Raw genomic sequence first — 72,089 nt, 5'->3', positions numbered from 1 at the left:
TCCTTCATGACCAGTTCAAACTTCCTTAAGCAGTATTCTAACCCAACTCCACCACCTACCCAGGTTAAGCAGCAAAATAAATGCTCCACTACGCAACCTAGGACTTAAACCTCAAACCTCACAGTTACTCAACACCACCTTGCCACTAGACCACAAGCTATTGCTATGTCATAAAACAAACACTATTATTTTTAAATCTTATATACTAACGTCCAAGTTCATTTAAGAGAAAAATTAAAAATTCTGCAAAAGCCAAGGCTTGAACCCAGGCTTCTCAAACACTCCCATACACACCCAAATCACTTAGCCATTAAAGCAAACAAACAATTTGTGTCATAACATGCAGAAATTAAAAACTTATATTTTGGGGAGTTACAATTATGCTATCTTATGTTTTCCTTTATGTTTATACTTACGAACCCATAGGTTTTTCAAAGAACATAATTTTTTTCAAGTACCTGAGTACAAGTTTGTTTTGATGTTATCTTAAATAACAAAGCTCATTAGTACTTGCTAAACATATGTTCACCTTAATCAATATCATGAATGGAACAAATTGACTAACTCATAAGGAGTTCAGCAAAGTTATTGTGAAGTGACAGGGTGCAAACCCTATCCATTGGCGAACGGCTTCCAGCAAACCCTTATTAATCTATGAATAGATAACATAAGAGAAACCCTGTGAATCATATCTAAACTTGTAGGAGTTGATCATGAACTTACCTTGCTCTAGGAAACTATTACGTATGTGACCTTACTTACATACATATATGTGAACCCTATAAGCATGAAAACCCTAATTGTATAGAAGTTAGTACTTATGTGATATTTCGTTGCACTTTAATAACTCAAGCATATTATTATGTTTTTACTTGTAGTGTTAAAATGGTTAGGTCTAGTGTTAATAGAGAGTCACTTAAGTGGCTAATGTAGTCTTCCATGGCTCGAGTTTGGTGACCAGACTGAGTATGGATTGTTACACCAGTGACATCATATGTTTATCTATGTTTGGTGGCTACGAGCTCCTACCATACAAGTTCGAATCATGGGCAACTTGATAGATAGCACATGGCATTGTCAGGCGAGTTGCTGATCAAACTTCATAAATCCAACTCCTATCTACATGGGAAATTTTATCTTCATGCAAAATGTAGCGACCATCATCTTGGCCATTCAAATGATGGGGCGACCAAAAATAGCATTGTAGGCCATGGGTTGATCAACCACAAAAAATAGACCAACTCCGAGGTGGTATGTTCTCCATCTCCCAAAGTTACTGTTAGAGTGGCACGATCTCTTAACTTTACTGACTAACATAGCGCTCTAGAAATAAGCCTTCCTTTTGAAATTGGAACCTCCCCAATCATCATCCGTGCCCACAATGACATGGATAGTACCTTTAACATGTTGTTTGCCCCAATCCACACTATGTGGTCCTAACCCCGATGCCAAAGCATCTTGTGCCACAAACTATTTTAATTCACCATTCATAACAACCTCTTCAATAGCGTCTTTTAAAGAGAAACAAGCTTTAGTCTTGTGACCCCTATCATTGTGGAAGTTACATCTATCTCTACAATTATATCTCATCTAGTTAGGCCTCATAGGGGTTGGTTCATTAATACCTATGTGTCTAACCTGACTAAGACTATAAGCACATGAAGCATTTAGCGAAGTATAAACTTTAAATTTATTATAAGGAACATACCTTCTCGTGGACTTGTGTTGGGGTATCTGAAAGCTTCACGGGGGACCACCATGCGAAAAAATTTTGTGTTATCTCCCACTTCGTACCTACAAACCTTGTGGGGCATACCCTGACTACTCATAAGCACTCGGTTGCCTACTAAGTTGCCTATTATCTCGGTGAAAGGAGCCACGAGCTAATCTATTTATTTATTCCACTTCTACGAACTTGTGAGCCCTTTCATAAAGGTCAGTGAGGTTTTGTGGCTTGTTATCCATGATTGAATATTGAACATGCGCATTCAACATTCCCATGATGAAAGCATCAATAGCCCACTGATCTTCCAGATTATTTGTATTCAAGATCGCTGCATGAAAACACTTTATGTACTCCTACAAAGACTTCCCTTCCTTCTCTTCATCGACATTAAGCCTATTGGTGTGATCATGATTATTCTGTGAGCATAGAATCTTCCTAGAAACATCTAGCCTAGCTACGTAAAGCTCCTAACAAAGCCCTATGGCAAAGACAGATACCAATCCTTAGCAGTTCCCCTCAAAGTCGTAGATAAAGGCTTGCACTTCGCAGCATCAGAAGCTCTCAAGACGTTCATATAGTCATTGTACTGCATTAAGTATGCTCGTGGGTCCTTTCTTCCCTCAAAAACTTCTTTTGGAATATTAAACTCTAGGGGTAAACCTACAGTCACAATTTTTAAAGCCAAAGGATTATTGGAACAAAAAACCTAATCCACCTCCTACTGTCATGGCCTTGCATGCGTTCCATAGCCCTTCTTCTACAGGGGCATAGTGTTATCATGATGGCCTGAATAATCTGATTACATCTTCCGCACTATCTCCTCATTCTGCCTAAGCTCTCTTAATGAAAAAGTTGTTTCTATTCATATCTAACATTTTGCTAGGACATTTTTTCCTTTAAAATATGTATCTGCTCTTGTAGGCTTACGAGCTATTGTTTGGGAGTCTCCTGATTAGAACGGTTAGAAATCAACAGATCTGACAGAAAATTAAGATTGAAAGCATGGTGGCTTTCCTGTTGGTCTGGATTACCCAGGTTTTCAGGCCAATTCACGAACCAATTCGCCAAAAGTTAGAGCTCGTTGGGATGATTACTAGTCCCTCCTCTCATATTCTAGTTTAAAAATGGTTCGTTCAGGAATCCTTCATTTGGGCGAGCCATATCGACTTTTCATTCACTTTGAAGATCTCAAGTGTTTCCACACTCACCTCACCAAATTGTTGAGGTCTCTTTTGGTCGCCCCTTCCTTGGGAGCAATTCTTCCATATTTATAAGGCATGGTTCCCTTACGTGACATGTTAGGGGTCAACTAGGTGCCATGCATACAATATGTTTTCCCAACTAGGTGTCATGCATATGACACATTCCCCCCTTTAGGCTCTACATGTACCCTTAGACTTATCCCTTTGGTAGAACGGTATTGTCGTGGTGAGCGAACAGCACCCGCACCCCCACCTAGCAAGGCGGTGAGCTCTGATAGGGTTAACTCGCATACGGACCACCTCGCGAGGTATCGGTGGTGCTCACACGTGATATCCCCCATTCTTATTTGTCAAGGCGATCTCGCAAAGCGGTGAGATGAAGTGTATTTCGCGAGGTCTCAGCGTGATATCGATCACCTCGCGAAGTAGTGAAGCGGGACATTGGTGGTGTGCAGATCTCGCGAAAGCATAAGTGTATTTCACGAGGCGCGCGAGGTTGTAGGGTGATATCAGTGAGCTCGCGAGATGGGTCGGGCTTCAAGAGTATTAGAACGGGCCGGAATTTGGATTATGAAACATTCTATAACAAAAGTTATCATAATATATTACAATTTACTCTAGTTTTTTTATGCTAATATCGTACATATCTCATATTGTTATTAATTAGTTTAAAATAAGATATTTCATTATTTATTGTATGCTATTTTTAAATACAAATATATGTTCTAAATACTAATTTCCATACACATAACATATATAGTAGAATTTCTAGTGTGTATATATATATTCAACCTACTATACTAATTATTAAACCGAAGAATTGGTATGGTAACTTGATGACATAATTCAATCCTAAACCTATTTCTTGTATAGTAGGAAAGCAATATAATTAAATAGATATCTTCTTCCTGATTTTATTTTAAACCGCTCATGGTCTGCTAAAATAAATTCATCTAATTTATGCATGATTAGAGCATTTCTTTGTTAAAATTTTGACTTTGGGTGAATATAATGTTTGAATAATAATATTTTTTTAAAAAAAGCATGTGTAGCAGATGAAGATCAAATAGGAGAAAATTCAATCTCTATGACAATGACTTTTTTTTTTCTTCCTATAGTAAATATTATGAATTTCTGCTATCTAATAATGGTATCAGACTAAGTTCAATTAATTTAAATAATTTATTCACCTCTAATAAAATAAGAATTCAGTGATGCTTGATTCAACATTTTTATTTTCCAACTTGTACCAATTCCATTCGGTGCTGTGGTGAACTAAAGTCCATGCATTGAAATGGCAGGCCCTGCAAATTTAAATTCCTTTCTTAATTCAGACCCACCCGCTGTTGGTGTCTATTTTGGACCAAACTCCAAATCATTTTTACATTACCAATAATCCTTTTACTGTAGCTGGGTTAATTTTTATTATTAATTTCTCTACTACTTATAAACTATAGATTTAGTCTTTATATTTTAATTTGGTCATTTTTGAATTAATTAATTATAGTCTTTGTATTTTTTTATTTTTTATTTTTAATTCTGGCCCGATGTTAGCAATTAAATCCATTTAGTTAAAATTTTCAATTAATCATTTACCATGCATAATATTATAAATTTAATCCATATTCTCTAATTTGATCATTTTTAGTTCTTATACTTCTAGAATTTTGAAATTTAGTCCTAATACAAAACAAGTACGGCTCAATCCATTAACTAGATTATTTTGTAAGTAATAGTACATGGGTGAAGGCAAAAAAATAATAATAATAAGGTACCAAAATTGAATTATAAATTCTTGAGGTCAAAAATCAATTTTATCATTATACTATTTTATAATTTTATAATTTTATAATTTTCCAATAAACTTAAAAGTAATTGCATCATTTTGGAGTTAGGCTTCACCCCTAAATATTTAGAAATAACAAGCTAAAATAAAATTACATGTATCATAATATGTTTATTGTAGCTTTTATTTAGAATAATTTAAATTAATTATTTATTTATAAAAATAACTCACTTTCAAAATCATGTACGAAAATTACTCGTTTTGAACAGTGAACCTCAATGCCGCCATTATCATTGACGGCACTACTCTTCATAATGGGCCAATCATTGGTTGGTTTTAAAAATAATAATAGCGTCGTCGTTGCCATTGACAATACTGGACTAAATTTTATTATATAAAACGTTTAGAGACATGCTGAAGAAATTACCCTTTTCAGATTGGATGAAAGTATGGCAACACCCAATTAAATGCTTTATAACATATTGGTCTATTTGAATGTTAGATCTGTCTAATTTTAAAATTAAATTTAAATAATCCTTAAAAAATATAAGAATAACAAAAATAAACCCTTTTTATTTTTTTTAAACAATAAAATTACAATACTATATAAAATTCTTATTTAAATTACCCAAATATATCCCTCAAGAAATTTCCTCAAGTTTTAAATAAGAATATTTTACTCAAGAAAAATTCTTTAGGGATATATTTGGGTAATTTAAATAAGAAATTTATATAGTTTTTTAAGTTTATTGTTTTTAAAAAAATAAAAAAATGAAAAGGGTTTATTTTTGCTATTCTTATATTTTTTAAGAGTTGTTTAAGTTTAATTTCAAAAGAGGACAGACCTAACATGCAAATAGACCAAAAGTTTAAAATTATTTAATTTGGTGTGGATGCCACGTTTTTTATCCAATCTAAAAAGGGTAATTGCTTCATCAAGTCTCTGAACATTTTATATAATCACACTTCAGTTTAATACTGTCAATAGCAATAACAACACTCAAAAAAATGCATTTTTTTAAATCAGCCAATGATTTGCCTATAATGAAGGGTGGTGCCGCCAATAGTAACAATGATACCAAGATTCGCTGTTCAAAATGAGTCATTTTCATACATAATTTACAAGTGAGTCATTTTCATAAATAATTTATTTATTTAAATTATTTCTAAAAATAACTCGTTTATTGCATGATATTTTGAAAATATCAAAACTTAATAATTTAATAATTAATATAAAATTAAAATTAAAATTTCAAATTTCAAATTTCAAATTTCAAATTTCAAATTTCAAAATTCAAAATTCAAAATATAAAACATAAAAATATAAAAATTAAAATAAACAAATTAAAATATAAAAATTAAATTCACAGCTTACCTATAATACCTCTTACTAAACAAAATTTAACCTATATAAAAATGTATGTAATATAAGTCCTTAACTCACATCATGAAAAGACTTTTGCAGCAGCCATATTAATTCAAGACTAAATTAAAATAATGAAGTCAATAGTCTTCAGATTTCTTAGATTTCAAACCCTTAGGAACTTTAATATATTAAGATATTGGTTAAAACAAGTGATAAGTTACTGTATTCTTTAAAAATTTAGAGTTTAGTCCCTTATATTTTTATTTTTAAAAATTTAATCTTTTATTTTTTATATTTCAAAATTTAAGTTAAATTATTAATATTTTTTTTTGTTAAATGCATGAAGAAAAAAATCTCTTTCCTAAAATATATAGAAACCAATATGGAATATTGCAAAGTAAATAGTAAATTTTCAATATTCAAAGATAAACCTTTTTTACCAACAAGTGATTGGATATGGCATTAATATACATTATATTCTTAAAGAGAAAATGCACTATCGAATTTTAAAAGAGATAATCACAAATTTTAAACATGAATTATAGAAGAGTGTTTGAAAGATATTTAGTGAAAAAGGCAAACCTTATTATAATGACTTTTCTTTTTCTTGTTAGATATTCCAGGGACAAATGCTGTCTTCTGTTTCTTGTTCTCAAATAAAGATTTTAATTGTCTTTTACTTTGGTGAAAATTCTACAAACCAACAAAATCTTTATCGGCTATGAAGTCTTCAAATATGAAGCAAGCAATCTCATATTTCCAGTCAAACAGGCTGACTTTGACTAGAAAACCATGGTCACACACATCTTAAACAATATAAGGCCTGTTACATTAATGTATATAAAAGTGGTAAAAGAAATAGTAAGGAGCATAGAAATGGAGGTGCTGGAGAAGATGATCTCTGAAGATGAAGATGTTTTGCTCCCTGGTTTTCGATTCCATCCTACTGACGAAGAACTTGTGGGGTTTTATCTTAGAAGGAAAGTGGAGAAGAAACTCTTTAGTATTGACATAATCAAACATGTTGATATCTACAAACATGATCCTTGGGATCTTCCAAGTATGATTCAATAATCTTCATTTTCTTTCTTGATAATTTCACAGTTTCCTTATGTAATATTTTTTTATTAATTGCTAACTAATTATGGTGCAGAAGTCAGCAAACTGAGCAGTGGTACAGAGAAGGAATGGTACTTCTTTTGTAGAAGGGGAAGAAAATACAGGAACAGCATAAGGCCAAACAGGGTAACAGGGTCGGGATTCTGGAAAGCTACTGGGATCGACAAGCCTATATATTCGGTAGGTGGATTTCACGATTGCATAGGTCTGAAGAAATCCTTGGTTTATTACAAGGGGAGTGCAGGGAAAGGCACAAAAACTGATTGGATGATGCATGAATTTCGCCTCCCACCACCCACCACAACTACTCTCTCAAGCACCAACAAGGACAACTTGCCAGAAGCTGTAAGATCCATTTCTACTTGTTAAAATTTCCTTATCTCTCTTGAAATCCCTTTTCTAATCTTGTATGAGGGGGTTGTTACAGGAAGTTTGGACACTTTGCAGAATCTTTAAACGGGATGTTTCAGGTAGAAAGTTTGCATCAGATTGGCAAAATAAGAAGAATAAACAAAATACTAATACTAGTGCCACCAGCTCTAGAGCATGCAGTGTAGAATCAGAAAATAGTTTGAAGGTAGAGAATTTTGGAGTTTTAGATGATAAGGGGATCGAAAGGAAGCTTCAGAATGATCATTTCCTTGGAGGGAACCAGTTGTTTGCAGCAACAACTCAAGTGCTTCCATCATATTTAAGCTTTTCTAACCCAAATGCAGCTGATGAATACTTCGGACAAGAACACTGGGATGAACTTAGGCCTGAAGTTGATTATACCATAGCTAAATCACTGCTATATAGTGATTGGTAGATGTTTAAGGGATATACATATATATACACAACTCGAAATAACCATGAATCTCTTTGAAGAATATATACCGATCCATTTTAAGTTGGATGCTCTTGTTTGATTTTTGGTGTAGTAAAACTAGATGAAGACTACAATCACAAAAAATAGAGAGATGTGGTTTTTTTCTTCTTTTTTTTTTTTTTACTTGTAGTTCATGGGAATCATAGCAGGTTAATGTGTTTAGGATGAAAAACATTTTAGAGAATACAAGCTAATTTATACTTGGTATAATAGTGAGTTAAAAAGAACATGGCCATGTCTGTTCTTGGTTTTAAATTGTAGCATGGTATAAGGCCAGAAATATACTATTCCAAGTTACTTTCCATGGCCGACCATCTAATATAGTAGCTCACGCTTTGATGTTCTTTTCCTTTTTCTTTTGTTGTAGTTTTTTGACAAACTTACCACTCACTTTCGATATGAAATTACTACTATTCTTCTTTGTTGAAATTTGTTGCTGAAAAAACACTGCGGTAATCAATTGTGTTTCTCTACGTTGGAACACTATTCAAAACATTGAAAGGCACTAATGTGCTCTTTTGTGTATTGACACACACTGTGCAACAAGTATACAAATAAAACAGTAAAGTACGCAACAAAATATATAAGGGATTATTTAGGTAGTATGATGTCCCACTTATGTTTGTTGGGCCGTCTCCAAAGAAAAACTCACTGCTAAACATACAACGCATGCAATGATTTAAGTCTAAATCTACTTGAACCTATCTCAACCGAACAACTTCTCCTCCATTCAACCTTTCCTCATAGTCATTTCATCACTCAACTAGAGTGAAATCATAAATGATAAAACCCGAAAACAATGTTTCCAATTGAATAAAATAAAGACACTCAACTTCGTATCATACAAAGACAAATAACAAATACACTCAATAATAGTTCTTTACTGACCATATGCTCTCACTAAAATTTGCATCTATTCTAACGAAATAAATCTTTCTTTTTCTAGATTTTAAAGTCAACCACAAGACTCAAGAATAAACTCCACGTAAAATGGGATAACAAGTTATCACTTCCCTTTTTCAAAAAACATTATCACTAATCCAATCTTCATCTTCAAAAGTCATACTTAAAATAAAACTCTATTTTATCTTCAAGTTTGATCTTTAAACTCTTCAAAAATGTGTTGCACATATTCTTAGTTGATCTAGGACTTCTCTTGAACTTATCTTTATCTTTGGATGATCATGCTTGAATAAAGATTCTTCCAAAGTTGTTGATTTCCTTTTTGTTATAGTAACAAATTTCTCTTAAATACAAATAAATATCTTAAATTTTTGTTGCCTATTGTGACAGCCCTAATGTGACCCTAGTCGGGAAGTGATTTCGGGACCACTAAACCGAGTCATAAAAATAATTAACCGTCATAATTGATGCTCATTATATGTACATGTGCATGTGTGAAAATTTCGTGTTTGAATTTTGTTTAATTGTAGGTGAATTTTAGTAAATAGGACTTATGTGAGAAATTTTTGAAATGTGATAGGTCAAAGCATAAGGATCTATTAGTGCATGAAATAAAAAGGGGGGACTTGCATGTCAATTTCCCCCCTAATTAGTAGTGGCCGGCCATGACAAGCATGGTAGACCAAGTGTGATGGGCAAGAACATGTCATAAACATGTTGAGTTAGTGTTTCATGGGAAGTATGATAAAATAAGGAGCATGGGCATAAAATAATGAAAGGGAATATGATGAAAACAAAAAAAAAGTGTGTGGTTGTCCCCCCCCCATTTTGCCGAAACTAGAAAGAAAAACAAAAAAAAAGTGTTCATCCTTTGGTTCATCCTTGGCCAAAAATTTTAAGGAGGAAGGAAGAAGAAAGGTTGAAGAGGTTCGGCCATGCATGTAACTAGGCTAAGGTATGTTTGATGATGTTCCATGAGATGCATGCATGTTTTAGTTGTTAGCTTGAGTTCTACCTAGCCCATGGTCTAAATCTTGCTATGTGATGGAAATGACACTCGGCCATGGATGCATCATTCTTGCTTGGTGTTGATGTTGTGTTGGTGAGATACCAAGTTATTTTTGTGACCAAGTTGAGATTTGAATTTTTGGAATGAGTAAGGTTTTCGGCTATGGTAAATATAAGGGTGATGGATGTTGTGTCATGCTAAATCTAGATGAACAATGTTAGTGCTTATATCTCGATATTCATGAGTTTCTTTCTTGGTTTTACCTCAAACCCATGAAGTATTTTAATTGGTGTTGTTAGAAGTTTCGGTCATGGGATTATAAGCTTGTTAGTTTTGATGATGAAATTTATGCCTTGCAAGGGTAAATGGTGTCTTGATGCATTCGGCCATGGTAGAAAGTAGAAGTGAAATGGTAGTAAGATAACATGCAAAATTGTTAGTATTTGATTTCTAGTGTATACATGCGTATTAGCCGAGTTTTGAATTTGAAACGAAACGGTATATAACCAATACAAGTAACCATACTTGTGGGAAGTCTTAAGCATATAATTGGCCTCAACATATACATGCATACTCGGCCAAATGAGAAGATTTGTGCTGCATGCATTCGGTTAGAGGCAAGCATATTGATGCCTATATCTTGGTTAGGACAATCGGCTAAAAGGGAGTGTGGGTTAATATGTTGAGTTGATGCATGATTTCACATGTATGTGACTTTAATGTCTAATGTATAAATATGGGCTAAGTGCCTCGTGTTCCTCTTTTCGATGCTCAAATGATTAAATCAATTTATTTGTTTAATTAAGCTCAAGAGCAAAGGGGAACTAAATCCGATAAAGGGAAGGAAAAAGTGGTCGAATAGCCATCGGAATCGTTCGACAACATCCGAGGTAAGTTCTTGAGTAATAGAGCTTAAATTATGATTTGATTAGATCATGTTTTAAGCAAATCAAAATCATGCTCTTTGTGTGTGGCTATTGAGCCGAAATTGCAAGAATGATAAGTGTCTTGTGTTTGAGTTTTGCTAACGAAAATGAAATACGAATGTGCCATGATTTATTGTTAAATGTGCATGGTTATTTGAATGATGTCCGGGCTAAGTCCCGAAGGCTTTATGCTAAGTGACCATATCCGGACTAAGATCCGAAGGCATTTGTGCGAGATACTAATTCCGGGCTAAGCCCGAAGGCATTGGTGCGAGTTACTAAATCCGGGTTAAGTCCCGAAGGCATTTGTGCGAGTTACTATAACCGGGCTAAGTCCCGAAGGCATTTGTGCGAGTTACTATAACCGGGCTATGTCCCGAAGGCATTTGAACGAGTAGCTATATCCGGTTAAATTCCGAAGGTATGTGATTTGGGAATGAATGATCTTGCTGTAAAAATTTCAGTTAATACGCTTGAACATCCCAACATTGAGGTATGTTTCGTATGTGCTTTGAATTAGTTGAGCCCTTACAAATAAGTATTCGCTCAGTTGATAAATGAGCTACCGGCCTTCGGCTAAGTTGATCTTTTGCGTATGAACATAAGGGTTGGTAATGTGAAGTAAGTATGAAATCGAAAATTTGTGCATATGAAATTATCCGTTTAGCTATATGAATGTTATACTTTTGTTGTGCTGGAATCCCTTGCTCAAAACTTACTAAGCATAAATTGCTTACTCCGTTTCTTTGATTCTCTGTTTTATAGATTTTGGCTCTTCAGCTATCGGACTCGGGATTTTGAAGTCGAAGTCGCCCACACTATCAAAGCCCCCTTTTGGTACAATTTTGGTTGAACTTCGAAATGGCATGTATAGGACTACCCTTTTTGTTGTGGGTCATGGACCCTTTGGACTTGTATAATTTTGGATAGCCATGCGAAAATGGCTTATATATGTTTGAGCATAATGTTATAATCATTTGGTATGGATATGGTTATTGAGAGGTGTGGATATGCTTAACAAGGATTGGCCATGGAATGGTTAATCACTATCATAATTTGTGCTATTTATGCTAAAAGGGCTAGTTGAATCATTGAAACTATGAAATAGGTAAAGTCTACCTTAAAGGCAGATGCTGACAGCAGCAGTGATGTAGATTTGGAAAATCACTAAAAATAGTAGGAATGGAATTAAATAGTGAATAAATTATTTAAACGAACCTTGATGAATCTATTTTCATAGTAAAGTAACGAAACAATCATATGAACAGTATGTTAAGAGATATTCAGGTTCTCGTGAGACAGGGCCAGAACGGTTTCTGGATTCCCTGTTCCGACTTTGGAAATTCATTATAAATTAACCAGAGATAATTAGGAGTCATGCCATATATTTATAGATTCCTCTCTGAGTCTAGTTTCTATAGAAACCAACGGCATCAGTATTGAAGCTCTGTGCAGGGAGATATCCAAGTCGTAATGCGCAAAGGTCAGTGTAGTCGATCCCTGTAACATGGGAGACTTTGACTAATAAACTGTACTAATTGGCCCGACCAAAAATTCTAGAAAAAAATATGTAGATGGGCATATGAGTCTAGTTTCAGGGAAAAATCATGAAACTGATTTTCAAGTTGTGAAACTCAAGATATGATTTTTAAGGTGACAGTGACACAGTTAGCCAGCTTGCCTGGAAAATTTTAAAATGGATTGTGCAAAGAAGTGATTTAAGTCTGCAAACCCCTCGTGTCCGACTCAGGCGACGGACTCGGGTACGGGGTGTTACACCTATAGAACATATCTAAAACAAAAGGATAACTATAAATTCAAAAAAATTCCAACCAATAATCTCAATACATATGATATAGCTTATTCCTCATGTTGAAACACTAAAAACCACAAGTCAAACAATACACTATTTGTATCAACAATCTCTCCCTTTGATTTTTTTTATAAAACCCCTATAACAAAAACAAATATTCCTTGTACAATAAAAACATTAAAATAAAAGGAAAATTAACTACATGTCAATTGAACTTCAAACTCTAAAAATGAAAAGAATTCAAACATAAGTTAGCAACATAAGATAACCTCCACCTAGAAATCTGAGTTCAGCCACATTAAAGCAAAATAACATGACCCCACTTAGTAGCTTGAGTTCAAAAGCAAATAAAATACTCCCTTTAGTATTAACTACTGTTGGTTTTTTGTTATAAGGAAGAAAGAAAACAGAGGAAATATTAGCAAACAAATGTGACTTGCTATTTTTCAATTTGATTACATCTTAAATTTTATACAATGTACAACTTTAAATAGAAAAACATCAACTGCAACTTGACAAGTTGGCTGGTCTAAATACATGGAATTTACTAATTGGATGATTTCTGTCTAATCAACACTACTTACATTAACCTATCAAATTAAAGATAAATAAAATAATTTAACAACTTTACAGAACAAGTTGACAATTTGTTAACTTGTAACAAAAGCCTTTGGGGCAATTGGTGGTTAGACTGATTGCCATTCTACCTTACATCCAGACTGTCCACCACATTGGTTTGTCCTCCACGTTTGGACTGTCCACCACTTTGTTCGCCAAAGTTTGTCTGCTTGATAGTCTGTCATGTGACAGTTCGCCATTCTCCTAGCGTTTAACCTGTTAGCTAGATGTGTGAGTTGTTGCATGAATGGCCATCTCACAACACCACTCCCCATTGGCCTTCATGCAGTGAACACCAATTTCATTTCTTAGTTTCTCAAACCTTGACTTCCAAGAGGCTTTGTTAGTATGTCCGCCAGTTGGCTTTCCGTGTTGCAATGAACTACAGTGACTTTTTCATTCTGTTCGACTTCCCTCACAAAATGGTACTTGATCTTTAAATGTTGTCTTCCCAGGGAAAACATGATTCTTTGCAATTGCAATGGCAAATTTTATTGCAGAAAATTTGTGTTGCTTCTATCTACACAATATTCAAGTCACTTAAAAGTTTTCTTAACCAAATTGCTTAGTTGATTGCTGCTGCTATATACTCTACCTCAGCTATGGATTGCGCAATAGTTGGTTGCTTCTTCAAACTCCAAAAGAGTATGTTAGATCCAAGTAAGAAAAAATATCCAGAAGTACTTTGCATATCATCAATTGACCCAGCCCAATCATTGTCAGTATATCTAATAAGCTTTAATGAGTTAGCCTTTGTGAACCAAACCCCAAAATTGGCGATTCCTTTGATATATCTCAGCACTCTCTTAGTAGCCTTCAAATGCGATATATTGCAGCAGTGCATGAACCTTGATAGCAAACCTACTACATATATAATATTAAGGCATATTGCTTCAAATAAAATAAGTAACCAATAAGACTTCTGTAATTCATCTCATCAACCTTCTCAAACTCTTTATTGTTGCTAAGCTTTTCACCAAGTGCTACAATCGTGCTTGTTGATTTGCATCTTTCCATGCAAAACCTTTCTAAGATCTTCGAGGTAAAGCTTTGCTGACTAATGAATATGCCTTCTTGAACTTGTTCCACTTCCATGCCTAGAAAGTATCTCATTTCTCCGAGGTCTGACATTTCGAACATTTTCTCCTCTCTAGCTTGAATCCTTTCACCAAATCATCACAGCTCCCAACTACTAGCAAATCATCAATATACAGATAAACTATTAATGTTGTGATTTTTCCAATCTTTCTTACATAGAGAATTGGCTCATTGATGCTTTTTTCAAACCCCATAATTTGCAAGTGATCATTAATTTTTGCATACCAAGCCCTTAGATCCTATTTTAACCCGTATAAGGCTTTCTTAAGCCTGTATACCTTATCTTCTTTTCCTTTAACGGCAAAGCCAAGAGGTTGTTCCACATAAATTTTTTCTTACAAGTAGCCATTCAAAAAGTTGACTTAACATCTAGCAGATGGATTTTCCATCCCATATGTGTCACTAAAGCTATCAGCAATCTGAATGTTTCCAACCTTGCCACCGGTGCAAATGTCTCCAAGTAATCAATCTCATATTTCTGACTAAAACCTTTCACAAGCACCCTTACTTTCAGTCTATTGAGGGATCCATCAGTATTGAGTTTGGTTCTGAACACCCACTTCACATCAATGACCCTTTTGTGTGATGGTCTATCAACAAGTTCCCAAGTCTGGTTCTTGCGAATCATGTTCAACTCAGCTTGCATAGCTTCTTTCCAAACTTTTTTGGTTTTAGCTTTCTCAAAGTTCGCAGGTTCAAGGACAGCTACCTCTTCTCTCTGATAAATTTTAGCAATTGGTCATGTACCACTAATGTTATGTCAGTGAAGTCTTGTTCTTCAACTTCATTATCCACAGGTTGCAACCCCAGCTTAAGCTCTCATTGCTCAAGCATTTTAGCTTCAGTATATCCCATTTTGAAGTTCTTTTTTAATCAAACATATCATCCCTGCTTACCGCTATCTTCTTAGAGAATGGATCATAAATTCTATATCTCTTCTTGCTGCAATTGTAGCCAAGGAAAATCCCAGGTTGTGATCTCCTCTCCAGTTTGCTTCTTTTCACCTAAGGGACATTAATAAAACAAATATAGCCAAATACTTTCAGGTGAGAAACAAAAGGTTTATACCTGTACCAAGCTTCAAATGGAGTTTTCTCCTTCACAACTTTGGTTGGTAGTCTGTTCAACAAATAGGCTAAAGTGTTTACTGACTCAACCCAAAATTTTTTTGGCAACTTGTTTTCAACAAACAGACACCTTGCCATGTCCATCACTATCTTGTTTTTTCCTCTCACACACTCTATTTTGCTACAGAGTGCAAACATTGGTGAGCTGATGATAAATCCTAGTATCTTTATAGTAGTTTTCAAACTTATTTGAAGTGTACTCAATTCCATTATCAGACCTGATCAACTTCAGCTTGCTATCACTCTAATTTTTAACCTTTACTTTAAACTTCAAAAAAAACTTCAGTTGCATTAGTTTTTTGTTTCAAAAAATAAATCCAGCACTATCATGTCAAATCATCAATAAACAAGATAAAGTATCTGTTGCCATTCAAAGAAGGTGTCTTCATTGGCTCACATACATCAGAGTGATCCAAATAAAGCTTTTTATTGGCACGCCAAGCTTTATTTACTAGAAATGAAAGCCTCACCTACTTCCCAAGTTGACAAGCTTCGTAGATGCCATTCTGATATTCAATTATGGCCATATTCTCAACCAAATTTGTCCTACTTATTTGACTGAGTGACTTGTAGTTCATATGTCCCAATCTTCTATGCCAAAGTTTTGTTTCATCAACTGAATTGGTATAGGCATTTGAGATCGCCAAGTTTCAGTCCAATACAAAGCTTTTGTCTTTCATCAAGACTATAATGACTTCATGTCCCAATGAATCTAATATAGTGCAGCCACTACCTTTGAAAACAACACTATAATTTTTCTCAAATAGTTGACCAATGCTAATTAGTGATGGTCACTAAACTAACTATAAATATGAAAATGGCAAGCGCGCCTATTGAATAATAATATAGTTATGGTGATGAGGGAATATCATATCCACGAGGACTAAAAGTACTATTAATTTTCGTCTTCTTATTATCTAGCCGACAAATTAGGGTGATATGTTTTCATCTAAAATTACTAAACTAATTTATCTAATAACGCAACAGAGAATGAAAGAGGAAAATAATAGAAGATAACCAATAAGATAGACAAAACCCAGGAAAGAATCCACCTAGACTTCACCTATTATTATGAATCTGAATTAAACGATTTATTCACTTGCTATTTGATCCATAAAAATCCCTAAATTATGTTAATATCTCTTTCGAGAGTAAGAACAACTAACTCTAGGTTGATTAATTGAAATCTCTTTCTAGTTAAAATCCTTATCATCACATTGACTCGATCTATAGATTCCCTTATTAGATTTAGCTCTAATGCGATAGATTTATGTAGTCCTATTTCTAAGATTGTATGCAACTCCACTCATTTATGCTAGATCTACTCTTAAACAGAGACTTTTGCTCCACTGAAATAAGCACATTAAACATAAATTAATATCTCAAAAATATTAAAACACGAAATAAGCATACATAATTGATAACAAGAATCAAGTATTTATCGCGTAAAAACAGAAATTAAATAAGATGATTCATCATTGGTTTCATCTTTCCTAGGTATCTAGGGAATTTAGTTCATAACCCTGAATAAAAACATCTCAAAGTTAGGATAACCACAAGACATAAAGAAACTCAATAAAACTTCGAAAGAAATTGAATGGAGTCTTTGATCTTGAGGGAGATCCACTTCCGAGCTGATTCCAATGGCGTTCTTCGAGTGTCTTCTTCGATCTTCTCTAATTGCCCCTTTCGCTATTCTTCTAATTGGTATTTATAATCTGTAGAACGCAGAGAAAGCCTAAAAATTGGGTTTTTTCGTGTATTTGGGACGTAAAGTGCAAAAATGACACAGGCTGGCACATGGGCATGTGGCCAGCCCGTGTGCCCTGCTCGTGTAGAAATGTCCAGCCCGTGTGGATCCTGAAAGTAGCTCTTTTTGTCTGATTTTGGCTCGTTTTTTGCTCCTTTCGCTCTCAAATATTCTCATAAGTATAAAAACATGAATTTAAAAGATTAGGAGCATCAAATTCACTAATTTGCATAATTAATCATCCAAATATGCATTAGGAATGAGATTAAAATATGTTACTTTTATAGCTTATCAAATATCCCCACACTTAAGTGTTTGTTTGTCCTCAAGCAAAATCCTCAACTCTCATTAAAATTAAACTTTCTCAACTTATAAATCTCATCAATAATGTCTCAAAATAATTCACAAATAATCATGCATTGGCAATTCAACTAAAAGAATACTAAAGATTCAAACAATCTAAGTCAAAAAATTTTAAAGTACGAAAACATAGGTATTTCCCCTTTGTCTAAGTAATTACCTTTAATTCAAAATCGACAAGAATTGACATCCTCACTAAAGATTTTCTCAAATCACTCAAAGTGTTTAAGGTTCAAGAATAAGCACTCAATAGTCAAACAAGAAAAGTCATTACCATAGGCTTGCATGAAAATCAAATCTCCTCCACTATAAAATGATATGATACACAAATCAAAAAGCTCTTTAAGAGGTTGTAGTGGGGCTTAGGCTAAGGGTATGGAGAAAGGCTGAAAAGGTTGGTTAAAATTGAAATCGAATTGATAAATTGTCAAGAATAATGAGAAATAATTCAAGAATGTTGCATTAAGAACTATTCAAGAATAATAAAATGAGTTTCCTCTCAAAATATGAATTTAACTATTCAAGCTCAATCAATAAGACTGATTAATAATCAATATTTTTTTTCGATATATATTTTTCGATATTTTTTTAGAACAATAAGAAATAATTCAACGAATCAAATAAAAGAGTACAGTTAGGCAACTAACCAAATCAAATATCGATAGAAAGGGAGTCAATAAAATAGGAAAAAGTCTCAACGAAAAATTGAGTTATGGGTTAACATTAATGGGAAAATCAAGAAACGGTGTGTTAGGCTCAATGGGGTTCACTAAGGATTAATTATGAAGGTGGGCTTTTTATGGGATAAGTGGGTTAAAACCTAAGTGTCCTTATCATTCCAGTATATCAAATTAAAGGTGTGGTCTTGACATGTATAATCGAAGCAAGTTCTAGAATAACAAATCAAATTGACACACTCCTAACCAATAATAAAATGAACAAGATAAATGTATGCTCTAAAGGCTCAAAATCTCACAAAAATTCATGGTTTTTGATGTCAAACTTGCAAATCTCAAACTTCAAGGTAATACTTCAATTTAGGGAAACAACTTAAACTTTTTAATTTCTAAAAAATAGCTTATCATGCTTGATTTTCTCATGTCTTCAAGTTTAAATCAACCAATACACAATTTTCGGCAAATTAATCTAAAACATATCAACAAATATCCCAAATCGAAAAAATTCATTCTAATAGAAGTATGAGAAAATTACTTAAATACAAGACATAATTCAGGGATTTTCTAATAATTATATAAATAACCTCTCCACACTTAAGATGTACATTGTCCTCAATGTACAAATAGATATAATCACAGTATCAGCAGAATATCATAAGAGAGGGAGAAAACTGAAATTGCCCTGAATATTGGATGAAATTGCCGAAATTGTGAAAAGAAAAATTGTAGGTAGATCTAAATGTAGTGCATGATTCTGAGCAAACTAATAAGAAAATAAACATAAATAGTGAAGAAGATTAAAAGGGTACTAACTCGATTAGAAACAACCATAAAAATAAAAATATAGTCCAAAAGATAAGAAATGAAATAATTCTAAGAAAATAAAAATAAAAATAACTAAAAATAACAATAAACATAAACATAAAAGAAAAAGAAAACTAAAAAGAAAACAGAGAAACTCAATGGTCCTCATCATCAAAAGCGTCAGTGTCGTGAGTCGTCAGTGCTGAAAAGGAGATATGGAGATGCTAACAGATTTGCTGTAATGTCACGTCAATACTATCAAACCTATGAAAGCAATGTTGCTCGAAGCGAGTGAACCACTCGGAGAAGTCCTCTAAAGTAGCAACAGAAGACAGGACAGTGACTCGAAGGTGGAAAGTGAGGTGAATCCTCGTGATGGAAAGGGACATCATCAGTAAAGTCATCGGGTTCATTCTGAGGGTCAGAATGAAATAATCGATACTGAGGAGGATCCATTCCACGAAGTCGCTCGATCATCCTCATATAGGTCATGCTAGATATTCCTTGTGGGGACATCTGGCTGGCGAGTGTAAGTGTAGAGGATTACTCCGGTCGACGAGATCGAAGTGTCGAGTGAGTCGAGTCACATAAGGGTTTAAACAAATAGTACCCTTCTTGTTGTGATATATCTGATGGCGAAAGGGAAGAGCGATGAAGTAGGCTAAATAAAAAATATGCCCTGTGGCCATGCTCTATAAAAAATATGCATTGGTGGTACTAACGACTTCGGTGCTCTCGCTTCTACCGATTAGAGTGTGAGCCAAAAGGGCATGAATATACCCTAAGGCTGAAGGAAGAGAAGTCGCACTCAAACGACTTGCGTCATAAGGCGTTGTACTCACCGTAAGGTCTATCCAACACAGAGATGGCAAGTATTGGATGTGTCGATGTAGGTTGAGGAAGTTCTCGGCACTCATAAACTCCTCGGTGTATAGTCTCAAAGTAACGCCAAACTTAGAGACACTTATATGTCACGCCAACCCACCGAGTCTGAAAGTGATGGTGCCTGGCTTGTCATGATCCGTCATCACATGCTAGAGAGTAAATGTAGAGTAAAACTCCAAAGTCAGCTCCGTGTATATGGGCTCAACAATAAAGAAAAATCGGTCTCACGAGGCTGTGGCAATAAATACTCGCACATGATCAACTAACTGGACCTGCTCTAAAGTGGCCCAATCAATACAATGGCCTAAATCGAGTGGTTGCAGTTGAAGTAGTTGATCTAAGTCCTCTTGGAGACCCATTGAAAATCGAATATAGGGGTGGCAGGCCTCGGCAGAAGCGCTCGAGGAGGAGGTCGCGCCAGGGGTCTTCCATTTTTTTTGAAGCGGGGACGGCGACCTTAGACTTGCTCTGAGTGTTCATCATGAGGTGCCTAAAAAATAAAATAATTTATTAATAAATAAAACATCATCAAATATGCAAACAAAGGCCAAGAAAGCAAAATTCAAGTAGTCAAAATAGAAATCTACTGTTAAAATAGAATGTACGAATACCGAATCATGCAAAAGCCATATATTGAAGCTATTAGGAATCAAACTAGAATTAGTGAAAACAATATGGAAGGAATAATAAATAAATAATTAAATTAGAACTAAAAGACAAAGAAAGACATACTTAAAGTAAGAATAGTAACAAAGAATAATAATACGAATAATAATAATGATAATAAAATATATATTAACCTAAACAGAGTTTACTTACTAAAATTAAAGGTGATAATAAGAATGGTAATAACAAAACAAGAAAATGGAACATGAAGCATAATAGGAACAAGATTTAAAATAATAAGAATAATATAACTAAAAAAATGGAATAAGCCAAAATAAAAAAAAATAAAAGTTAAGCATAATAGTACTAAAACATAGAAATAAAAATAATAAGAATAATGATAAAACAGAGGAAAGGAATGAAAAAAATAAAATAAAATAAAGACAATGAAAAAAGGGGAAAACGACAGAGTGACAGATGATGGCCGAAGGTGTGTAATGAGGATGGTAGAAGGCCGAAGGGGTGGTGTGATCAATGCGGGGATGCGCATGATGGTGGAACAGGCTGGTCGCGGAATGAGGCTTGTGGGATGTGGTAGGGGAAAGGATGGTTGTGATGAGGGATGCAGCATAGATGGGGGGTGGTTACGGGAGTGCGTCTGTAGAAGGTGCGAGGGGGAAACGACGTGAGACCGGTCGATAAGGGTGGGGGCTGTGAGGGTGGGTCGAAGGGTGAAAAGGAAAGGAAAAAGGGGAGATGTCATGCGGTGGGGCGTGTGGTGGTTCGAAAGATGAAGGAAATGGTGAAGAAAGGGGTTGTGACGAAAGGTAGGAGATCAAAGGAGGAGGTCAACTTGACTGCGATGGAAGATGGGAGATCGGAGGAGGTCAGAGCTACAAAGGGATGGATGACGGTAGCCAGGGTGTTGGGGACAGGTTGGGAAGAAGAGAAAATAAAAAACAAGAAAAGGAGCTAGGGTTTTAAGGGTGACACGGTCGTGTGAGGCCAGTGTTGGGCCATACGCCTGTGTGGCACCTTACCAACTCGTGTGGGATTAAAAATTCCAACCCAGACTTCACACAGCCTTGGACACGCTGTGTGGCACACACGACCATATTGCACGACAGTGTATAATCTCATTCGCTTCTCCCACACCCATGTGAACTCCCACATGCCCGTGTGTCAAGGCCGTGTGTCCTACACGGCTGTGTCGCACAGTGGTGTGTGGTTTCTTTCGCTTCTCCTATGCTCGTGAGAACTCCTACACATCCATGTGGCTCGACCGTGTCTCACACACAGCTGTGTACCTTGTTCTTATAACTTTTTAACTTGATTTAAAATTAAAAAAATTAGCTCCAAGGTTCACACAGCCTAAGACACGCCCGTGTGGACTAAATTAGGCCATGTCTCCATCGAATTTTTGAAAAATAAAGTCCCAAAAGCCACACTACCAAGGACACACCTATGTGTCCAAGCTGTGATGGTCTCATGGCCACGTCGCCAGGCCGTGTAACTCACTATTGAACCCTCTATAGTGCACACGGCTTGGGACACGCTCGTATGTCCAAGCCGTGTGGGTTAAAAACACTTTTTTTATTTTGAAAATTAATTAGTGTTAAAAATAATCATGAAATAAAATTAAAAGGATTAGCAATGTTAACACTCGGGTTGCCTCCCAGGAAGCACTTATTTAAAGTCTAAGCTCGACTTACCTTGTGCACACAGTTACGAAAGTTTGTTGAGCCGAAGCTCCTCTCTATCATTTCTAAAATTGTCACCACTATAAAGTTTGAGTCGATGACTATTTACCTTGAATGTGCCATATGCCGAATAGGTTACCTTCATCGTACCGTATGGGAAAATAGTTTGTACTATGAATGGGCCTAACAATCTTGATTGAAACTTTCTGGGAAACAACTTGAGCTTTGGATTTTACAAAAGGACAAGATCCCCAATTGTGAATTGTTTGGGCTGCTTCAAACCAGCATCGTGACGTTGCTTTGTCGCTTCTTTATATAGTCTTGAGTTCTCGTAAGCATTCACTCACCATTCATCTAACTCGTTTAGCTACATCAATCTCTTCTCACCTGCAAGTTTAAGGTCATAGTTTAGAAATTTTATTACCCAAAATGCTTTGTGCTCGAGTTCAAATGGTAAATGACAACTCTTTCCATATACAAGTCTGTAAGAAGATGTTCCTATGGGTGTTTTATATGCAGTTCTATAAGCCCATAAAGCATCATCTACTTTTATTGCCCAATCCTTTCTATTTGACTCTACAGTTTTTTCTAGGATGCGTTTGAGTTCTCAATTTGCAACTTTAACTTGCCCACTAGTTTGAGGGTGATAAGGGGTATATGTTCTATGATGCACCTAATACTTCTTAAGGACCTTTTCAAATTGAATATTACAAAAATTTGTACCTCTATCACTAATAATCACTCTAGGTGTTCCAAATCGAGAAAAGAGCTTCTTAAGAAATTGACCTACCACTCTAGCATCATTAGTAGGTAAAGCTTGAGCTTCTACCCATTTTGACATATAATCAACTGCTACTAGAATGTATTTATTACCAAAAAAGCTAAGAAATGGGCCCATGAAATCAATGCCCCAGACGTTAAAAATTTCACATCTATAAATATTAGTAGGTAAAGTTTGATGCATTTCATCACATTTATAAATATTACATGTTCTCTGGCATCTATCACAAGAAGCAATATACCTGTTGGTGTCCTTGAACATTGTAGGCCAATAAAAACCTGATTCAAGCGTTTTATGTGTTGTCCTAATTCTACTGTAATGTCCTCCTGTCAGTTCTGAGTGGCAATGTTCCAAGATTTTATTCGCTTTTGATTTTTTAACATACCTTCAAATTCCTTGATCTGCACATACATAGAAAAGAAAAGGGTCCTCTTAAAAATAAATTTTCACATCGGTAAAGAATAGCTTATTTTGATGATGTGTCAACCCTTTTGGTAGGATGTTAACGGCCAAGTCATTCACGATATCTGCAAACTAGGGGACTTCAGAATCGGTTATAACCATGAGTTGTTCCTCAGGAAATGAGTCATTTATCTTATTCTCATTAAACTCCTTGAGATGGGGATTCTCTAGTCATGAAAAGTGATCTGCTGCAAGATGTTCAGCTCCCTTCTTATCTTAGATTTCCAGACCGAACTCTGCAATAATAAAATCCACCTTCTAAGTCGAGTTTTTGCATTCGATTTAGTTAGAAGATAGCAAATAGTAGAATGATCAGTGCAAAAAACAACTTTAGACAATATTAAATATGGTTTAAATTTATCGAATGCAAAAACCACAACTAGTAATTCTTTTTATGTAGTAGTGTAATTTTCTTGTGCATTTGTCAAAGTCTTGCAAGCATAATAGATTGGCTAAAAAAGCTTGTCTCTTCGCTGTCCAAGAACTGTATCTACTGCAAAATCACTCGCATCACACATTAGGTCAAAGGGTAAATTCTAATCAGGTGCAACCACAATTGGAGAATTAATTAATTTTTCCTTAAGTGTATTAAATGTTTTTAAGCATTCCTGACTAAAATTGAATGGCACATCTTTGTTCTAGAAAATTAGTTAAGGGCTTAGCTATTTTAGAAAAATTTTTGATAAATCTTCTATAGAATCCATCATGTCCTAAAAAGCTTCGAATAGCCTTAACTGAACTAGGAGGAGGAAGGTTTTTGATGGTTTCAATTTTTTCTCTATTAACCTCAATCCCTTTACCAGAAATTTTATGGCCCAACACAATCCCTTCTCGAACCATGAAGTGACATTTTTCCCAATTAAACACAAGGTTCGTTTTCTCACATCTCATTAAAACTCATTTTAGATTTTTAAGACAAAGGTGGAAAGAATTATCAAATAATGAGAAGTCATCCATAAATACCACCATAATGTCTTCTACAAGTTCATCAAAGATTGCTAAAGTGAAACACTGAAAGTAGCAGGAGCATTACATAATCCAAAAGGCATTCTTCATAAATGTCATTTTTTCTTGGTCCTCGAGAGCTATCGGGATTTGGAAGTAACAAGAAAGTCCATCTAGGAAGCAATAATACATGTGACCAGAAAATCTCTCCAACTTTTGATCTATGAATGGTAGACGAAAGTGATCTTTCTTTGTGGCGTCGTTCAACTTCCTATAACCAATACAAACTCTCCATCCCGTGACTGTTCTTATTAGAATCAACTCGTTTTTCTCGTTGGCCATAATAGTCATGCCTCCTTTCTTAGGAACAACCTACACAGGACTCACCCAAGTATTATTAGAAATACGATAAATAACTCCAGCATCTAGAAGTTTAATTACCTCAATCTTAATAACTTCCTCCATGTTAGGATTTAACCTTCTTTGATCTTGCACGCATGGTTTGTACTCATCTTTTATTAAAATTTTATGAGTGCAAAAAGAAGGACTGATCCCTTTGATGTCGGAAATCTTCCAGGCTATAGTTCTTTTATGTTCTTTCAGTACTTGCAATAACTCATCTTTCTTATGTTTCCTTATGAATAATTTCCTGTAACAAATCTTGAATAACATTATCAATAGAGTCAATAAAATAACAGAAATCATCTTATTCTCTAGCGAACCATAAGGCATCATAGATTTTAAAAGTGATCTTTTCATTACCTACCCTAAGCACAAGTTTACCATCACCCACATCAATGACAGACCTAGTAGTGGCTAAAAAGGGGTGACCTAAAATTAAAGGCACCTCACTACCCTCATCCATGTCAAGCACAACAATATCAATAAGGAATATGAATTTATCTACCTTTACAAGTACATCTTTAATAATACCCCTAGGATATTTAATAGATCTATCGGCTAATTGAAAACTCATCCTAATGAGTTTTGGTTCCTCAAGACCAAGTTGCTTGAACATTTTATAAGGCATCAAATTACTGCTAACACCCAAATCAGCTAATGCTTTCTCAATATTTAAACTACCAATAAAATAAAGAATACTAAAACTTCCTGAATCCTTCAGCTTAGTTGGCAGTTTATTTTGGAGAATAGCTGAGCATTCCTCGTTGAGTTCCACAATAGATAGTTCTTCAAACTTCCTTTTGTTTGTTAATAGCTCTTTTAAGAATTTTGTATATGTGGGCATCTGTGAAATAGCTTCAAAAAAAGGTAAGTTGATATGTAAGAAATTTACCAAATTTTTCATCCATGCAGTTTTTCTTTTAACTTTGCCGGATATAGGATCAATGGTTTATATTCTTTAACTACTGGTGTATGAATTTCTTCGGGCTTTACTCCCTCATCATTTGCCTTATCAGTGTCTTGTTGTAGCTTTTTTCAGGTTTAGCCAACACTTTCCTATTCCTCAATGTAACTACTTTCACATGCTCTTTTGGGTTGGGTTCGGTATTACTAGGTGAACTACCTTGTTGCCTTTTTGAAACAAATTTAGCAAGCTGTTCAACTTGATTTTCGAGCCAAAAAATTGATGTTTGCTAATTTTTTAAAGTTGTCTCGGTGTTTTGAAGATGAGTCTCAGGTGCTGAAATAAATTTTGCCAACATCTCTTCAAGGTTCAGCTTCTTCTCAGGCTAATAAGGTTGTTGTAAGCTCAAAAGGGGTTGCGATCTTTGGTTTCCTTGACCTTCCCATGAAAATTTTGGGTGGTTTCTCCAACTTGTATATAGTTATTACTATAAGGGTTATTTTGAGTTCTAGAATTATTAACCATATAATTGATATGCTCATTCTCCGTGCTAGGAGTGAAGGGTATACCTTCTGGATTATTTATTTGCATCACCAAATTTACCTGTGTAAAAAGATATAAATCATCAAATTTCTTGTTTAATATTTCTACTTGATTTGATAACATGGTGATCGCATCTAAATTAAAGACACCAGCTGCTTTCATCAGTTTCATCCTCATGACTTGCCACTGATGATTATTCAGTGACATCCCTTCAATAAATTCATGAGCCACTTCGGGTGTTTTATTAATCTTTATACCTCTCTCATGCATCATATAATGTCTCTAAATCGATCTGCACAAAGGAAGAGATGTCGTTCCTCAACTTGGCTACCTTAGTCAGTAGGAAGTACTTCAGTAGAAAGTTCTCGGTCATTTGATCCTATGTAGTGATGGAACCTCGTGGTAAAGAGTATAACATCGCTTAGCTTTATTCCTCAATGAGAAAGGGAACAACCGTAGGTGAATGGCATCGTCAATGACGCCATCAATTTTGAAAGTATCACAAAATTCTAGAAAGCTGATCAAATGAGTATATAGATCTTCGTCTTGTAAACCATTGAACTGAACAAATTGTTGAATCATCTGAATAGTGTTCGGTGTTAGTTTGAAATTATTTGCAACTACAGTGGGTCTCAGAATACTCGATTTAGCCCCAGTTAAAGTGGGCTTAGCATAATCATACATAGTACAAGGAACAATAGCAGGATCTACAAGACTTGTAATAACTGCAGGAGGTAGTTGATTATTCTGATTATCACCCATCTCCTTAGTAATAAAGAAGCCTGTCAGAAGCAAATAAAAAAAAATTAGAATGTAAAAAATTAAACTAAAAACAAAAGTAAAAGAAAAGAAAAAAAATGGCCAAATTAATAAAAATAAAGTGTTTCTAATATTTTAGTCCACAACAATGGCACCAAAAACTTAATGGTTACTAAACAAACTATAAATACGACAAAGGCAAGTGCACCTATCGAATAATAGTATAGCTATGGTGATGAGGGAATATCGTATCCACGAGGACTAAAAGTACTAGTAATTACCATATTCTTATTATCTAGCCGACAAGTTGGGTGATGTCTTTTAATCTAAAATTACTAAACTAATTTATCTAATAACGCAACAGAGAATGAAATAGGAAAATAATCAAAGATAACCAATAAGATAGACAATACCCAGGAAAGAATCCACCTAGACTTCACCTATTATTATGAATCTGAATTAAACGATTTATTCACTTGCTGGTTCATACATAAAAATCCCTAAATTATATTAATATCTCTTTCGAGAGTAAGAACAACTAACTCTAGGTTGATTAATTGAAATCTCTTTCTAATTAAAACCCATATCGTCGCATTAACCCGATCTATGGATTCTCTTATTAGATTTGACCCTAGTCCGATAGATTTATGCCGTCTTATTTCTAAGATCCCATGCAACTCTACTCAATTATGCTAGATCTACTCTTCAACAGGGACTTTTTCTGCACTGAAATAAGCACAATAAACATGAATTAATATCTCAAAAAGATTAAAACACCAAATAAGCATACATAATTGAGAACAAGAATAAAGTATTTATCACGTAAAAATAGAAATTAAATAAGAAGATTCATCATAGGTTTCATCCTCCCTAGGTATCTAGGGAATTTAGTTCATAATCCTGAATAAAAACATCTCAAAGTTAGGATAATCACAAGACATAAAGAAACTCAATAAAACTTCGAAAGAAATTAAATAGAGATCTTCGATCTTGAGGGAGATCCGATTTTGAGTTGATTCCGCTGACGTTTTTCGAGTGTTTTCTTCGATCTTCACTAATTGCCTCTTTCTCTATTCTTCTAATTGGTATTTCTAGTCTTTAAAATCCTAAGAAAGCCTAAAAATTAGGTTTTTCTGCGTATTTGGGAAGTAGAGTGCGAAATCAACATGGGCTGGCACTTGGGCGTGTGGCTAGCCCGTATGGCTCACACGGGAGTTTGCCCTACCTGTGTGGAAATGCCCAACCCATGTGGATCCTGAAAGCAGCTCTTTTTGTCCAATTTTAGCTCGTTTTTTGCTCATTTCGCTCCCAAATGCTCTCTTAGGTATAGAAACATGAATTTAAAGGATTAGGAGCATCAAATTCACTAATTTGCATAATTAATCATCCAAAAATGCATTAAGAATGAGATTAAAATATGTTACTTTTATAGCTTATCAAGGAGATTATGATCTATTTCAAGTACTAAAAGAACATCTAAAATCAGTTTGGTACCTGATGATGTATTGATTAGCACATCGCCTTTACCCTTTACTTGAATGAGTTTGCCTTTTCTAACCCTCACTTTTGAAATACAGCTTCCATCTATCTTTCTGAAGATGCTTTCATCTGAGGTCATATGGTTGATGCATCCACTATTGATAAACCAACCTTTTACAACTTTGCTTTTAGGGGCAAAACAATAAGCTGCGAACACTTGCTCCTTCTAAGCATGATTTCCCTTAGCTGCCTGAACCTGAGTATTCTAATGTGGTTGTGGCTACTGAGTTTGCCCTTTATTTTTGCAAAATTTCTCTATGTGTCTAAAATACTTACAGGCTATGCATTGTATGTCTTGTCTGAACCAAAAAAACTTATCCAAATGATTAGTCTTTTTGCAGTGAAAGCATTGTGGATATTTCTTCTATCCTCCTTCTCTCACCAATTTCTATGTCTTTTCTAACTAGCTTTTCTTTCCTCTATTGTTAAAGAAGATCGAGTCTTCCCTATTTCTTGCTTGAAAAGCTCCCTCAATATGTTTTTCCTACCTTGTAGCTCTCCTTTGTTCTTAAGCGTACAGGGCATTTATCAGTTCTGATAGAGAGATTGTTGATAGGTCTCTCGAATATTCAAAAGAGGATATCTTTGACTCGTACCTCTCAAGAAGTGTAGTGATCACCTTCTTGACTACCTTGCTATTAGGAAAATGATCTCCAAGTAACCTTATGTTGTTTACAACAACCATGATTCTGTCATAATACTGTTTGACAGTTTCAGACTCTTTCATCTTTAGGTTCTCAAAGTTCATCCTCAAATTGATAACCTATTGCTGTCTTGTCTTGTCTGTACCTTGAAATTATTCTTTCAGTTTATCCTAAGCTTTCTTTGGAGTTTCATAGGCCATGGTTCTGTTGAAAATCACATTAGAAACAACATTATGAAGACATAACATCATCTTGAATTTCTTATCTTGATCATTACTATGTTGCCATATATGTGCTATCGTCGGATTGGCTCTCAATGGTGGTGGCTCTACATTCGCATTCATAACCTCCCATAAGTCATAAGCTCGTAGGTAGTTCTTCATCTTGATTACCAAATAGGTAGTTTTCACAGTTAAAAACCAGTGGTGAAAGAGGTGTAAAACTACCTGAAGACATTTTTATAAAAAAATAACAAGAAACAGAGGTTGTTATTTTTTTCCTTAACAAAGGCCCTCAAAAGATGATTGGTTCTAAATACCAATTGTTGGTTTTTTGTTACAAAGGAAGAAAGAAAATAGAGCAAAGGTTAGCAATCAAATGTGAGTTGCTATTTTTCAATTCAAATACATCTTAAATTTCATACAATGTATAACTTTAAATAGAAAATCACCAACTGCAACTTACCAAGTTGGCAAGTCTAAATACATGGAATTTACTAATTGGTTGATTTCTATCTAATCAGTACCACTTACATTAACCAATCAGATTAAAGATACATAAAATAACCTAGCAGCTATACAGAAAAAGTTGACAACTCTTTAGCTTGTAACAAAAGCCTTACACCATGTTTGGTTGGGTGTATTGGCATAGCCAATACACCCCTAATTAGTGGGCCCCACTTAATCCCCCTTTAATCCGTTGTTTGGTTGGTTGTATTACCATTACATCCTAAATTTGTTCCTTTCTTAATACACTCGGTCCCGTAATAGGTAATACCCCCATCTAACGCCGATTAGAGAATCCTTACCCATTTCTTATTTTCGTTTCCTTTTTCTGCCCTCATAGATTTATGCTTCTTCTTCCATCGGTATTGCAGATCTGTCCTCATTTCTTCTGCTTTCATAACAAATCCTCAACATTGTCTTCATCAGAGGCCGATTTCAGGTATGAATCTTTGCTTCAACATTGTCTTCGGCTTTCTCTATTTTAATTTTTCTCTCCTTTAGATTTTTCAACATTGTCCCCTTATTTGTCTCTCCTTTAGATTTTTCTCTATTTCTTTACTTAATTTAGATATTTAATTTTCTTTCTCATGATACCATTGTTGACGTAGCTTTAATTTTAGTATTTCTTGTAGTTTTTCTCTTTTAGAAATTGAAACAGAGAGTTTAGGATTTTGAGAGGTTTGGATTCTGGTGGAAGAGTTTCTTATTTCTTATTGTTTCTTCCTTCTTCCTAGATCGTGCTTCTCGATCAACCAGAGGGAGAAGGTGAATCTTCAACCTAAATTATGTTTATTTCATTTTGCGGTGTTCTTCTCCCTTTTATTTTCTAATGCTCTTCATTTTTCAGCGTCAATATTGTTTATAGTTGTGGCTGATGTTGAGAAATTTTATTTTCTTTTTGGAATATTTCCTTCAATTTCTGCTTTAAGGTGGGGAAGAGAGGACAATTGCTTTCATGAGAAGACTGGGACGTGCAAATTCTAAAACTCCACTATTGGGACACAGTTGTGAAAAAGGAACTATTAAGCACTCATTTCCTATGAAATATTTCCTAAAACCATGGAAACTTGGTCGATGGTTTTACCAAGTTGTCAAGTTCGGTATTGTTCAATATGTAAGTTCTCTTTAGCTTGAAGAAAATGAAATACTTAATTTTTTTTTGTTGGTTTCCTTTTTTAATAAATTTGTATGCTTCCTTAACAGATGATAATCAAGATATCGACTGCTCTTTTAGCAGTAATTCTTGAAGCTTTTGGTATGTATTGTGAAGGAGAATTCAACTGGGAATGTGGGTAAGATGATCTTAATGTAGAATGTTGCTGGTGATATTGAGGATTTTGTGCGATTTATCAGTAGAAAGACCCTTTTTTTTCTTGTTAAAAGAAAGTAATTCTAAAAGATTGTGATCCACATTGATGCCTCTTTTGGTGCTTCACCCGCTAAGCAACAAGCCACCTAAAACCTAAACTTATGATGTTTCACTTGTGAGCCCAAGTTTGTGTTTAAAATATTCTGGTATTCCACTGTTGCATTTAAAATGGTGAACATTCATTACTGAAAACAAAATATTTGAATGGCCCTTCTTAAGAAATTTCTCATTATCTTGGCAATCTGTTTCTTGATGGTACAGATATCCTTATATGGCACTGGTTCTCAATTTCAGTCAAACATGGGCTTTTTATTGTTGGTTATCTAATCGAGCATTGAAATGCATAGCTATTTATGGTCACTTGCACTTGTTCTATATTCTTCATATGTAACGGGGATAACAAATGTTGGAATGCTTTTTAGTTACAATCAAGTTCTGAAATTTCCCCTATTCTTTTTTCCCTCTATGGAAAATGTGTGACAGTGCAAAATGGAAAGCTAATGCCTTTTGTTAATCCGTTGTGCTAATGTGTTGGATATGAGACAAAATATTTGATGTTTAAAATTAGGTTTCAACTTTTGCTTATTGTACCATACTTTTATTTTTGTCATTTTGCAATATCTAGTCATATGATTGTACTCATAATTCCCATCTGTTTTATTGTAATTTAAGTGACTAGATTTGATTTTATGTTTTCTTGTTTCCATTTCTTTGTAATACATTTCTAAACTTAAAAACTATGGCGAAGTGCCTTATTTTCTCTGCCTCCATTTCTTTTGCTCTATGTATGGATGAGACATTTCTTTTGAGCGACTATACTTTTATTTCTTCTTGTAACAACAGAGATAAACATGAATTGGAAGTGGACTTCAAGAGATTCTAGGAAGAGTTCCGATCATCGAATTCTGAAAAGGTTCTTTCTTATCTATATTTTAATTCCTAGCACTCTTTTATGTACCATATTGATTTTCAATGATGTTTATATTGTCTTTGCAGTAGAAAGAAACGGCCTTGAATTTAATTGTAGATGCCTTTTGTAGATTAGTCAAGTAGCATGTTAGTGTAGCTCAATTAGTCACCCAGTATGAATGCTAATCCTTGATTCTGTTTTCTTAATATTACATAGATTATTGTCAAGAGAGATTTCTGAGCTGATGAGACTCCCTTAGAAGTTCCACCAAGAGAAGTAATCAATTTGGGTGATCAGGTAATGCTAATCTGGCTACAAATTTCACTTGCTGGGACCTTTCCTATTTGGTTTCTTCTTATGAGCTACTAACTCATTCAACTTCTTTCTACATTAGGCTGTTGTTGAGTTCATGGCTGATCTAGTTGCCAAGAGGGATACCAAGGCAACACCACCAAAGAACGAGAAAGGTTTTTGGTTCAGGATTTGCTCGATTTGTTGGCTGTTTCGGACCGTAAATACGAACGACAAGATGTGTGTGTGTGTGTGTGTGTTTTTTTTGCCAGTTCCATTACTTTGTAAATTATTTGTGAGATTGGTGAGCTTTTCTGCAAAGTTCAAAATCCTGATTGCTTGCAAGTGTTTTCAGATTCAAGTGAAGTGAAAAACCTATAATTGTAAATCTTTTGGCATCTATTCTATAGCATCCAAATTCTAATTTTAGTATAAATTTTGCTTCTAAATGCATCTGTCTTATGTATTGTTGTTGTACAAAGGAACTGAGTGAGGATTTAATCTGTGCTTCTTCTTTGCTGGAATTTACTTTTTTTTTATTTGGAAATTATTTGTTTGGTTGTTGAGAAAGGAAGGGAAACTAAATCATGATATATGTATATATTTGTTTGGATAAATCATGATAGTTTGTTTTTTTTTGTTATGTTGTTTAACTTTGTTAGTTATTAGGTGCCAGAGCTGAAAACCCGAATCAAGAAGTACTTGCAATTTTTGTCCATAATGTTTGTAAATGAGAAATGACCCTAGTCTACTTCATTTCTCAAAACCAATTGCTTGCGATTGCATGTAAATGTCACTAAAAGGCTGTTGCTAAGGCTTAAGTATCTGTTTTATGAGTCAGTGTTGGTTGTTTCAAGTTCACTTTAATGTCACTCTGTTTACTGCTTTCTAGTTAAACTTTTGTATGGTAAGTGATTTGTATACTAGTTGTTTCTCTTGAATATGCATGCAGAACTTACATATTAGTAATTACAAACACAGATTTGCTTCTTGATAATAGATAGATCTTTTTTTTCATAGTTTACCATGGTTGCTTTATGCCTATATGATTGTTCATAGAAAATTTTTTTTGGAAGAAGCCTATGCATGACATTTGTTTAATCCATGTTTTCTTAGCAAGTATCTACATTATTAATCTATATTATATAGTATTATATATTATGATTTTATTAAATTCATATAAGAATATTTAATATTAATAATTTTATTAAATTATATTTTTATTAAATTATAATTAATAATAATTATTTTAAATTATATTATATAGTATTATATATTATGATTTTATTAAATTCATATAAGAGTATTTAATATTAAGAATTTTATTAAATTATATATTTTTATTAAATTATATTTAATAATAATTATGTTAAATTATATTTTATAGTATTATATATTATGATTTTAGAAAATTCATATAATAATATTTAATATTAAGAATTTTATTAAATTATATATTTTATTAAATTATATTTAATAATAATTATGTTAAAATATATTTTATAGTATCATATGTTATTATTTTAGTAAATTCAGATAAGAATATTGACTATTAAGAATTTTATTAAATTATATATTTTAATTAAAATATATTTAATAATAATTATGTTAAAATATGGTTAAATTATTTATTATTGATATTAATAATCTTATTAAAATTTAATAATAATAACAATAATCATTCACCCAAACAAATTTCTGCTAAGGGTATTCTAGTCATTTTAGTTTTTCCCTTATGCTATTACACCTCTATTCCATTCAACCAAACACAAGAATACTATTGCACCTCTATTCCATTACATTCAACCAAACAATTGAATTGCTATTACGCCTCTAATCCATTACGCTTCTAATCCATTACGCCTCTATTACATTACGCCTCTATTCCATTACAGCGAACCAAACGTGCCCTTAGGGCAGTTTGTGGCTAAACTGACCGTCATTCTACCTTACACTCAAACTGTCCGCCACATTGGCTTATCCACCACTCTTGGACTGTCTGCCACATTTGGGCAAACAAAAATTAGCTTTTGGGATAATTATTTGGAGGTCCCTACACTTGGAAAATCTTTGAAAATTAACATACTATGTTTGTTTAAGAAACCGTCCACCCCTTGCATGATTCAAACATGATTTTATGCTTAAATCAAGCAGCCAACTCACCTTCCTTTCCACATATTATGGCCGAACAAAGGTGGGAGAAATACAAGGGATCTTTGATGCCAAATTTAGTAAATTCCTTCACTAACCTCAAGTATAAATATCCATTCCCATATCACATTTCAATCATCCCTCATTCATCCTTTGTTTAACATTTCTTTTCTATTCTTTCATTCCCTCTCTTCATTCCCACGCATAGTGTCCCATATTTCCTTTCTTTCTTAGCTAGCAAAACCTTGATAAGATCATCTCTTGGCTTGCCACCTTGAGGAGCCATTTGCAAAGGAGCAACATGAGGATGGGAGGAAACTTCTCAAATTAGAGTTCGCAAGGCTGCTGATTCGAATAGATTTTATTCTTCCTTTACTTGGTACTTTGATTTTAATCATGTTTGCAATATGCTTTGTTATCTTTTCATCAATAATGGTAGCTTAAACTATGTTCACGGCTCATATTAATTTGTTCTTATTTTATATCATGGTAACCATTACATCTTTCTCCCATTACATTTTCCAAGATTTTCAAATGGTCCCGCTTAAAACTCAACCTCCTAAACAGAATCTCCCTACAACGTAATTTAATAGCACAATATATCACTAAAATTGTACCTTACAAAATATTGAAAGATGAATAAAATAATAAAAAACACTAGAAATTTAACGAGGTTCGGCAAATAATGCTTATTGTTGGATTTGGTGCCCTAAGTGTAGTATTTTCGTCAATGTACACTTATAATTTTTCTAACAAATTGGTTAATAAAACAAATTCATTGATTACGATTAATATACTTTGTATTATTTTCCTCAAAATGGTTTCTGCACACAAAGCAAAATGGAAGGAAATGATGCTCATTGGTTGTCTAATGTTTAACTAATACTAAGCGATATTACGTGGTTGGATCGTAATATGAAAAGACAGCTTGTATTAGTAGATGAACCTAAACATGACCTTAGTCTAATAAAAAATGAGTAATCTAATTTAAAGACTAATATGCCATCTATTAAGTCCAATTGGGCAGATGCCTTGTCTTAGGCATTGGAGCAGATGACTCCCAAATGATAGAGACACAGATGTTATTGACTAAACTAGCAGGACATCAGACAATTCCCAAGCAGAATAGATCCTGAATCCGTTTATGGATTTATTCACTTGTAAATTCATAGTGTGAAATACCTAAATCCTGAGTGGATGATGGACTATGTATGCATGACTCATACAATTTGATGTAAGTAAAAGCCTGAGTTTGAATAAATAAGGAACCGAAAGTTGGGCGTTAGGTGTACGACTTTTACAGTACGTAGCGTTGTTCACAACAGCAGAATTTATGGCCTGATACATGGGTAAATAATATCCTCTCATTGGAATTATATGGTGGATGAAAAGTAAACATGGCCATAGGTCGTTCGTCTTTATGATGAATGACTTAATTACTATTTGATAGTAATTGACATTTTATGAAGGAAGATGTAATGGTTACCATGAGATAAAATAGGATCACATTGGGAGAATAGATATTATCCGAAAGAGATCAAGGATATCTTATGATGGTAACACACTTATGACAAGGTCATTGGACAAGCACTAATTAGTTGCTTTCATAATGGTATGTCGTTGGGGAGAGCTCAGTCACGATACTATAGTGGAATGACTTTATGACTAAATGAATTTATAATTAATATGCAAAAAGTCCAAACTTAATTATAAATCATATAAGCCTCAACTACATATGTCCAATCAGTCCTTCCGCTAGCTCGTTGAAACAAGAAATGAATTACATATTTGAATAAAAATGAATAGAAAAAGAGAAATGGGAAACATTCAGGAATGATTATGGTTTTTTTCGAAATGGAGAAATGGAATCATTTGGAAATGAATGTAGGTTCCAAAAATGGAAATGGAAATAATCCATTTGCAATTCTATATGGATTACTTAAAAATGATCGGAAGAATGAGTTATATTTTTCAGCTATGTTGAAGCCTCGAAAATGAAAATAAACCATTTGGTCATAGTGAACATGTTGAGCTGTGAAATATTGAACAAATTTTCTTGAAATTTTACTAGGGGATTTTATCGGGGGTAAAATCATTAAAATTTTACTAGGGTAAAATTAAGATGAGAAAATTATTTAATATGTATATATTGAAGTTTATTTTAGGAAATAGAAAAATAAATTTGGGTTGGATCAAATTATAAAATACTGGATCAAAAAGTTCGAGAAATACTTGTAATTGGACCCGATGTGAGAAAAGCCCAAAAACCCCTAATGGACATGAAGGGAGCGACAAACCTAGTAGGAATACTAGGATGTGCCGCCCACCCTAGTCCTATTCTAAGTAGGATGTTGTTTTTCTATTTGAAATAAACCACTACAACTCAACAAGGGTTCTACATTCTTTTCCTATAAATAGATGGTACCAGTAGAGCCATTTACACAATTTTGAGATATTATTATTCTGTCAAAAAATAGAGAGAATTTATTCTCAACTATTACATATATAGTTTTTAGAATAAAAATTCTATCAGTTTTTATTAAAAAGAGAGAATTTCCATTTTCAACCCAAAAAGGAGAGAAAACTTTTTTTCTAGTTTTGTGTTTTGATTCAATTGGTTCGAGCCCCAACTCGAAGCAATTTATGCTATGAGAATAGCGAAGAAAGATTATTTGGTTGAAAACCAGGAACAACAAACATCTGCTAAGCCGAAAACATATGTATGAATTCAATTAGGGTTAATTGCTATCAATATCACAAACCGGGTCAGTTTTTAAAATTTTAATTTTCAAATATGCAAGAAAACCGTTTTCAAACCGAGATTTTTCCAACACTTACATCCTCAGACACTACCAAATATATTTCACTACAAAAGATACAAATGAAAATTACAAATAGGAAGAGATAAATTTTTCCTTATGAAGAAAATGTCAAATTCTGGGATAATTTAAAGGTGGAAAAACCACCTCTATTTATAGTAGTGCAAATACTCCACATCCTTGTATTTTTTAGATGCGAGATTGTGTTATTTCTACAAATTTCCACGTCTTCAATCTCTTTGCAAAACAACATTTGATAGTGTCTTCAAATTTCAACCTTCAAGTTTTAACATTAATCAAGTCCAAACATAGTTGGAACTTGACCATAGTCACAACCTTAGTCATCATATCGACAGGATTCTCAGTGGTTGAAATTTCCTAGATCTTTACTCCACCTTCTTCTAAAATTTCTTGTACAAAATGATATCGAACATCAATATGTTTTGTCCTTACATGATAAATTTGATTTTTTTGCTAACTAAATAACACTTTGATTATCGCAATGCACTTTAACATACTTTTGCGTAATTTCCAGTTCACTAATCAACCTTTGAAGCCACATTACGTCTTTTACATCTTTTGTGATTGCCATATACTCTACTTTTGTAGTAGATAAGGCAACTGTTGACTGTAAAGTAGGCTTCCAGCTAACTAACATGTCAGGTCTTGTACATACCATAGCATACATTAAGCTACCAACAACATTTATATATGGTATCTTTGACGTGTCGTCGTTCATCATTCTTTAGTGATATAGAGGCATTAAGCTTGAAATGAGGAGCAAGATGAGTGCTAACAAGTTTTGACTTTTCATTCATGTTGAAACACTTTAGTAATTTTCTTAGATATTGTTTGTAAGTCAAAGAAAGCCTCTTCAAGTTTCTATCTTAAGTTATCTCTATGCCCAAATCTTCTTTACTTCTCCTAGATCCTTTATCTCAAACTCCTTTTTGAACCGTGTCTTTAGTTTCTCAATATCTACTTGACTTTTGGAAGTTATCAACATAAAGAAAAAGATATATGAGAGAACCATCATGAAGCTTGCGAAAATACACACTCTGATCATATTTTCTTATTGTGTACCTTTGTTCTGTCATAAACTTGTCAAATCGCTTGTACTACTGCCTTAGAGATTGCTTTAAATCATACAACAATTTTCCAAGTTTTCACACTAAATTTTATTTTCTAGCAACCTTGAATCCTTCTCACGAAGTCATATAGATTTCCTCTTCTAAGTCTCGATGTAAAAAAATAGTTTTTACATCCAACAGAACTAGTTCCAAATCCAACTATGCTACCAAAGCAAATAAAATTCTAATGGAGGAATGCTTCACAACTGGAGAAAATACCTCATTGTAATCAATTCCCTCCTTCTGAACATAACATTTCACCACCAATCTTTCTTTGTAGCACACCTCATTTTGGCCAAGAAATCCTTTCTTTACAACAACACAAGTATTTTACCATATGTAAGACAATATTAGAAATAAGGTTAGAATTCAATTTAGGATGATCCTGTGGCATACCTGCAACAACATAAGTATTTCATCATACGTAAGACAATATTAGAGATAAGGTTAGAATCCAATTTGGGATGATCCTGTGACATACCTGCAATAACACAAGTATGTGGAGTGTTATATTTCTTAATTGTTTAGAACCTCATCTTCTTTCTCATAAATGCCATGATTTTCCATGGACATCTATTATCATATATTGCACACTTTACTTCATATTTTTCGGCTCGCAATTTTGTAACATAGAAGTTGACCCCATGTTCTATGCTATACTACTTCACTACAACAACAATAAGATCTTTGGAGGAAAACTTCATTCTAATTTGTAAACCGCTGAAATTTGTAGTAAACTTGCATGGCGAGGTCTTCTAAAAGGAGTTCTAGAAATTTTAACCCATACTCAGCACCAAGGTCGACGTTAAGCATGTGGGTGGAGGTTCATATGCCGTAAAATCTGGTCGGGTTTCTCCAACATTGTCTAGACTTTCACTATTAGAACCACTCTCTTCTAGTTCAGTAGGAATAGCCTCTAGTTCAAAAAATAATGCAATTTCCAAACCATTCGCCCTAGACTACTGAATTAGATCATCATCGGTTTTAACTTCCTTTTCATTCTCAACTTCCTTTTTGTTATCAACCTAGTTGCAGTTTCATGTCTAGGGTTGGATGTCCTTTCATCGGTGTAGGTTGTATAGAGAACATCATTCGTTCTCGTTAACCCCATGTTAAAACTAATATTACTTGCGAATTGTCCACCCATGTAACTTGATGGCATACATGTATAAGTGTTTCTAGCATAGAACATTGATGTTCTGAAGTTAAAATAAAAAACAATCATAGAATGTCGTGATGAGATCTCCACATTTGGGTTACCAACTAACCGTAACCATTTACCATAGTTGAAATCAATGGCTGAAATAGTGGAATGCCTTTCCATTGACGATTTCAACATTTCCTGATACGAGCTTTGTAACAACACCGTGAATCATCGCACAATCATGTGGTTAGACTTTCTGCTTCCTATTCTCAAAACAAATTAACTGGAACTGTTGTCGAACTTGAACCACCTTCCCCGACATCAACAAACTAGGCATATAACTTTAGTATAACATTTCCACTAGAACAATGTGTATCGAGCATTGCCTCCACATCCATGTCGCATTTGAGCTTAAATGTATCATATCTAACAAGGTCCATTGACGTTAGATATCTATATTTCAAGCTCGAAATTCTCCTTGGACTTAAAGTCAATACTTTTCTTCTAATTCTTGACCTAAGCTTATTGAAATTGATGCTGTAGTTGAAAGCCAATTCTGTAGATTAGGTTGATACAAAAACGAACCAATTTCGGTGTCACAAATTTAATCGTTGTAATAAATAACAACTCTAATTTGTCTAATCATCTTCACCATTATAACTTGTTCACATGTTTAAAATGAAAACATTATACAGAAAAATAAGTACTCATTAACCAAATTCAAACAATGACACTTACTTGAACTAATTTACTTTGTTAGGTCAATTTTTGAACTTCAAATTTTTAACATCAACAATATTCTCCTTATGCAAATCTTTTACTTCAAATTTAATAATGAAAACCTCTCCATATCAATCTTCATTTTTTAGGAAACTCTACCATTGAATATGAAACATAATTTCAAAATGTTGGAAAAAGTTGGACATGACAAGTTAGAAAAACGCTTCTTGTTTTTCTGAAAAGTTTTTAAAGATAATATTCTTGTTGTGCCATGTAAAGATGGGATGTAAATTTTATCCCGGGTTTCTGAAACATTATCTCGGGATTCTTAAAATTTTAGAATTAAAATTTACAGAAAGTGGCACAAGGTAGGGCAAAAACACGTCATGTAAAACGCGTGGCACGGGCTAGGGCAAAAATATGCCTTGTAAGACATGTTTTCATCCTCTTTCCTCGACGTCACTTGAAAGTGTGTCTTACAGGGCATTTTTTTGCTTGCTTTGTGCCACTTCACCTGAAAGCACATCTTACATGATGTGTTTTTGCCTTCTCTCACTAAAATCGACTTATTTTCTAAATTTCCAAATAAAATGACCTAAAACCTTAATTTTTTTAAATTGACATATATGCCTAATTTTCCTTAGTTCTAGATATATTTTCTAATATAAAAAAAGTTTGAACGAAAGACTTGAAAAAGAATATTTTATTGATATGACTAAATTGATTTTATATTGATCGGATTGATTAAATCAATTAAATCGAAAGTTAATAATTTAACCGATTTGATGACAGTTGTAGTTATTTCTAAAACATTAAAAAAATCCTATTTTAGACATTACCCCTTCCTTTTAATAAAATTTATTAGTAAAAATACAAAAAGAAGAAAAATGTTGCCTTCCACGTATCCAGTTACACGTTATTGGTTCTTTGGAATATCTCATGGATTGCTATCCAGTTCTCACCGGCTTTGGTAGATCACTTCCATCGATATCTCATTAATGAACGACATAGATCCACCCTCACAATCCCGAACAAAATATTAACAGCATGTTTGGTTAGGGGAATAGGAATGCATTCCCCAAATCGGTGGGCCCACCACTAAACATTAGTTTGGTTGGCTGTAATGGTAATACAGCCCGAATCCATTCAGGTTCTATTACGGGAAAACGCTGAATAGGCATTCCCTTCCTTCACCGCTGAATAGCCATTCCATTCCACGGGAGTATTTTTTTTCCCTTTTCATTTTTTGCCCTCAGCTTCATCTTCTTCTTTCCTTTCCATCTCCGCGTTTCCATTTTTTTCCTTCTTATTTCCCTTTTTTCCTTCATTACTGATGTTGAAATTCCGCTGGAAGAACCATAAAAAAGACATCAATATCAGCTTCAAGAATCAGAGGAGAGAAATTCAAGATTGCTCCTTTTTCTCTCTATAAATTAATTATTATTATCGAAAATGGCTATTTCCTCTGTTTATTTGTTAATCGACAATGAGCGATCAATCGGAGGAATTGCCTCTCATGGCTCTCCCACCGACACTGACCCCAACGAGATCGACCTCGAGGCCGGTCCAGCCGATCAAATTCAGTGTCGAATTTGCCTCGAAACCGACGATATGTTCTACTTTTAAACCCCATTTCCTCAAATTTAACTTCCTTTTTTTAAAGAAATTTTAAAAAATTGGTTTCATCGATTGTGCAATGAATCACGATCACTTTGCATATTTTAAGCCTTCCTCTCGAAAAATATCTGGTCTGTTTTTTCCTTCAAAATCCAACTATGTACATCACTCTAGTATAACGGGTTCAATTTTTTCGTTTGGCGACCGAACTGATTGGATTATTAAACAAAATTAGAGAAGATAAAAATAGCAATTTAATTATTTTCAATTCCTTTTTTTATTTTAAATAATTCCTTCGCAGTAACTTTTTTTGGTCATCCTACACAATAATGTTTAATAATTATGAAAAAAAGAAAACTTAATTTTTGTTGCTAAGGGTGTTGTTAAACTTAATTTTTGTTGCTAAGGGTGTTGTTTGAAAGAACTTGTGCTAATAACTAGTTCAATGTGCAATTGTTTTCCTCAGGTAGAGATTTTATTGCTCCTTGCAAGTGCAAAGGAACATCAAAATATGTACATCGGGAATGTTTAGATCATTGGCGAGCTGTAAAGGTATAAACATTGATACCCTTTTTCTTCATTTTTGAACAATGAACTTGGAATTCTTTATACTTTACTTGTACTATGGTTTCACTGGCGTCTGTAGGAGTGCTTTTCTTTACAGCTGTAATTTCATTGCTTGAACTAAATTTCAATGCTAGTGTTGCTGTGTTACCTTCTTGAAGGCTACCTATACTAAGTTTATAGGTAAATTGTTTGCACGTTTATACAACATTTACAACAATCAATAAAACTTAAACAAGAATTAACCTATGTTACCTTCTTGAAGGCGACCTTTACCTAACAGTAGATAGGACAAAGTTGATTAAGTGCTTTGGATATTTTTGGACAAGGTGCATTTGATTAGGCGCTTGCTTGTTGTGCCTAGGCACACTTTTTGTTAAGGTGTTAGGCATTAAAAGAAGCAGTTTGGTTGAAGCTCTCTTTAATTTAATTTGTTTTGAACTTTTCTTTTCACTAGATGTACCTTTAAGAGTGAGAAAGGGATAACATCTAACTTATTAGATGTACCTTATTAGATGTTGAGAATGCACTTGCGAAGTTCACATGGGCTAAAGAAGTTCATAAGAAGATGGTTAAGCTGAAAGAGGAAGGCAAACCGATGCCAACGAACTTTGCTGAGGTAGGTTCACCACTGGTTTTTTTCAGCTATGTTTTTGCTGATCATATGTTGAATGATTAAAATGTATGAGCTAGTGTATTTATGCTTATTGCTCAATTTGTCTGATCTTAAATTCTCTAAGTTAATGTATTTTTGTCTTTTGGCTGTTGCTCGATGAATATGATGTTGAATGTAGGATGAGCTATTTGAAAGACAAGTAAGATCTTTGTCTAAGAAGGTAGGGGATTTAGTTATGCATATTATCTGAGTCAAAATGATGATTGTATATCTTGTTGTTCACACTATAGTTTGAGTGTCTGATATATATGTTTGACACGGGTGTGTTATGTTCATTTTTTGTCCAATTTTTTAAATGTATTTGGAGGATTTTTAGAGGATTATCTCCCTATATTCATTCTGGTCCCAGACTTGCATCAAACATGGATACATAAAGGAAAAGAAAGAGTCGAACTAACATAGAGTTACAGATGTTTGGTCTGCTGATCTGCGTTATGCTTTTTTGGTTCAATGCCAGATTGCTTAAAAGACTGAGATGTCTGCCTTCATTCATCTTCAGTTGCTGAAATTCGCATTTGAGTTCGGATGAATGTTTCCCCCACAGTTTAAAACATCAATGACAAGTATTAGTTTATGCTTCTCTCTCTTTCTCCATTGGAAATGTCATTCGTTTTATTTTTTTTATCTTTTGCAGGTGCAAAAGCTAATGGGTTCAACACCATTGGATCTTGCCAAATTTAATATGGTAAAGAGTGGAGAAATGAGTCGTAATGCTCCTTGTCCATGTGGTTCCAAGAAGAGATACAAAAGGTAATTTGGCACACTATTGCCCAGCGATTTATGTTGCTGTGAGTAGCTCATAACCTGGACGCAGTGCTTAAGAGATTTTATGTCCTCAACCACGGAATATTTTTCCAGTGCCAGTGTTGTTCCCTTCAAGTAGCACAATTTGTTTATCTTTTTTCATAAGAAGTTTCGCTTTGTGAGCTAGTTTTGTTTTGATACTTATATGTTGTTGGGGTCTACTTTAGTATCTAACTTTACAAGTAGGTCTATTTTGACTATGAATTTATATTCCGTCCAAATTTAATGATGTGAGACAATCTTAAAGTGTTATGTCAATAAAATTTTATATATTTCAAGTTCAAAGATTAAAATATATCTAATTGTCAAGTTCAATTATTAAAGTGTTATGTCAATATAATTTTATATATTTCAAGTTCAAAGATTAAAATATATCTAATTGTCAAGTTTAATTATTAAAGTGGACAAAAAATATACAAGTACTAAAATAAACTTAATTGTCAAGTTCAGGTCAAGAAGTACACTAAATCTTTGGGGTAAATTTTAAAATTATACATGAAATTTAATTTAGGGTATGTTTGTTAATATTTGAATATTATATTTATGCAAAATATAATTTTCAAGTTATTTATTACTTCTATTTTTTTGTAGAATAATTAAATTATTTGATTCACTAATGATGTTTTAGCACATTAAATTTGTATTGAGGTTTAAAAATAATAAATGAGATTAAATATTTTTTATATTATTATATATTATGATTTTAGTAAATTAATATAAGAATAATTATATTAAGAATTTTATTAAATTATATATTTTTTATTAAATTATATTTAATAATAATTATTTTAAATTATTATTAAATTGTTTATTATTTATATTAATAATCTTATTAAAATTTAATAACAATAACAATAAATCATCTACCTAAAAAAATTCTGTTAAGGGTATTTTAGTCATTTTAGTTTTTTTTCTTATGCTATTATGCCTCTATTCCATTCAACCAAATACAAGAATACTATTACGCCTCTATTTCATTCAACCAAACACAAGAATACTATTATGCCTCTATTCCATTATATTCAATCAAACAATTGAATTGCTATTACGCCTCTATTCCATTACGTCTTTATTTCATTACGCCTGAATTCCATTACAGCGAACCAAACGTGCCGTAAGATGCTCCAAACTTCAAAACAATTCCGCTTAAATGAGCGAATCCTATTGGTCAACATTCATCTCAGACGGATCAAGACTTCAACAACTTAACAGCCGTCGATAAAAATCCATCCAATCTACGGTTCATATTGGCCTATTTAAAATATTTCCTAATTACTTATTCCCGCTTACGCCTTTTATATATCCCCTCCAAATTCTCCCAATTGCAGCATCAAAAATCTTTTACTTCAAACTCATATTTTCATATCAAATTGTTCTACAAATGGCTCGTACCAAGCAAACTGCTAGGAAATCAACCGGCGGCAAGGCTCCACGTAAGCAGCTAGCCACGAAGGCCGCTCGGAAATCAGCTCCGGCGACTGGAGGAGTGAAGAAGCCTCATCGTTTCAGACCAGGAACTGTGGCTCTTAGGGAAATCAGGAAGTACCAGAAAAGCACTGAGCTCTTGATCAGAAAGCTTCCATTCCAGAGGCTTGTGAGAGAAATTGCTCAGGATTTCAAGACTGACTTGAGGTTCCAAAGCAGCGCTGTTGCTGCTCTTCAAGAGGCGGCTGAAGCTTATCTCGTCGGGCTATTTGAGGATACAAATCTATGTGCTATTCATGCTAAGAGGGTTACCATCATGCCTAAGGATATCCAGCTTGCTAGGAGGATTAGAGGTGAAAGAGCCTAGGTTTGCGTTTAGGTGATTGATGTCTAGAGTTAGAGGCCTAAGCTTTTGTTCATTTTGTTGTATTAGATTTCTCTGCAAATGTTTGATGTAAATCGATGCGATTCTAAAGGATGCCGTATAATTTCATGATTTTTGATTAATAAGATTGGAGCTGTTCGTTCATATTGTAAGAAATTAAAAAAAGGTATTTAAGATTTTGTAAAAAAGAAATATAAAATATTTTGGGTCGCATATCTCACCTCAAAACAATAGATTTTAAACAACTCATTTGTTGTATACCTTCAAATTAAAAATTTTAAATAAAAATATAAATACATAAGAAAAACATTCCTCATTTCTCTTCCATTCATTCTTTAATAAGATATAAGCAAACTTTTTTTTTCTTTTCAACTTGAATTGATTTGTTGTTAAGGATTATATATATCAATTTGATTACGCTTGTGAGGATGATTTTATTAAATAAAATAATACTTTCATATTTAAATTTAGATAAAATATTTAAAAATTTTAAAAATAAATGGTAGAGTGCATTGGTGGTGGCATTTAGAATGGTTTCACCAATAAAAAAAATATTTTTTTATAGTTTTAAAATTTAAAAAACAAAAAAAAAGTTAGTCAAATTTTTTTACTCCACTAAAAAAGATTAATTTTTTAAACCTCTCTTAAATTTTTTAAAAATAATAGTATTTTCTTAATATTTATACTTGTGACATTATTTTATATGATTCTACAAAAAATTAATTGTTTATCTTAATTGTTGATGTGGTATGTTAGTGACTTCAAATTTTTTAACTCATTTTTAGAGTATTTTCATATATAATAAAAAAATAAATTATTTTCGTAATTAATCAAATTTTTAGGATATTTTTATTAAAAAAAACCAGAAGAATGACAACAATCATGAAAAAAAAAAGGGCTTCAGGCAAGATTTTTTCAGCCCGGTCCGATCCGATTTTATTACCCTAAATTTTTTTCCGTATTTCCTCTCAGACCCGGTCCCTCATTCGGTCATTCCCCTTTCCCTTCCCTATCAGTTCTTATTTCTTAAAAGAGAAAACCGCTAGCTCTAACTGCCGCTTACCACCTCCACGGCTCCACCAGTGACCTCCAGCGCCGCTGACCGTCCGTCTGTCTGCCCGTCTCGCTCCAGCCCATCAACGTTGCTTTTTGCGTCCTGCTTCTTCCTGCTGCTGCTGCTGCTTCCTCTGGTTTGCTCGGTATTTATGCCGTCCCATAGCTCATATATTTTGTTATTTTATTTTTCTTATTATTGTTTTCCACTGCTGCTTTCACTGCCGATTTTAGGGTATTTTATGCACAAAGATTAAATTATGTTTAAGATTAAATTTTCAGTTATTTTTTTTTCTTATTATTGTTTTCTTAAATTTGAAGCTGAGAAGTCCTTATTGTGGACGAAACTAAGATAATTGAGACCAGAAACTAAGATAAAAATTTCGTTGAATGTGTGTTTAATCGTAAAAGTATGTGGGTTTTTCTGCTTCACTTGCTGATGACTTGTGAGCCTGTATTTTGTAATGCTATTCAAAAGCCTGGCATATGACCTTTCCTGGCTTGGTATTGTAAGAATTTTGAGCTATTTAGACTTGAAATTCAATTCAATTCCAGATTGATCGAGTTTCCAACTTGAGGTTGATGTGATATAAAATTTGAATCGATGGATTTGCTTCTATTATGCTCATTTATTCTGTAAAAGATGAATTTAATTTCTTTATATTCAACTTTAAAATTAATTAATTATGTTTGTTAGTTTAACTTCAGATTTTCTAACAGTAAAACTCTTTTTTTTTTTTTGGGAGGGGTAAAAAATTGATTAAGTTTTGGAGTTATTTGAGTATTATTACATCTGAATTTGGTTTATTAAGCGTTGATTCATCAATGATCAAGTTTAAAATTTTATGGAATCGAATACAAGTAATTTACAATTACCTTATCTCATATAAACATCTGAATTTGGTTTATCTCACATTATCTTTTGCTATATGTTTGTAATGTTTAAGATTAAATTTTCTTATTTATGCGATGAATCTACTGATGGGATTAGGTGGATGTGGTGGAGTTTTATGCAATAATAAGAGAATTATGTTGGCTTTGTTCTCTAGTACTTTGCAAGCATCTGACTCTCATTTTTGCAGAACTATTAACCATTAAAATAGCATTTGATGTTTTTGTTAAAACTTTGTCTTGTTATTGAATCTTATTCATGTAATGTTATGAGTTGGATTGTTAACAATGGGAATCAAACCTTGGTTGTATTGGAATGTTTTTGAGGAGATTAATAAACAAGTGGAAGATATTGGTGTTGTTAGCTTTGTCAATGCATTTAGGAAAGCTAGTAGGATGGCTGATACTATAGCTAAGGAAAAATCTAAGATGTTTACTACCTACTGGAAATGCAATTTAGGTTTTCTTGTGTCATATAGATACTTTTTAATGTATCTTCAATTTTTTGGGAAATATTTGTTTTAATATTTTTAGTATATTTGATATAGTATATTTTTTAAATTTATTTTATGTAACATAATATTTAAAAAAAAAAAGGGGGCTGACCCGAGCCCGGGTTTAACATATATAATCTGGGTCGGGTTTGGATAAAAAATTAAACCCATTTTTTGGGCTGATCCTGGGGCCTAACAATCAGGCCTAAGATTTTGGTTGGACCCGACCCATGTACACTTCTAGCTGAAACCAATTATATTATTTGGGATAAAAAACCCTAAATGGTAATATTCAATTCTCAGTTTTCAGCTTTGCAGAGTTTTTCAACCAAACGCAGGGAAACCTTTGCCCAAAATACTCGACGCCATTGTTATTTAATACCAGAAAAAAAAAATTGAGTAAATCCATTCGTTTCATTCATATGGGGAAGGAGAAGGAAGAAACTTTAGGAAATACTAACATTGAAGATGCCAATTGGCTTTGTTCACTTTCTGAATCCGAACTTGTAAGCTATATTTGTGTGTTCATTTATTTATTTATTTTTTTTACGAAAATCTTTAAACTGATTGGTAGCATCCAAATCAATCTGAACCAAATTTGCAGGATTTGTTGATTAGCCTAAAGAAGCTAGCCCTGAAACGTGCTAGTGCAATTGGGCATGTTCAATTGGCTAAAAAGTTCGATCTGAAGATGCTTCGAGCCCTTGGTACTTCTCGTTTATTTCCTTCCTTTATTTTTGTGCTTCAAACTTGCGTTAATTTGGTATTTTGTTATGATGGGTTGGCCTTGTTTTTGTGGTTTTCTCAAATAATCTTGGTTTTTTGAATTGCCATGATATCTAGTTGTTTCCATTATTTGCTAAAGGGAAGCTTCAGAGTGAAATTTAAGTTAGAAGTATCTTGATGTCATTCATTCGTTAGCCTACATACATGTTCATGAGTGGCTAATGACATTTTGAGATTCCGTACTAGGTCTTTTGGGATATAAACCTGAATTTGATCATTTTCTTTATTATTCTGCTGCCACCTATTTCATTGTTTCAGAGAATATTATTTCAATGTGATAAGAGCATCCTGTACATTATAGATTAATAAAATAAGCTTTAAATGCAATTGTTTGTTTATGTATTAATGGTGTTTTTATTCATCAGCTATGATCAATATAAACACTTGGCAAATGTTTCATCGTTCATGGTGGTGGTGTAGGTTGGAGTCTTAGATTTCATCCTTTCAATATATGGAATCCTTTGTGCAAAAAACAAAAAAGAAAAACTTAATCTTTTTTCAACTGTATGTATTAGTCATACTATTTTGCATTGCTGATTCATTTGTAATTCCCTCCGGTTGGTTGCTCCGTTGAAACCTTCAATGAAGTATATTAGTTTGCTCTGCCAAATATATCTCATATGGCCTTGTGCCTCACACCACTAATGAAATCATAGTTTGGAGTTGGTGAGTGTATAATTAGGGTGTGTATTCCTGTGTCTCTGTGTATTCCTCCAACTCTCAACCCCTCTCCTAAGAATTGGTGAGTGTATACTTAGGGTCCTCCAATTAGAGTCAATTCTGTGGAACCCACTAATTACAATGGTTATCCAAACATGTCATATGTGTAGTTATAAGCAATTACACTCAAACTCAATTATTGATGGCTTTTCGAACATGCCCTAATAGTTTTTTTTCTTTTTGTTTTTTTGAATGACATAACATAGTGCTTTTGGTGAGAACAGAGGAGGTTTGATTATAGAACTTTGTATATATTCTGTCACTTCTCTGTTCTCTATTAGGGTCTAGTGACATAAAGTCTCATTGTCGTGTGTTACGAATAAATTCCGTCAAGCCTCCAGCTTTTGTATATGATTTTGTTGGATGATATAGTTGAGCTTGAATCATAAATTATGATTTCGTGTTTAATAACTTTCAGGCTTCGTTTTGATGGAAGGTGTGAAAGAAAAGGTTAAGGACTTGTCAGTTATTCCGGGAATGGATGAGAATGCTACATTTCTTGATTCTTCCAATTTACTAAAATGTAAGGTAGATGAGGTGATGAGCATTGAAGAGCTAAATGAATGCATTGCAATTGAAACAAGGAAGGAATTTCGCAAAAGGTATCTTTAAGATTACCCCTGTGAATTTAGAGATTTCGTATGATCAGTTTTTAATTACTGTAACTTTTATTTTGGTTGGCAAAGACCGCGTGGAAAGGATGCCTTAGTTAGAAGTAGTAAGAGACGCAAAGCAGACGATGACGAAGACGAAGAAACAGCAGAAGATTATTATCCAGCATTTACATTCCAGGATGATAAGTAGAAAGTTTTGCAACTTCCATCACTTGTAGTGTATAGCCATTCAAGGATGATAACTTAATTTTTTTGGCCAAGAGAAAGCATTTTTATTAAGCTTGAAAAACAAAATCTAATGTCAATACCAAGAACATTTGAAAACTGAATACCCCCATTCGGAGAAAAATTTCTTATGGAGATTTAAACTTAATAATTCAAAGTAATATTCCTCTCCCTTTCTTCTCAATGTTGCATTTCTTTTCCTCAGAATTGTCTGTTTTTAGTTAGATTAATATATATCTTATGCCTCTTAAACTGTTTTTTCTATCTAATTAATACCTAAGTTTAAAATTAAGTACACTTTGGCATCTGTAATAATGATGCTAGAATGGATGATATGACGAATATGACTAGAATGTGTCCTTTTTAAGGTTACAGAGTTTATGAATAGTATATTTTTTTCAAGGCATATCTAAATCCTATCATAAAAAGGGAGCGTCAAAGTAATTTATATTTTGTGTTATACCTTTATTTAAGTGCTTATATTTATATTTTTAAAGAAATCAGAATAAATTGAATTGCAATCAATTATTCAACCATGTGTTTTATGTTTTATTAAAATCAAAATAATTCATTATAATTATGGGTGAGTAAATCTCGATTTGATTCGAAATAATCGAAAAAAATCGAATTTCGAGTTAATCGAATTGAGTTATTCGAATTATTCAAGTCAACTCGAATAATTTGATTCGAGTTTTGAGTTCAATTTCACAATTCAAATAACTTGAATGATAGATTGGTGTAAATACTATTTTGGTCCTTGTCAACTTTGAAAATAAGCAAATTGGTTGCTCTTTCAACAAAAATTACAAAAAATTCAAAATAAATTTTATAATTCAAAATATTTATAAAAATTTCAAAATTCATATTTTATTAAAAAAATAATTTTTTTTAAAAATTCTAAAAAATATATAAAAAAGTTGAAATTTTAGAATTTTCTAAAATAATATTTTTAGGACCTAATTAATGATTCAAATTTATTAACACTCAAATATCTTTATTATTATTATTATTATTATTCTTTGAAATATTTTTCACATATATATGGTTTTATGTGCTCCACTGTAACAATATTTTTATTTGACATGTTTAATATTTTTAATTTAACTCGAATTTCAGGTCCGTTTGATTGCCAGTAAAATGTTTTCAATAAAATGATTTCTGGAAAATGTTTTACTTTTCTGTAAAATGATTTACTGGAAAATATTTTCTGCTGTTTGACAGATTTCTTGAAAATATTTTCCGGAAAAGTTGTTTTTACATATATTAATATATATTAATAAATTTTGATATTTTAAATTGTTTTTACATATATTGCAATGATTTATTTATAAATAAATAAATCAAATTAAATATATAATAATACTCAATTATTAAAATATAAAAGCATTGCAAACTACTTCCGAAATTTACTAATTAGTAGTAAATCAATTGTAGTGATCTCCTGATAAAATTACGCTTAGCATAAAAGCAATTTTTTTTGTTGTCTTACAAACAACACAGATAACATCATTATCAAATTTCAGCCACTCTCAAGTATAACCAATTCCTTAGCCAACCAATCTACATTGTAACACAAAGCTAATTCCTATAAAATTTATCCCAATGCAAACATTTACAAACATAAATATGTATATATGTATGCATTCAACAAATACATAACCATATGCATGCAATCAACTATGTTCTTTGAAAGCTACTACTAGATCAAGCATTGCCCCAATACTATAGGCTGCCATCCAATAGAGAGGAAAAAATACAAGCGAAGAACCCAACTTTTTACCTAGACATATGGCGAAACGTGCTCACGCAAGAAAAAATCACTCATGGCCCAAAAAAGAATTTCATAGAACTGATAGTAAAATCAAAATGAATGGTACATACAATCAAAATTTTCAACTGACACCTATTGATTTAATGCAACCAGGTAAAGAGGCAGACAACCATCTGATATCTATGAAGCAAATGAACTAGCAATATGCTAGAAATATCAGCAATTGCAATCAACAAAGGCAACAGGCTCCATTGAAGTCCCCAATTTAAATCTATTGATTTAATACGTGCTCTCATTGAAGTCCCCAACTCTAGGAATATGGTTCTGCTAGAAGCCAGTCAATTAAGCAAAATCAATAAAAATTCAAGAAACATAAACCCAGACCCAGATAAACTACTGCATTTACCTTACGGTGCTTGCCTATTATGCTGCCATGATTTCCAATTATAACAGCAGTATTCCAGAGAGTCTCTCCATGATTTATATCCCTCTCAAGAATTGAGCTTATAATGACCATGCTATACTTGAGTGCAAATTCCTGAAGAAATTGTGTAGATTCCCCGTTAATAGGTTCTGCAAATTCACACCACCTCTTTTCTCGTGTACAGAAGGCAAATGGCATCATCCATGCTTCCTGAACTTGCATCATAGACTCATTAATTTGCATTTTCAGAATATTATGCATCGATCAATAAAATTGACCATACCTGCAGCATAGTATGTTGACTCCTGAAGCACCAGCAGCATCAATTATTGGTCCCAATTTCTCAAATATAGCTTCTTTCTGGTCTGAAAAGGGAGCAGTGGTTGGGAGAGCAATGGAGTTCTGAAGAAGACCGACCCTTACCTGGGGTTCTCTTAACAACTCTTTGTCAGCAGAAAATTTGAAAGCCTGGAATGATTTGAAATGGAAAAGCACAAAATAGTCTCAACTTATTTTCCCCTTTTCAGTACTTTCATTTTTCCTGATGCGACAACCACAAAGTTCAGTGGTAGAGCAAACAATAGACAAAAGCTGTGTTCCTAACCAAAAAAACAGACACAAGTTTGTAGTTTAACTTGTGTTATTGTTATCTACACATTGTGATCTCTCATGCATACGAATATTACATAAAAAGTGGACCAAAATTAGCCTTCCCACATGTAAAATATATGTCTTTATTTGTTAAACTTTCTGTTAAGACTCAAGAATGGAAACTCAAGAATTGAAATTGGTGTCAAAGCAAGAATGGTGGATACATTTTTAGTTCAACTAGTGCAGCAAAAGCATTAAAAGTGCCTTAAGATCATTAATGCAAATCCTATGAGTTTCAAACTTGCAGAATTACTAGTTCTGCTTGACATGGTAAATAATCACAGTCAATACAACCAATACAAGTGCTATGAATTTGAAACATGCAGAGAGCTTTAAGCAGCAACCTGTTTGAAGTCAAGCTTTAAGCACCAACATGTCTCTCAGCTTTAAGCACCAATAAAAGTTCATATGGTATGCTTCAAACCTGACCTTCCACCATGCCAAGCTCACTGCTAATTCCCTTGAAGTCAAAGTCATCCAGATCATCACCTGAGTCTGCCCCGTAGAGAGGGTCGTCTTCCTTTTCCTTTGCCTCACCTTTTAATGAGCCAGGAATGTGACCTTGGCAACTACTAACCCCTGATTTCCAAAGGCAAATCTTCTGTGTGCCCATTGAAACCAAAAGGATGCTCTGGTCTATAATCTAGTTACATGGAAAAGGCAAACAACCAAGAAAAAACTTGATTGCAACCCGAAATCTACCTGCAAAGCACACAATTTTCTTAAAAAAAAGTTTGTAGCAAGAGAAGAACATTGCATCTCAATTGTAAATTCCACCCCTTAGTTTACAATAAGCAGAGTGCTTCCACAGCAGAAAGAAATTTGTGTATAGAAATAACATATGTAACACCCCTTACCTGAGACCGTCACCAGAATCGAGTACGAGATGTCATCCAATTTAACTTACCAATTCGGAGCATAAAAATTTGCTTTTAAAATTAAATTCACTGTTCACAACAAAACTGTCCACCTGCGTGACTGTCACTAATTTAATTATAACTCGAGTTACAAGACTCGAAATTTAAATCCGTAAATTTTCCCTGAAACTATACTAATATTCCTACTTACCATAAAATTTTCAGAATTTTTTACTTAGCCAATTAGTACAGTTTATTCATTAAAGTATCCCCTGTTTCACAGCTCGACAGGTCTGACCTCTTGGCACTAAAAATAAATTATCTCATTGCACAGAATTCATATAAGGTTATCGTTTGTTTCTTTTGAAAATAGACTCATTAATAAATCTATACATATAAATTATGACCCATAATTATTTCTGTACAATTTATAATGATTTTCCAAAGTCATAACAGGGGACTTCAAAAACCATTCTGACCCTGTCTCACTAAAATTAAAATATCTCAAAATACAGAATTCCTTTGCCTACACTGTTTCTTTCATATAAAAATAGACTTGATAAGCTTTAATTCCATATATAATTCACTCTCTAATTCCGTTTCTACTATTTATGGTGATTTTTCACATTCACGTCACTGCTGCTGTCAAAGAAACTGCTTCTTTGTATTAGCTACCATTTACACATACATAATACCAAAACATAATCTTTATTAACCATTTCAATAGCTAATCTTAGTCATATCATATGAACATACTCAAAATGATTAAGACTCTATACATGCTATAGTTTAAACATTTTGAAAAGCACATAATACCGAGATGATTATGATAGTGTGATACGAGCTCCAACGATCCCCAATTCGATCAAGTTCAAATCACTATAAAACAAAGGAAATGAGAAAATGTGTAAGCTACAAATAGCTTAGTAAGTTACATGTAAATAATAGGTACTCATTTAATAAATAACACTTTTAGCATATAACTAATCAAAACATTCCTTAACAATTTCAATCACTTACACATGCACAATCTTACCAATTCACTTTCATATACATTTTCACACTTAACATTTATCACATATGCTCATTCTTTCAATTGTACCTGCATACACACTTCATTTCATATTCACTTTAACTCATTATTAATCCCGTTGAACACTCGGAATATACACAGATACGTAGAGATTTAGCACATAAGTGCAACACTGATATGTAGCCGAAGCTACCACTGTTATGTAGCCGAAGCTACCACTAAAATGTAGCCGAAGCTACCACTGTTATGTAGCCGAAGCTACCACTGATCAATAACACTGGAAATGTCCACGGGCCTGCTCACACAAGCTATCAGGTGTCTGCAACACATGCTAGATCACCCAGCACCCGGGATTCACTGTAACACTGTAACACTGGTCTCTAGTGACATGTTACTTGTATCCACTTCTATTCCTAAGTTCAATCGGGAATTTACACTTAACACTTTATTTTAAACACTTTATCACTTGAATAATTCATGAACAATTTTCCTTCCACATTCAATATTGATTCACATATCAAATAAAATTCACAATTTATAAAATATATTACTATTATTTACACATAACTTACCTCAGATGCAAAACAACTATTTTTGTAATTTAGTCGATAACTTTCTCTTTTCCCCGATCACTTCCACTATTTCTTCTTTCTTGATCTATATTAACACAATTTAATACATTTTATCAATATTCCATTCAAATACAATTCATACACAATATTTTGGCAAATTTACATTTTCCCCATAACTTTTCAAAAATTCCACTTTTGTCCCAAAGCTCGTAAAAATAAAATTCACTAAATTTTTAAATTTCAAACTTCACTAAATCATATTTCATGCTCATAACAGCCCTCAATTTCACAAAATCACAACTTTATGCACACTTTACCATCTTTCACAATTTAGCCATTTTTCAACATTTTCATCAAAATTCATCTAGTAAAACTTGTAATTAACACTTCAAACATTCATTATCTAACATCACTAATCAATTTACAATTATATCATGAACGGGTCAATTTTTAAACTTTAATTTCATTTAAATTAAATAGTAGAAACATGAAATTCAAGCTTCAATAAGCATAAAAATACGAAAATAATTAAAAACGGGGCAAAAAATCACTTACAATTGAACTTAGAAAAATCAAAAACCCTAACTATTGAAGCATGAAAGTTTCGGCAGCAAGCTCTTCAATTTTGAAGAAGATGGACACTTATTTTCACTTTATTTTATCTTTTTCTCAATTTGGACAAAAATGCCCTTGACCCATTACTTAGATATTTTTCTAGAATTACCCTTTTGTGTCCATATCACTAATTTATGGTCTAATTGCCACATAAACACTTCCAATTTCATGCAATAATTCAATTAAGTCATTTAATCACTAATTAGACGCACTTTGCATTTTTCTCAATTTAGTCCTAAAAATTCAATTAGGCACTAAATCATTAAAATTTTCTATTCATATTTTCACACAATATTTCAATCAATCAGTAACTAATAAAAATTTATAAAATTAAACTATTTCACTTCGTATTTGTGGTTACGAAATCACTATTCTGATTATGCCCTATTTCGAGCTATCACAACATAAATATATCAAATATTCATAACAATACTCCAGTGAAATATACATTGCCAATACACTATTCATTTCAGTTCAAATAGAAGCCAGTGAAAGAAGGCAATAAATAAATTTTTATCACTGAGATCATAAATTCTTAATCAAGAGAAAATGAATCAACTAGATCAAGAGATAATAATATTTAAGTACTAGAAAAATCCAGTAAATTTTGAACAAAAATTTCAAGATACCAAGTGCTCGAGCAATTAAGAGAGATCAAAGCAAACGACAGCTAAAGATTACGAGAAGAAAAAGGAAACACTCACTGATTAGTAGGAAATTGGAGGTTAGCCAAAGCAAATGAGATGATCAAGGGATGAAACAAATCCTCCAGGACTAAAAAAGATGGAAGAATTCGTGTATGAAAGTTGGGGAATTGAGCGAAGGAAAAATAAGGCAACAGTGCGTGGATCTAGGGATACATGAGTGGCTTCATTCCTTTACCTTTTGGCTTTTGTTGCATTTGGAGAGAAAATGGCGAGAGACAGAGATAGCGAGGCAGAGATGAGGAGGAGAGGCGGAGGCTTTGAGGAAGGGAGAACCACTGCTTAGAAGAGAAGGGAAAATGTTACGGCTTAGAAATCGGTAAGACATTTTCTAAAAATTGGCTTTGATTTTACTCGTGTTTTGGAGTTGATTTTTCAAATGGAAAATCTTTTCCGCCAAACAAACACCAGAAAAGTTGGAAATAATTTTTCGGAAAATCATTTCCGTCAATCAAACAGACCCTCCATTTCACTTGATTTGAAAAAAATTCAAATTGAGTTAGGATGATAAAATAAGATTCGTGACTTCGATTAATTTGAATTTGTTTTCACTTGATTCGACTCAATTCGACCGAGCGCTCACCCCTAATTATAATATTTTCACACATTTCTCCACATGTTTATATTTTTAAAAAATAAGGAATAAACCAATTATGAATTACTAAATAATGTGTTTTATAGTTTATTAAAAGTCAAAATAATTCATATAATATATATTTTGTGTTACACATTTCTTCAAGCACTTATATTTTATTAAATCAGGAATAAACCAAATTTGATGGATTATTGAACTGTGTTTTATGATTTATCAAAAGTAAAAAAAAAAATCATATATAATATATTTTATGGTATACACATCTCTTTATGTACTTATATATTTTTTAAATCAGTGTGTTTTATGGTTTATTAAAAGTCAAAATATTAATATATAATATATTTTGTGTTACACATTTCTTCAAGTATTTATATTTATTTAAACGGGAATAAAAGAATTTTGATGGATTACTGAACTTATTAAAAGTCAAAATAATTCAATATAATATATTTTGTGTCAGACACATTTCTTCAGGTATCTTAAATCATTAATAAATCAATTCTGATGAATTATTAAACAATGTGTTTTACTATTTATTAAATATATAATATATTTTGGTTTGATTGTACATTGCTGGTTGGATATATATTTATATTTATATTATATTTGATGCAATGTACGAGCTTAATTGTATGTATTAATTTAAAATATATTTTATTTATTTTTAGAGATAGTTTTTTTTTTTTTTGACAATAAAGGAAAAAATTGAAACTAAAGCATACATCAAAATCCACTAGGAGCCCTTAACATTCATCGCCCCAGAGCAAAACAATTAAACCATTAAAAGAAAATAAAATAGACTTTAAAAACAAACAAAAGCCAGCCTATTCCTCGGCAATCCTACCTGTCCCATCTATTGTCATCATTGCAAAACACCGATGGTTTCATTTCCCACTAATCACTTTCCTCTTCCCCATCCCTTCCATATTTGCATTTTCACAGAAACAATTTTTCTCCTTTCTACTCCTAAGGGATCGACGCACTTCCCCATTGTTCCTTCAATTTGGTTCATGAATCCACTCGTCCTCCATCATTCTCCTTGCGGAGCCCAGGACCGCTCTTTCCAGGTAAAACTCCTCTCTATTTCTCAAACTTTCGACTGCTAATCTGTGTGTGAGTTGAATAGCTTCACAATTTGCATGTTTAAACTGTATGGAAAGAAATCTGCTACTATGATACTGTATATCCTGGATGTCAGCCCGTATTAGACTTACCTTAGGACAAATTGCTGCAGTTCTTGATAATAGTTAGAGAATCACCTTCGATAATTGCCTCTGTAACCCCCAACACTAACCCCATTTTAACTGCCCATGAACATGTGAGGGCTTCTGCTGTCAATGTCGAGCCCACGTTTGAGTGGAGTATTGAACGTGATGCAAACACCTGCCCTTGCGCATTTCTGGCTACAATCCCCGTCCCAGATTTGAAAAAATCCTTATCAAAAGCTGCGTCAAAATTAAGTGTGATGCATGTTCTCGAAGGGGCTTCCATTTTGCATAGATCACCTTCCTGGTAACCCCATTTTCCTTGACACCTATTTCTTTAATGTATCCTTGAATGAACCTTGATATGTCAACCACCGATTTAGCTGAATGTTCATGCATAAATTTATTTCTTGCAATCCACAAGATCCACAAACCACAACAGAATGTTATGCGTTGAAGTACTGAACAGTTGTTGAAAACCCAAGTAAGCCACTCGAACATGTCCTGTATCGAATTTAATAAGATCCTAGGAAAACCAACTAACCCCCATACCTCCTTTGCAAAAGGACAACTCTTAAACACATGATTCACAGTTTCAGCACCCTCCCCATATCTTGGACATATCATATTGGCAACTAGTTTTTTGTAATGCATGTTTGATAGCGTAGGGATGAATTTTTTTGAAATACGCCATAGTGTAATCTTGATTTCAGAGGGTAGGTTTAAGCCCCAAAGTTTCTTGTAAAATTCTCTAAATGCAGTTAGAGATAGACATTATAAATGAATTTGTTAATAGCAGTTACTTTCTCTTGTATGTGTATCTATGTACTTCTCATGTACTCTATTCACTTAAGCTATAATCACAAGATTGTTCAATAGTTTAGTATAGTTAGTTTTCTTACTATCTTGTATGTAATTCTTTCATGGTATCAGTCACTAGCTTTTGAGTTAAGTTCAGCGCTTGATGGCTACTCTTTCACCTGATGAATTCCCAAGAAGTTTCACTCCTGTTCATCTTTCCTCTCGCCTAGTTTCCTCGATGGTGAACGACCCTTTCGTGTGGTGTAGTCTTTTCCTAGGCATGAAACCGTAAAACTTACAAAAAACACGTATGTTCAATGGAAACATCAAATCAAACTTATTGTAGATGGATACGATATTACTAGTTACCTAGATGGTACTTTTCCGATCTTGTCTCAACTTGTGTCAGATCGTGAAGGGACGTTAGTTTCTAATCCCGAATTTGTCACTTACCATCAACAAGATAAACTTCTTGCTTCTTCGCTATTGTCCACAGTTAGTGCCAATCTCTTGTCATATTTTACAGGTACATCCTTTGCACACGAAGTACATTCGTTAAAGAAAGGACATCTATCTATAAAAAAGTACCTGGCCCAGATTAAAGGTACCTGTGATCTTCTTGAAGCCTCCAGTCATCCCATCTCCACTGAGGAACAAGTAGAATTTATGCTTGTTGGTCTTTCAGTTGAGTTTGACTCAATTCTCACTCCCGCATCATTTTTAACGGAGCCTCTGAAGATGGATTGACTTGTCGATATTTTGTTAGAATGTGAACACAGGCAGAAGCAGTTTGTTTCGGAGTTCCCAGTTTAGGCGAATATGGTTCAACATTTACCTGTGTCGAATGCTTCGACGATGGCTTCTCAATCTGTTCCTCCGACTGAGTCTCATTTTCAGGATCTCGCCGTGGTCGTGGTTAGGGAAATTAAGTCGACCTTAGTGTCAGATTTGTGGGTGTCTCGGTTATCTTGCCCAGCGGTGCTATTACTGATTTAACCAGTCATTTGATGAACCTCCGATGAATTTCGACTCTCGGTCTCTTGGGGATTTCTAGGTGGCTGCAAATGGGGATTCTAATTTCAGTTGATTTGGTGCTTCATAGACCTGTCCATGGGCCGGGCCGGGCCAGAATTTTCAGCCCGTTTACTAGGCCCGGGCCCGGCCCGAAATATGGGCCTGAGATTTTGCCCAGGCCCGGCCCGAAGAAAAAATATGGGGCCCGAGCCCGGCCCGGCCCGTTTTTAATTAAAATTAAAATTAAAATTATTTTTTTAATAAAATTAAAACTAATTGTTATTAAAATTAATTGTTAGTAAAATTATCAAATTATTAATTGTTAATTGTATTAATTGTTGTAATAAAATCTAACATTTGATTAGTAAATTTATCAAATTATTAATTGTATTAATTGTTGTAATAAAATCTAACATTTGATTAGTAAATTTATCAAATTATTAATTGTATTAATTGTATTAATTGTTGTAACAAAATTTAACATTTGATTAGTAAAACAAACTTGATGTTTTCTTATTATTATTTTGTAACACTAGTCAAGGAAATGAAAGTAAATAAACTTAAAATAAAAAACTATTATATTTTAAAAATAAAAATATATATATTTAATATTTTCGGGCCGGGCCGGGCTGGGCCCGGGCCAAAAAAATCTTGCCCGAGGCCCGGCCCATTTTTTAAACGGGCCTAAAATTTTACCCAAGCCCATATTTCAGGCCTATATTTTTACCCAAACCCTCCCATATTTCGGGCGGACCGTCGGGCCGGGCATGGACAGGTCTAGTGCTTCATCTGTTGATAGGATTTCATCTAATCATAATTGGGTTCAATTTGGCCTGGTTCTATCCTCAGGCCTAGTGGCTAATTAGGTTACTTTTTTGTCTCAACTGACTACATTGGGTTTTGGGTTGTCTGCTGCTTTTGGACCTGGTTCCTAGTTTGTGCATGATGGGTTCTTTGGGAATAATCCAATTAGTGCTTCGGTTGGGCCATCGCCTGGGTCTGCTTTGTATAGTGCGACATACTTTTAGTCTAGGTCTGCTCAACATCCATCTGGGCCTTCCATGTTTCACTCTGCTGGGCCGTCGAATGCTCCTGGGTTTGGGACTATTTTTGGGCCACCAAATGTTCACTCCACTAGGCCTAGTTTACCTAGTAATATTTCTGCTGAGCCGAATGCTTCATTATCCCATTAGTCTACTGAGTCAATGGTTTGGTACCCCGACTCGGGTGCTACTAATCACATCTGTCAAGAAGCCTCATTGTTAAATAAATCAATTGAATATTCATGTAATATTTCTTTACTTATGGGTGATGGTACGAGTGCCTGTATTGAGCGTTTGGGCCATAACGCAATTTTTACTTATTGTAAATTGTTGCATTTAACAAATGTGTTACATGTACCTAAGATTCGAAAAAAATTTGCTCTCAATTTCTTAATTTACTCGAGATAATAATGTATTTTTCAAGTTTCACCCATTTCATTGTCTTGTAAAGGATATACAAACTCATGAAATTTTACTTCGAGGCCACACACATGAGTGATCGTATCAATTTTCTCTGGTGTCCTCTTCCGTTAGTATAAGGTTTGTTCATGGTGTTGAGTTTTCTTTTCACAATACAGAGTTGGGTACCAAGTACAAATTGTTTGAGTTGTGGCATCTTCGACTTGGATATCTATTGTCGACTGTTGTTAGTTCGGTTTTAAAAGATTGTAATGTTGTTGTTGATACTAATAATTTGCAGCACGTGTGTTTTGCTTGTCAATAAGGGAAATCACACAAATTATCATTTTTTGATTCCACTATCGTGTATCATCATCTGTTTGGTTTAGTTATTTCTGATTTGTGGGGATCTGCTGCTGTTTATTTGGGACTAGTTGGTATTATATTTCTTTTGTTGATGTTTTTGGCTGGTTTACGTGGTTGTTTCTTATTCGAAAGAAGTCTTAAGCTATTGACTGTTTTGATTAGTTTTAAAAATTGGTTAAATTTTAGTTTAGCAAAGATATTAAGCAGTTTTAGAGTGATTGGGGTAGTGAATTTCGTTCTTTTACGTCCCTATTAGCTCAGCATGAAATTCTTCATCGTGTTATGTGTCCACACACATCTAAGCAAAATGGGATTGTTGAAAGTGTTGGAACATCGGCAGCCCTACAGCGCAGTGGAAAAATAAAACATCCGGCGGTCCTAACCATGGATCCATATGCGATGAACGAATCGGGGTGAAATAAAGGTTTCGAAATTACCGAATCTTTATTCTGAGTAGGCAGTAACGTCTCAGCAACGAGTAATCTGATCTACTATTGAACCAAGCTGCAATCAATCGTGACTCTGACCTCTATGTAATCCACCTAGATGACAATGAACGGAAGGAATCCCCAAAACTATTTTGGAAAAGACTTTGCTTTGACGGCTGCTAGACCTCAAGCAAAGAAAAAATGAGATTTTTATATCTATTTTTAGGGCTTCTAGAAATTAAATAAATATAACAATGTTTTTAAACCGAAAATTATAATTACATTAATTATAATAATGATTTCGGTAAACTATATATTTATTTCAATTTATATACTAACCAAATTCATGTTCTCATTATGCATACAACAACCTTGTATATAATGTGTTCGATATTTGATTACCCAATTAACAAAACACAATACCAACTATGTTTTATTCCGTTCATTTCAACTATAGGGTGTGACCCTGTAGGTTCTTGTAACGTTAGCAGTAATACTAGAATGATTCCAACGTTACAAACAATTAGTGGCACCTAGCAATGCATCATTGCTACCCAAGTCACAAGAAATCATGATTCGACATAACCTTTTTATTATTAACCTTTCATGCAATAATCCTTAAGTCCTTTATCTCTGGATTGGACACAAGTCATGGAATAGTCACACTTGCATGGTCCATTCCATGTTCCTTGATATCTTAAGTAGACTATGATATACAAATAAGTATGACATCCCATATCAGCTTATTTGAGCATGGTCATCCATTTCTAGTCTCACTTAATCAAGTGGCCTAAGATATTACTCCCATTATGTAGGAGGGATTTATCCTATATCGATAAACCATATCCCTCTACATAGATCGTGGTATATCTAACATCAGCCTTTATAGAACAACCAGTTACGGTGTACGTTTGACTGTATCAAAATATACAACTCACAATATTGGGATTATGATTATCTCAAGTCTGAGGATCATATACATATTAATCACTATGAGTAATGTTGTGACAATTACATAATAATCCAAGAAACATACTCATAACGGGTCAATCCAATATTTTATTCTCTAACACACATATTCATGCATCAATTTTGACATTCCATATCAATAACAACTCTTTATCATCAATCAACTACATGTTAGTCTTGATGCATTATTGTTGTCCTATCCAATAATAATACTTGACTAAGGACCTTTTAAGAATATTAATATTATTCTCAGGACATTATTATAAAACAGTTTATTTATACACACAGAAAAAAACTGAAATAATAATGGTAACGCCTTATATTAATAAACATGATAAATCAAGTATGTTATTACAACCATCTCATGATTGATCTTTGGGCATACTCTAACAGAAAGAAAGCACAGTCATATTGTTGAAGTTGGGTTCACTTTACTTGCTCAAGCCCATTTGTTGGTAAAGTATTGGGGGTATGCTTTTTCATGTCCTGTTCATTTGATCAATCGGTTGCCCACTCCGGTCCTTTAGAATCAGTCCCTGTACTCTATCTTTTATGGTACTTCTTCAACGTATGATCACCTTCGTGTTTTTGGCTATTGTTGCTATCCATATCTTCGACTGTTTAATCAACACAAGTTGGAGTTTTGTTCTCAACCGTGCACTTTCCTTAACTATAGTTCCCAACACAAAGGTTACCGATATCTTGCTCTGGATGGAAGGGTGTTTGTTTCTCGATATGTGGTGTTTGACGAGAATCATTTTTTTCTTCTCATGCTCTTGCTGTATCTTTGGCATCCGATCAAGTTAGTACCATTCCTCCTTTCGTTCACACCACTCTAGCATGCACTATATCCCTAGGAGATGTTCTGTTGGCACCTCCGTCAGTTTCTTGTTTCAAATTTTCCTCAAACTCCTCTTTTGCAGGTGACAATGCTTCTTTAGGCAATGACTTTGACATTCCCTCTATTACATCGGAAGTCCCTATCCCTCCTGTTGATCCTCCACCATATCTTGGTAATACTAACTCTATGGTCACTCAGTTAAAGGTTAGAATTTTTAAACCGAAGGTGTTAAATGTTGAGCTTCATGAATGAGAGTTGCGTGCTATTGATGAATAATTTGCTAGTAAGGAGTGGAATATAGCTGCTCAGGAAAAATATGATGCTTTAATCCTCAATCGTAGTTAGAATTTAATTCCTTTACCTTCGGGTCGAAAGGTGATTGGTTGTAAATGGTTGTTTAAAATCAAACAAAATCTCGATGGTACAGTGGGTCATCGAAAAGGATGGTTGGTCTGTAAAGGGTGTTCATAAGTTCCTGGGTATGACTTTTGTGAAACGTTCAGTTTCGTAGTCAAATCAGTCACGATTCACACCATTTTGTCAATTACTGTCACTAAACGATGGTCATTATGACAAGTTGATGTGAATAATGCCTTTCTAAATGGTGAGTTGACTGAAGAGGTATATATGCAACAACCTCCCGGTTGTGTTCAAATCGATGCAAATGGGTAACCCCCTTGTATGTTGCCTAAACAAAGCATTGTACGGTCTTCGACAAGCTCCGAAGACATGGTTTGATAAATTAAAGGTGTTTCTTGTGTCTATTGGTTTTGTGCTTTCCAAATCTAATGCCTCTTTATTCATTCGTATCATTAATGATTCTCGTATGTATTTCTTGGTTTATGTTGATGACATCATTATTGCAGGTGCTTTTGTCTCGAGATTGATACGTTTGTTCACTGACTCCACATTGAGTTTTCACTCAAAGACATAGAGTCTCTTTACTATTTTTTGGGTGTTGAGGTGACTCGTTCATCCACTGATGGTCTACATCTTTGTCAAAGGAAATACATTTTTGACTTATTGGACTGTTGTCATATGGACGAGGCTAAATGTGTCCATACCCCCATGATTAGCTCGTGTCCTCTATTTAAACATGTGAGAACTCCACTTGATGATCCTCATGAGTATCAGAGTCTTGCCGGAGCATTGCAATATATGGTCCTCACTCGACTCGACATCACATATGCTGTTAATCATATCTGTCAGTTTATGCACGCTTCGATCGATGTCCATTTTGTAGTGATCAAACACATCTTGCGCTACCTTTGTGCCATTGTTGACTAGAGATTGTGTATTCAACCTTCTGAGAGGTTATCTCTAGTCAGGTATGTTGATACCAATTAGGTTATTTCTAGATTGATGGCTAAGGCCAAGTATCATGGTCTAGCTGTTGACATCACGTGGCTTGAATCATTACTTCGGGAACTTCAGCTCCCTTTTGATGATCCATCGACCATTTGGTGTGATAACTCCAGTGTTGTGGCTGTTGTGGCCAATCCTTCCTTCATTCAAAGTTCAAGCATGTTAAGCTTGATTTGTTCTTTGATCGAGAGAAAGTTGTTGATAGGTCACTCATTCTTGGTGAGGTACCAACATGTGATCAGGTGGCCGATATCCTCACCCAAACCGTTGTCTTTTTTTCATTTTTGTTGCTTCCAAGAGCAACTTCGGGTCTTAATATTGTAATAGGTGGGTGAATGTTAGAGATAGCTAGACTATTACAACTGAATTTGTTAATAGCAGTTACGTTCTCTTGTATGTGTATATATGCACTTCTCATGTACTCTATTCACTCAAGCTATAATCACAAGATTGTTTAACAGTTTATTATAGTTAGTTTTCTTACTATCTTGTATGCAATTCTTTAATTTAATTATCAAAAAGTTGTTGCAAAATTTATAACCTTTCCAAATTATTTTGATTGAAAATATAAAAAAATATAATATAAATTTTGAACTTTTAGAGTCTTGATATTTTGTATCATGATCTATTTTATTTTAATTTTTTTAAAAAATTATGGTGAATAAAATAAAATAAGATAAAATAAATGTGTTTGTAAACCTCGTTCACCCTTCTCGATATTTCCTATTGAATCTCGAATTTTTGTGAGTTTATGGCCATGATCGAAATGAACTCCCTAGCCTCGTAAGGGGTTTTGTTTACTAGAATGCCACTGCTTGCAACATCCATTATCTTTTGCTCCATCGAAAGAAGTCCTTCATAAAAATATTGGATGAACAATTGTTCCAAAAATTCAATGTTGTGGGCAACTTGTACACAACTGTTTAAACCATTCCCAGTATCTATGAAGGCTTTCTATGTCCTTTTGGTTAATTTCGCAGATCTTTTTCTTGATAGAAATAGCACATAAGGCAAGGAAAATTTAACCAAAAATATCCTTACCAATTAGCCTATGTGTTGACAGATTCATGTAGATAGAAGAGCTAATCTTTTGCTTTATCCACTAAAGAAAACAGAAAAAAACCAAAAATATCCTCATCAATTCAGCCTATTTATTCTTCGGTTATGCCTTGAGGTCTTATAATGGAGCATACCACATGGGATTCCTTTAAATGCTTGTGATCGGATCTTCTTTTTGAAAAGCATGAAAAGTAGAAATTAAGTAAATTAAACCAAATTTTAGTTCAATGGTACCTAATTTAAGGATATTGAATGCAAAGTGGTTGATAATTTAGTTTTAGAGTAGCCAACTCTCTTAAAGTTCTATTATCCATCTCTTCTCCTAATGTTGGTTCATTGGATGAATCAATCAAACTTTCTTCCCTTTCAATATCGGTAGATGATTTGAATGATTTGTTATCCAATCCAGACCGGTAAACAAAAATAAGGGATTATGTTGAAATTGGGCTTCTTTCCTTAGTCGTCGGGTAGTTTGGTCAATCTTTAGATCATACTAGAGTTCACTTGTACGAGAAGATCTAAGCATGAAATGGACAAGAAAAATAATAAAAATAAAATAAAATAAAACTAAAAGAAATAAAATTTATTAACACCAGTCCCCAACAACAGCGTCAAATCTGTATGGTTGTCGGAGCCGACAAAAATAAATTTCTATTCAAAAATAAAATTATGTATAACAATGAGGAATGTTGAATCCACATAGACCGATGATAATTCTATTTCTTTAACAAGATAAAAAAAATGAATGAGAGATTTTTTTAGAAAACTCAAAGTTAAAATTAAACTAAAAGAAAAGTAAAATTTAAAACTAAATTTAAATCTTCGCAAAAAAGAAGTAATAATTAAAAATTGAAGGAAAATCAATATGATAAAGCTCTAGTTAAAGGTGAAATCTCTGCTTGATCCATAAGCTTGATCATCGATGCACAGATAATTTTCAATGTTCTTTAATAAACTAGTTGTAGTTTCCAACGTCACACCAAGAAATCAATCTCTTATTACTGTCTCGATAACCAAGGAGTAGCCCATTTGAAATTGCTTCTCTTACTAATAAAAAACCCTGTAACTTCACGCCTAGGATTTAGCTTACTGGCAACATTAAAATCAAGAGAGACCTAGTTCTAACCAACAAACTTATCTTATCAGGTTTATTAAGGTAGATCACATGCCTACACAATATAGAATGCATATTTTCGTTATACCCACCTAAAATAAATTAAAAATTATAAAACCTCATACATAGCCTAGGAATTTTGGCTAAGTCAAAGTCGTTACATTCGATCACCGAAGTGATCATGTAAAGCCATTCTTTTGCTTGAGTTAATTTTGTATGAAAATCACTATTTTTGTTTTTAGGAAAAACATTCATTAATTTAAATCGACTTTACTTAGAAATTTGATTACAATATTATTAATGTGGAGTTTTGAAAATTTTTTAAGGTTTTCAAGGAAAAGAATAATCAAAACTTTAAGTATTTTGTAAAGCAGCAGAAAACATTTAAAGTAATGATTTTCTAAACCGAAAAGTATAAGCTAAACAACTTCACCCTGGATATAAAAGCAAGAAATAATTAATAATTACAACCCCCAAAATAAAGCAATTAAAGAAAACTTTTAATAAAAACTTAAAAAAAAATAACGAAAAAGGAGCTGCTAATTGGAGGTTCTTCCAATGCCTTTTCGAGTCTTTTCTGTGCTACCTGAAAGGAAAAGAAAGGGGGAATCAGCTTACAATGGCTCAGTGTGAGACTAATCTTAAACCGTTATATATAATTAATCAAACCGTAAAATATTTATTTCATAGCATAATAGTATATTAAACATAATGTAAGAAACATATAGTAACTAAATGCATATGCAAAATATATTTATGATGCAATGCACATGCAAATTTCTCACCTATCCATCCTATCCGCCCTCGAGCATTGCTCGACTCACCAAAATCACAGAAAAAATTGGCCATCCTGGATTTGTTTTTCTGGTGATGATGGTCGTTCACTTGTCACCTGTGATAGTGACTTTAACTACAATAACTTCCATCTCGGTTGCCCAATTTTGATGGCTTTTTACTACAAAAAATTATCATCCAGTCGTCCCGCTTTGGTGGCTTTTTAACCTACCATCACAACTTATCCGTTTTGGATGACATTGCCGCCTACTTCATGTAGTACTAACCTTTGATGTGGATTTGAATTACCACAGTCTCCTATGGAAATCCTCCGTCCTTTGTACCCGATTTCATGTAATTATGCACATATACTTATCATATCATACTCATTATCAACATTTGATACTATGCTTAACAAACACATTTATTGTCATATACTATCATCATCTGGCATGCTATTATGCATTTATTCATAGTAATATTCACATATACACATATAATTTGTGCGAGCAGAAACAAATAGTGTCACACATACAAGATTTTGAAGTGAATTAATAGGCCTAGTCATTTAGCATATATACAAGTTAGCGTAACATATAGGCTCGCATTAACCTACGGTTCGCATAACATATAAACTCGCGTATACCTAGGGTTCACAAATCATACAAGGTCGCATATTCCTAGGGTTCGCATATCATAGTATAGTGTTCGCATAATTAGTTCTATATGGTTATGCATGGGGTTCAAAAAAGAGGGGTTCGCACATGCTAGGCTCGCACATGGGCTTTCACATCGCACAAGTGGTTTGCACCTAAGGGCTCGCGCCCCTACTCATGCTAAGGCTCGCATACTAATCACTTGGGGTTCGCTTACACTATACAGTTTGCGTATTCTATCATTAGGGTTCGCATATTGATTAGGATCGTATGTATAAACATTTAGGTTTGCATATACTACAAATAGGTTTACATGTATACAATGTTTGCATATTACCTAGGGCTTACATGATACCTAGGGTTCACATAACATATCTTAGGGTTTCACATGTAAAAATCCTAGGAATTGCAAGACTATTCTTATATGTTTATGTATATGAGTTCACAATATGGGGTTCATATGCAAGAGAGGTTCACACATGCAAGGGAGATCGCATGCAAGGGGCTTACACTACATGGTGGGTTCGCATAACCTGGGGGTTCGCATAAACATGGTAGGGCTCGCCTAGTGTCTGTTTATGGGTTCACATACAAATCTCTAAGGGTTCACAATATATATGTTTATTTTCCTCCTAGGGTTTATCTGACCATTCACATAGTAATTTACATAGGATTCGCAGGTGTACTTTACAAAAGGGGCTTGCATGCAAAGGGGGGTTTCACATACAAAGGGTTCGCACTAAGGTTCGCACAAAGGGATTGCTTTTTACTTAGGGCTCGCATGTTAGGGTTCGTCTAACTAAACATGTATGATTCATATATTAATAGTTAGGGTTTGTAATCGGGGTTTTCATGCATAAAGGTTCGTAAGATAGAACATGTGGGTTCACTTAGACTGACTTCTCACTTTCTAATACAATAATTATACACAATGATTTTAAGTTAGATCTCACACCTGTTTTGAAGACACAAAAAACCTTAATTTGGAAAAAGGAGGTTGACGATCAACTTTGAAAGGGAGAGGGATGTTTTTGAAACCTTTGAAATTTTTACTTGAAAATTTATTTGACAATGGAGGAGCAATGATAATTTAGCAGATCTCTTTACCAAGGCATTGCCAACTTCAATGTTTGAAAGATAACTACACAAGATGGAAATGTTTTAACTCAAAGATGTAATGTGATGTTACCATTAGGGAGAGTCTAAAACGCGTTGTACTCTTTTCCTTTAATAAAGGTTTTATCCCATTGGGTTTTTTTCTGGTAAAGGCTTTTAACAGGGCAACTTGTAATTGGAGATTGTATAGTCTTTTTCCTTCATTAGGGTTTTATCCCACATGATTTTTCCTAATAAAGTTTTAACGAGAGACACTTTCATTGATGGGCATCCAAAGGAGAGTGCTGTAAAATGGATGCCCATATAACTCCCATAACCCCAAGAATTCATTTCCTTGTATCTTTTGTAACTCCTAAAAATTGATAGGATACCTTAATTATCTTTATTATATGTTTGTAACTTATGGTGATTGAGGCCCTATAAATAGAGGGTATGAATCAGCTTTTTGGTGTCCAAATAAAAGTTGAATCATCTTTTCATTTTTCTATTCTTCTCTCTTCTTCATTCCATAATTCTCTTAGTAACAACCTATACTTTTTAACAGGGGCAAAGCCATAACAAACTTTTAGGGGGGGCCGAATGAAATTTTAATTTTTTATAGTCTATATCTTTATAAATTTTAAAGGATTAAATCGAATTTTTATAATTTTAGAGGGCAAAGTGTAATATTACCTTTACTAATTTAAAATTTTTTAAAAAAATTTAAGAGCTTAAATAACAATTTTACATTTTAGGGGGGCCGCGGCCTCTGCCAACCCCTAGATTCGCCTCTACTTTTTAAGATATTTATTAACCATGGATTTCTTTTACCTTGCATGTGGCTTTTTTATTTCTTTCTATAATTTTTTCATTGTATCTCTTTCTCAATTCTATTATTGAATA

General features: G+C 33.7%; 5 protein-coding genes and 1 long non-coding RNA gene across 26 annotated transcripts; 4 read left to right on the top strand and 2 right to left on the bottom strand.

Moving 5' to 3' along the window:
* The first annotated feature begins 6,798 nt into the window (after positions 1-6,798).
* LOC107900408 (transcription factor JUNGBRUNNEN 1-like) lies at positions 6,799-8,139 on the top strand. Its single transcript, NM_001326885.2, has 3 exons — positions 6,799-7,140; positions 7,234-7,544; positions 7,627-8,139. The coding sequence occupies exons 1-3, from the start codon at positions 6,873-6,875 to the stop codon at positions 8,005-8,007; spliced, it is 960 nt and encodes a 319-aa protein (NP_001313814.2). The 5' UTR covers positions 6,799-6,872; the 3' UTR covers positions 8,008-8,139.
* A 33,512-nt stretch (positions 8,140-41,651) lies between these two features.
* On the top strand, positions 41,652-44,471 carry LOC107901904 (E3 ubiquitin-protein ligase MARCHF1). Of its 7 annotated transcripts, none has more exons than XR_001685493.2 (4): positions 41,652-42,750; positions 43,278-43,381; positions 43,896-44,001; positions 44,073-44,471. XR_001685493.2 is itself a non-coding variant. In XM_016828076.2 (4 exons), exons 2-4 carry the CDS (start codon positions 42,723-42,725, stop codon positions 44,190-44,192), a joined length of 252 nt encoding a protein of 83 aa, XP_016683565.1. In that variant the 5' UTR covers positions 41,692-41,803; positions 42,665-42,722; the 3' UTR covers positions 44,193-44,471. The 7 variants fall into 7 exon arrangements, 3 of the variants coding, with proteins under 3 accessions (XP_016683565.1, XP_016683564.1, XP_016683563.1); XR_005914619.1 differs by lacking the exon at positions 43,896-44,001 and having other exon boundaries at positions 41,657-41,803; positions 42,665-42,750; positions 43,220-43,381; XM_016828076.2 differs by lacking the exon at positions 43,896-44,001 and having other exon boundaries at positions 41,692-41,803; positions 42,665-42,750.
* Positions 44,472-45,347: 876 nt separating this feature from the next.
* Positions 45,348-46,196, top strand: LOC107901905 (histone H3.2). The gene has a single exon (XM_016828078.2). It carries the CDS (start codon positions 45,624-45,626, stop codon positions 46,032-46,034), a length of 411 nt encoding a protein of 136 aa, XP_016683567.1. The 5' UTR covers positions 45,348-45,623; the 3' UTR covers positions 46,035-46,196.
* Positions 46,197-46,892: 696 nt separating this feature from the next.
* On the top strand, positions 46,893-51,006 carry LOC107901906 (uncharacterized). Of its 7 annotated transcripts, none has more exons than XM_016828079.2 (5): positions 46,893-47,251; positions 48,794-48,996; positions 49,095-49,197; positions 50,415-50,598; positions 50,683-51,006. In XM_016828079.2, exons 2-5 carry the CDS (start codon positions 48,913-48,915, stop codon positions 50,798-50,800), a joined length of 489 nt encoding a protein of 162 aa, XP_016683568.1. In that variant the 5' UTR covers positions 46,893-47,251; positions 48,794-48,912; the 3' UTR covers positions 50,801-51,006. The 7 variants fall into 7 exon arrangements, with proteins under 7 accessions (XP_016683568.1, XP_040951444.1, XP_040951443.1 ...); XM_041095510.1 differs by having other exon boundaries at positions 46,947-47,251; positions 48,809-48,996; positions 50,433-50,598; XM_041095509.1 differs by having other exon boundaries at positions 46,965-47,251; positions 48,801-48,996; positions 50,433-50,598.
* A 1,493-nt stretch (positions 51,007-52,499) lies between these two features.
* LOC107901907 (beta-ureidopropionase) lies at positions 52,500-57,783 on the bottom strand. Of its 9 annotated transcripts, XR_005914616.1 has the most exons (7): positions 57,641-57,780; positions 57,463-57,532; positions 56,144-56,228; positions 54,026-54,383; positions 53,314-53,498; positions 53,013-53,240; positions 52,644-52,930 (listed from the first exon to the last, which is right to left on the bottom strand). XR_005914616.1 is itself a non-coding variant. In XM_041095508.1 (4 exons), the coding sequence occupies exons 2-4, from the start codon at positions 53,320-53,322 to the stop codon at positions 52,886-52,888; spliced, it is 282 nt and encodes a 93-aa protein (XP_040951442.1). In that variant the 5' UTR covers positions 53,323-53,453; positions 54,026-54,750; the 3' UTR covers positions 52,644-52,885. The 9 variants fall into 9 exon arrangements, 1 of the variants encoding a protein (XP_040951442.1); XR_001685496.2 differs by lacking the exon at positions 56,144-56,228 and adding an exon at positions 55,355-55,417 and having other exon boundaries at positions 52,500-52,930; positions 53,314-54,383; positions 57,641-57,783; XR_005914615.1 differs by having other exon boundaries at positions 53,314-53,629; positions 57,463-57,780.
* Positions 57,784-58,776: 993 nt separating this feature from the next.
* On the bottom strand, positions 58,777-62,513 carry LOC107901908 (uncharacterized). The gene is made up of 2 exons (XR_005914611.1): positions 60,672-62,513; positions 58,777-60,596 (listed from the first exon to the last, which is right to left on the bottom strand). It is a non-coding gene; the product is annotated as an uncharacterized lncRNA (long non-coding RNA).
* Between the last annotated feature and the right edge of the window lie 9,576 nt (positions 62,514-72,089).

Source organism: Gossypium hirsutum, chromosome D06 (genome assembly GCF_007990345.1).
Source record: "Gossypium hirsutum isolate 1008001.06 chromosome D06, Gossypium_hirsutum_v2.1, whole genome shotgun sequence".
Taxonomy (NCBI): Eukaryota; Viridiplantae; Streptophyta; class Magnoliopsida; order Malvales; family Malvaceae; genus Gossypium; species Gossypium hirsutum.
This window is presented reverse-complemented; position numbering and strand designations above follow the sequence as displayed.

What these genes read in the sequence shown, in the direction of transcription:
- LOC107900408 (NM_001326885.2), top strand. Translation starts at nt 6,873, where the DNA reads ATGGTCACACACATCTTAAACAATATAAGGCCTGTTACATTAATGTAT. An exon ending in TGATCCTTGGGATCTTCCAA is followed by an intron (nt 7,141 to 7,233) that starts GTATGATTCAAT and finishes ATTATGGTGCAG; the next exon opens with AAGTCAGCAAACTGAGCAGT. An exon ending in AGGACAACTTGCCAGAAGCT is followed by an intron (nt 7,545 to 7,626) that starts GTAAGATCCATT and finishes GGGTTGTTACAG; the next exon opens with GAAGTTTGGACACTTTGCAG.
- LOC107901907 (XM_041095508.1), bottom strand. An exon ending in TAATAGGCAAGCACCGTAAG is followed by an intron (nt 52,931 to 53,012) that starts GTAAATGCAGTA and finishes GGCTTCTAGCAG; the next exon opens with AACCATATTCCTAGAGTTGG.
- LOC107901904 (XM_016828074.2), top strand. Translation starts at nt 42,034, where the DNA reads ATGGCTATTTCCTCTGTTTATTTGTTAATCGACAATGAGCGATCAATC. An exon ending in AATTTGCCTCGAAACCGACG is followed by an intron (nt 42,191 to 42,664) that starts ATATGTTCTACT and finishes TGTTTTCCTCAG; the next exon opens with GTAGAGATTTTATTGCTCCT. An exon ending in ATCATTGGCGAGCTGTAAAG is followed by an intron (nt 42,751 to 44,072) that starts GTATAAACATTG and finishes TATCTTTTGCAG; the next exon opens with GTGCAAAAGCTAATGGGTTC.
- LOC107901906 (XM_016828079.2), top strand. Translation starts at nt 48,913, where the DNA reads ATGGGGAAGGAGAAGGAAGAAACTTTAGGAAATACTAACATTGAAGAT. An exon ending in CACTTTCTGAATCCGAACTT is followed by an intron (nt 48,997 to 49,094) that starts GTAAGCTATATT and finishes CCAAATTTGCAG; the next exon opens with GATTTGTTGATTAGCCTAAA. An exon ending in GAAGATGCTTCGAGCCCTTG is followed by an intron (nt 49,198 to 50,414) that starts GTACTTCTCGTT and finishes AATAACTTTCAG; the next exon opens with GCTTCGTTTTGATGGAAGGT.
- LOC107901905 (XM_016828078.2), top strand. Translation starts at nt 45,624, where the DNA reads ATGGCTCGTACCAAGCAAACTGCTAGGAAATCAACCGGCGGCAAGGCT.